The sequence below is a fragment of the Eumetopias jubatus genome, unplaced genomic scaffold, assembly GCF_037043125.1.
Source record: "Eumetopias jubatus isolate StellerSeaLion01/CBP00866 unplaced genomic scaffold, mEumJub1_p1.0 scaffold_15, whole genome shotgun sequence".
NCBI lineage: Eukaryota > Metazoa > Chordata > Mammalia > Carnivora > Otariidae > Eumetopias > Eumetopias jubatus.
In genome coordinates, this window is record NW_028274821.1 from 58,346,892 (window position 1) to 58,403,259 (window position 56,368).

At 45.6% G+C, this 56,368-nt stretch overlaps 2 protein-coding genes and 1 non-coding gene across 5 annotated transcripts; 2 read left to right on the forward strand and 1 right to left on the reverse strand.

Annotated features, from left to right (window-relative positions):
• The first annotated feature begins 4,883 nt into the window (after positions 1–4,883).
• PHF24 (PHD finger protein 24) lies at positions 4,884–12,076 on the forward strand. Of its 2 annotated transcripts, none has more exons than XM_028115131.1 (7): positions 4,884–5,261; positions 5,910–6,095; positions 10,145–10,223; positions 10,549–10,754; positions 11,098–11,258; positions 11,563–11,658; positions 11,980–12,076. In XM_028115131.1, the coding sequence occupies exons 1-7, from the start codon at positions 4,884–4,886 to the stop codon at positions 12,074–12,076; spliced, it is 1,203 nt and encodes a 400-aa protein (XP_027970932.1). The 2 variants fall into 2 exon arrangements, with proteins under 2 accessions (XP_027970932.1, XP_087875133.1); XM_088019007.1 differs by having other exon boundaries at positions 5,134–5,261; positions 5,975–6,095.
• Positions 12,077–18,274: 6,198 nt separating this feature from the next.
• Positions 18,275–18,381, reverse strand: LOC114218293 (U6 spliceosomal RNA). Its single transcript, XR_003611168.1, has one exon. It is a non-coding gene; the product is annotated as a U6 spliceosomal RNA (small nuclear RNA).
• A 4,781-nt stretch (positions 18,382–23,162) lies between these two features.
• DNAJB5 (DnaJ heat shock protein family (Hsp40) member B5) lies at positions 23,163–31,209 on the forward strand. 2 transcript variants are annotated; one of them, XM_028115188.2, is made up of 5 exons: positions 23,163–23,325; positions 24,166–24,310; positions 26,663–26,907; positions 30,058–30,659; positions 30,792–31,209. In XM_028115188.2, the coding sequence occupies exons 1-5, from the start codon at positions 23,163–23,165 to the stop codon at positions 31,023–31,025; spliced, it is 1,389 nt and encodes a 462-aa protein (XP_027970989.1). In that variant the 3' UTR covers positions 31,026–31,209. The 2 variants fall into 2 exon arrangements, with proteins under 2 accessions (XP_027970989.1, XP_087874871.1); XM_088018745.1 differs by lacking the exon at positions 24,166–24,310 and having other exon boundaries at positions 23,239–23,325.
• The last annotated feature ends 25,159 nt before the right edge of the window (positions 31,210–56,368 follow it).

Consider the following 56,368-nt stretch of genomic DNA (forward strand, 5'->3'; position numbering starts at 1 on the left):
GACAATGTCTTTTTATCTTTCTTTCATCCTTTCTAGGGAGGCAGAAAACCCAGTTCCACCCACCAGCCAAAGAAGTAATCATTAACTATCATTTGTGGCATCTTTACAACTTGATTTCCTTTTAACTCACTCTTCTTCCCAGGACTTCTTCCAGCACAGGAAAAGCCAGGTTTTTCTCACCAGGCATTTGTTTTTTACCTGTCACTAATCACTACCACTTGTTTCTCTAGAAATTAGAGCCCATTTTGTTAATTTCTCAAACACCCAGGTGCACATCATGGATATTTCAGCACACTTGCTTTTAATCAAGGTGTCTTGTATACAGGTTTGATCCTCTCCATTAAGCACTAAGGGTTTCCACCTCATTCTTTGAAGCCCACTGCTGTTGTGTCCTCACAGTTTACTCTCAAAATCAAAGCTATGTCAATTCACAATGACTTGGGGTCTTGTTTGGATTTTGATGGTTTCTTTTCAATGGTTCTGCTCTACATTTTCTGCCCTTATTAGCATAAAATGGCCTAGAAACCTGAACCATCTCAGGTAAAAGCAGTAGCAGTACTCCAGGATCCTGTGGTCAGGAATGGAAAGTGGTTTTTAATTTGTTTTTATGTTTGTTTGTTTTGCTGGTGGATGTCATCTTCAGTCTTCATTAAAATACCTTTAAAGATCAACTCCCCAAACCACTGCAGTAACATCATTAACAATTCAGATAGCTTAATAGTGATTCTTGTTATCCTTACAGAGAATAATGGGTTGTAGCTGGACTACAATGTACTGGGAGATGCCTGTGGTTAATTTACTGATACACTATTAATGACTCAGTTCACCTACAGAGTATCCTCCCTCTTTGGCCTTTGTTGAGAACTCAATATCTGAAAAAGCCAGTAAGAACCAAATGTATACCATTGATTTTCCTTCAATGAATCATTCTTGAAAAAGTGAATTTCATATGGTTATTCTAGGTCTCCAAATAAGCATTTCACAACTTTTTTTCAACCCATACTTTCTTGCTGATAAACTTAAATGTCTTATAACTACTCCCCAAAATTTATAATACAACTTCTGGGAGGGGGCTTTCCCCAACTATTTAGAGAGCTAGTACTTTTGTGTCTCCCCAGCAACCAAGAGGACACTGTCAATCTCTGCTGTTTTGTAGTCTATGTTACCAAAAATAAAAAGTGATGATTTTTAATATTTGCTTTACAGATATAAATATATATTATGCTTTTTCAATCCACTATGTGTCCTCTCCTCCTGGAATTCAGATATATATTCCCCCACCTGCTCCAGGATCCAGCCAATGAGAATCATTCGTTGCTCTGATCTTTGTGTTCCTACTGGATTAAATCAGTTTTTTTCTCTATTTTTGGTATGACTATTTTACAGGTTATTTAATAATTCTCCTATTGACATTACTTCCACCTTCTTAACATTGTAAACAAATGAAGAAATATTCTTTTACATTTGTGCACAGGTCCAAGAGGATCAGTCTCTCATATAGAGTAGGGTCTTCTTCAGTCAAAGGTGTATTAGTAGCTGTCCATCTCTGCTAGAATCATAGCCCCCCCTTTTTTTTCATTTTAATTCCAGTATAGTTAACATACAGTGTTCTATTAGTTCAGGTGTACAATATAGTGATTCAACAATTCCATACATCACCCAGTGCTCATCACAACAAGTTCACTCCTTAATCCCCATCACCTATGTCACCCATGCCCCCACCCACCTCTCCTCCGGTGACCATCAGTTTTAGGACCACAGACTCAGGACAAGCTTGAGACCTCTGTTCTTGCACCACAGCAGTCAAGGGGAAAGCTTACCTTATACTCCACAATGCTGTCCTTTAGCAGTAACCATTCTTAAATCAAAACACAAAAAATGTAGTTCTCTAATAATAAATATAAAAGTATCCTAAGGCTATATTTTTCAAATTCAGGTCCAGACCCATTGGGAAGTCATGAAATCATTTGAGAGAGTCACTATCAAGATTGTTTTAATGAAATAGAGTAGAAAATATCAGGTAGTAAAAGAGGACTGGCTCACAAAACTTTTGGTTCAGTTCTAGATCTATGGACACATGTTTGTAACTATGTATATACAAGGTCACATCATAAACAGTATTTCTTACTATGAGTCACAGTCAAAAATTTTGAAAAACATACCATGAAAGTTTTCTGAGGAAAACCCTGTAGCCTTGGAAATAATTGATCATGAAGAAAGTCTGTTGTGAAGGGCTGTGTGTCAGTTTTACATTCTCCCTCTTGGTGTGGTATGCCTGTTCCTTTTGCTCTAAGTGGGGGACTTGCTTTCCCACCTCACCATAGAGCACAGCTGTGCTCTTGAGGCATGTGGACAGGTCTGGAGACTATAGACTCAGCCTCTTCAAGAATCCTCTGGATCGTTTGGGTCGCCTGGGTGGTTCAGTCAGTTAAGTGTCTACCTTTGGCTCAGGTCTTGATCCCGGGATCCTGGGATGGAGCCATGCACTGTGGCTTCCTGCTCAGTGGGGAGTCTGCTTCTTCCTCTCCCTCTGCCTCTCTCCACCCTCCCGCTTGTGCTCACTTTTTCTCTCAAATAAATAAATAAAATCTTTTTAAAAAGAAAAAAGGAAAAGAATCGTCTGGATCCATAGTCTCAGCAAAATCTCTAACACACACACTCTCCTCTCTACCCCTAGGCCCAACCCCACCAGGCTAGGTCACATGAACTTTTTTTCCTTTTTTTAAAAATTTAAATTCAATTTAGTTAACATACAATGTATTAGTTTCAGGGGTAGAATTTAGTGATTCATCAGTTGCATATAACACCCAGTGCTCATTATATCAAGTGCCCTCCTTAATGCTCATCACCCAATTACCCCATCCCCCCCACCTCCCCTCAAGAAACCGCCAGTTTGTTTCCTATATTTAAGAGTCTCTTATGGTTTGCCTCCCTCTCTGTTTTCATCTTATTTTTCCTTCCCTTCCCCTGTGTTCTTCTGTTTTGTTTCTTAAATTCCACTTATGAGGGGTGCCTGGGTGGCTCAGTCGTTAAGCGTCTGCTTTGGCTCGGGTCAGGATCCCGGGTCCTGGGATTGAGCCCCGCATCAGGCTCCCTGCTCAGCGGGAAGCCTGCTTCTCCCTCTCCCACTCCCCCTGCTTGTGTTCCTTCTCTCACTTTGTCTCTCTCTGTCAAATAAATAAATAAATAAAATATTTAAATAAAAAAAAGTTCCACATATGAGTGAAATCATATGTCTTTCTCTAACTTATTTAGCTTAGCATAGTACCCTCTAGTTCTATCCACATCATTGCAAATGTCAAGATTTCATTCTTTTTGATGGCTGAGTAATATGCCATTGTATATATATTCTACATCTTATTTATCTTCTTTATCCATTCATCTGTTGATGGACATCTGGGCTCTTTCCATATTTTGGCTATTGTGGCCATTGCTGCTATAAATATTAGGATGCAGGAGTTGGCTGCTTAACTGACTGAGCCACCCAGGAACCCCCCAAAAAGGATTTTTTTTTAAGATTTTATTTATTTATTTGACAGAGAGAGACACAGCGAGAGAGGGAACACAAGCAGCAGGAGTGGGAGAGGGAGAAGCAGGCTCTCCGCTGAGCAGGGAGCCTGATGCGGGGCTCGATCCCAGGACCCTGGGACTGTGACCTGAGCCAAAGGCAGACACTTCATGACTGAGCCACTCAGGCGCCCCCCAAAAAGGATTTTTTAATCACAATTTATTAATTGTCCACTGAGGGGCGCCTTGGTGGCTCAGTCGGTTAAGTCAGGCTCTTGATTTCAGCTCCTGTCTTTTATTTCTATGATGAGTAGTTAGTACCTTATACATAGTACTGTTCAATAAGCCTTGATTATAATGGATTGAGAGCAAGGCTAAAATGGACTCTCCATTTCACTTTACTTAGAACACGCATTCGCCAGCTGAATTCCACTAAGACCCTTCAGGTTAGGAAATAGCAAACCAGTTTTGCAATATGCGATGTCATGCCCTCACTCTCCAGTGTTGTACCCTGGTACTGCAGAGGAAGAGCAGGGATAATGTTACTTCTTAACCCGTAAAGGTTTTATTGAACAGCTCAGAAAATCAAAAGAAAAAATGTGGGAGTAACATTAGTGAAGCCTTAAAAGTCTGAGAAGCACTTCAGAACTTAAAAATGGGCAGGTTGTCTGTGAAAGACAAACAGACCCACAAAGAAGCATAGCCAATTAGAGGGGGCAAAGGAGTGTTTGTGACCTTGACCATGTGGCTAGGTTGGTAGTTTCTTATCTAATTCAGGAATCCCCTAAAAATAGGAGTGCATTCACTCTGACTGAAAAAGTGAGAATTTGATGCGGATTATCCTGGATGCACTGTGCACAGCACTTATTGGAGGAGATTTTCTTCAATCAGAAGTCTGAAATGTATTGCTGTAGTCTTGCTTTAAGCTTTGGATCATCTCATGTGGCAGAGGAGAGACTTAGGCTCTGAAGTCTCCAACTATCTCCAGGGGCCTGGGACCCCTGGACCTAATTAACTTTGGGACAGCAAGAAATAAAAGAGATACCATTTCACATTTGTAGAATACTTTCCAGTCTACTAAGCACTTAATAAGCACATTTTCTAATGTTATCCTCATGACAGTCCTGTGAAGTGCACTGAGCAAATAGCCCTCATTTTACAAATAGGAAAACCAAAATCGCAAGGCCAGTCAGAAATAGAACCAGGGTCTTCTGACTCTTTAACAGGAGCTTCTCCATCCCACCATGCCACTGAGTTCCAGAAGAGGGAAAAACTATCTAATAATACTTGCCACTTAGATGAATGGTTGAAATTGATTGGCTTGACATGGTCAGCCATTGGCTGAATCTGGGCCTCTGCTTTTTGTTCACAGAGCCATGGGGGTGTTGATGTCCAAGCGGCAGACAGTGGAGCAGGTGCAAAAGGTGAGCCTGGCTGTGTCTGCCTTCAAGGATGGGCTACGGGACAGGCCTTCTATCCGACGCCCTGGTGAGCTTCCAGGGTCCCGCCGTGGCACAGTAGAGGGCTCTGTCCAGGAGGTACAGGAGGAGAAAGGAGCAGAGGCAAGTACCCCAGTGCTCCAAGAAGAGAGCAGTGTCAATCGTGCAGCTTGGGAGAGGCTCCGAGATGGGCGTGGAGTGGAGCCGGAGGAGTTTGACAGGACTAATCGTTTCACACCCCCTGCCTTCATCCGCCCCACCCGGAAGCTGGATGATGACAAGCCTCCTGATATCTGCTTGGAGCCCAGAGAACTTGTGAGTACCCAGTTAGGGCACAGTCCTCAAGTCTTAGACCTTCTGAGGATCAGGGAGGCCTGGGTATAGTTAAAGTGAGACTCAAAAAGAAAAAACTCTAGAAAAGTACAGTTGAGTGCAGAACAATCTTTGAATTTCTTCTACAAGAATAAAAATGTTACATCCTAGATTGGTCTTAGTGAAAGACTAGAGACAGTGGGTGATAAGGAATGACACCATGGGAGGTCTTTTGCCATCCGTCTCACTAAGGGATAGTAGTAGTCCCTGTAGGAGGCATTTGGAAATTTGTGGGCATTCAAGAAGGTCATCACTGGAGTTGCTACTGATTTTTGGTGCCAAGAAAACCAGGGGTGCTAAGTGCCCTGCAATGTCTGGGACAGTCTTTCAGAACAGATTATTTTTTTCCAAAAATGTTAGTAGCATCCCTGTTCAGAAAAATGGTCACAGAGACCTGAGCAGATGGAAGAGCTTGCTGGTTCTTGTCTTCCAGAGGGAAAGCTCTATCACCTTAACACAGGCTTCAGTTGGAATTGTTCCTCTGGGCTGCTCCAGGGATATTCAGCCCCATGTCGGTAACTCTGTGTTTCGTGGCCATAGGATCTTGCTGCCTACACTGGAAATGAATACACTATTTATTCTTTTTGCCAGGTTGTCAACGATGAGATGTGTGATGTCTGTGAAGTCTGGACAGCTGAGAGCCTCTTCCCATGCAGGATCTGCACCAGGGTTTTCCATGATGGCTGCCTGCGCCGCATGGGCTACATCCAAGGAGATAGTGCAGCGGAGGTGACCGAGACAGCCCACACAGAAACTGGCTGGAGCTGCCACTACTGTGTAAGCCTTGACTGCAGGGACTATGGGCTGCCGCACCGCAGGGAACTTGGCACTTTTCTGGAGACCCAGTCTAAGAACACTGGTTTCTAGGCAGTGACCTAAAAGAGTTTTCCAATAGTAGATACTGGGATCCTCAAACTTGGTCAGGCTTTCTCTACCTCAGTACTATGACATTTTGGACACAGTAATTTTTTTTGTGGGGGATGTGTGCAATGTAGTATGTTCAGCAGCATCCCTGGCCTCTACCCCATTAGATGTCAGTAGCACCCACCCCCAGTTGTGATGACCAAAAATGTCTCCAGATATTACCCAGTGTGTCCTAGGGGAACAAAACTCACCCCAACTGAGAAACACTGAGCTAGAGGAATCAATGGTTAGGATGAGGCCTAATTACTCAATAGTAATTGTGCTTGGAATAGTGCTTTCTCTAATAGTCTTTAGTTGTCATTTATTGTACTCATCTGAAAAATCATCCTAACCAGCTTGCTTCCAACAGGGATAGGTTCTAACATAGTAACACTTCTTAGTCCTAAGATCATCACTTGGCCTACCACCTAACTCTTAGGATGAAGAACTTCATCTCTAAAGTGATCATTATGTAAATTAAATATCAAAGGTCTGTTGATTCAGAACTTTGCAAATTATATATATAAATGCCTTCCAACTTTTTTTAAGATTTTATTTATTTATTTGACAGAGAGCACAAGCAGGGGGAGCAGCAGAGGGAGAGGAAAAAGCAGACTCCCCAGGAAGCTGGATGCGGGGCTCTGTCCTGACTGAGCCAAAGGCAGACAGACACCTAACCCACTGAGCCACCCAGGCACCCTGCCTTCCAACTTTTAAAAAGACAAAAGCCAGATTCTTATCCATTTCTCAGTACATCTGAATAGAATGTAAATCTTGCTTTATTCGAGGTGCCCGGTGGCTCAGTCGTTAAGCGTCTGCCTTCGGCTCAGGTCATGAGGTCCTGGGATAGAGCCCCACATCGGGCTCCCTGCTCTGCGGGAAGCCTGCTTCTCCCTCTCCCACTCCCTCTGCTTGTGTTCCCTCTCTCGCTGTGTCTCTCTCTGTCAAATAAATAAAATCTTTAAAAAAAAAAGTCTTGCTTTATTGGTCTGTTATCCTGCAGATATCTTCTAAGGAACATCTCAGCAGACTTCCCCCTCTTCTTCCTACTGCCTGGAAGAAAGCAAAGATGTGCCACTTTCTAACAAATATCACTTTATCTATGGCTTGTCTATAAAATCAAGTATAGAACAGTTATTCCCAGCCACTTACACACCTTTTCCCCAGCTGAAGTATGTCACAGTAGACCCTGCTCTACACACCATCTTCTCTAGTCACCACCCCTCCAAACACCAGCCTTTTCACTCACAGCAACTCTGCCCTGCAGTGTGCTGCTGATGTGTGGGCCCCAGCTGAAGGTATCTCCTTCCTAACCCTTCCTGGCTTTCTGTCACAGTCCTACCATCATTACTACCACATGCCAGACTTTTTACAAAGGTTTCTTCCAAGCTCCTCCCCTTTCTTCCCTTCCCAGCCAGGCTTTTTGAAAAGATTCCATCATCTCCTAGTGGCTCCTCAACCACCTGTAATTCAGCTTCTGCATCTGTCATTCTGCTGGATGGGTTCTTTCTAAAGTCACCAATGACCTGACTGTCAAGTCTATGACCTTTTCTCAGGCATCTTCTTACTTGGCCCCTGTGAGGTATTTAGCACTCCCTTATTGCCTCCTCTTTTTGGGGGGATTTAAGTAGTTATGAGAATTATTATGTAAAATAAGGAAATTAGAGAAAATAGAAAATCAGTAAAGTCCCATCATAGTTGTATCACCACTGTTAACATTACCTTCTACGTTGTGTAACTCTCTTTTCTCGGCTTCCAGTACTCCCTACTGATTCTCCTCCTACCTTCTTCTCTGACCATTCTGAGTGCCCTTAGTTAATTTCTTCTCACAGTCCTAAATGCTGATCTTCCTTGGGGTTCTGTTGTTAACACTCTTCTTTTCTGATACACACTCTCTCCCTGGGTTATTTCATGTACTTCAGTGGCTATAGCGACCATCTAAACACAAATGATTCCCAAACCTGTGTGTCCAGACCTAAATTTCTTGTCTCTTGGATTTACATCCATCTTGATGCCTCATGGGTACTTCACATCACCATGACCCAAAATGAACTCTTTTCCCTGAAACCTGTTCTCTCTAAATTTCTTACCTCTGTGAACAGTAATACCACCCCTCCAGTTACCAATACCAGCTCATTCCTCTCCTTCATCCCTCACATCCAGTAAGTTAGCAGGTCCTACTGATCTACCTATTAATACCTCTCAAATCTCTTCTCTTTTCCATTCTCACGTCTTAGGTCAGCCATTCATCTTTTCTTACCCGCACTATAGCAACAGCTAACTAACTGTTCTCCATGTTTCTAGACTTTGCCTCTCTGATTCATTTTCCACACAGCAAAGATCTGACTGTGGCACTACATATGCCCTTAAAAACCATTCAGTCAGCCACCTCGGTGGCTCAGTCGGTTAAGCGTCCAACTCTTGACCTCAGCTCAGGTCATGATCTCAGGGGTCATGAGTTCAAGCCGCACATTGGGCTCCACACTGGGTGTGGACCCTACTTAAACATTTGGTGACTCCCCTTTGCCCTCAGAATAAAAGCCCATTTGAAGGGCTCACTAATGGGCATTTGAGGCACTTCACAGTCAGGCTTCTGCCTACTTCTCCCTTATCTTTTGTCATTCCTCTCTACTCTCCCTCCACACACATACACACACACCCTACACTCCAGCCCCACTGAACATTTCACAGTGTTACACCCCACTGTGCCCAGCATATACCAAGTGCTCAATAAGTGTTATTGAAAGAATTGAGTTCTTTATGAAATCTATAAACGAATACTCATGAAATGTCTGTTCCTCTTCTTTGCTGGTATTTTAAGAGAGGAAAATAACCTACTAGAAAGAATCTTTGACAGCTTAAAGACTATAAGACTGTAAATTAGTATTAATAAAATAACATATTACTGCTGTTTTGGAATTAAAATTTCTGTGGCACCACAAAAAACTCATTTGGTTTTAGGAACTTCATCATGATGGCATCTCTTTCAAAACCATTCTGGATTATTTAAAATAATACAGCCTACTAGGAGCAGAGTTAGAATTAAACTTATTTTTTAACTGAAATACTCTTTGAGCACAATCTAACATAGAAGCCAAATACATAAAATGAATAAAGATGGAGCTGCTGTGGTTGACGGAGCTGGGGATTCACAACTATGCCCACTCATTAGTCCCCTTTTCCCTTGCAGCAGCTTCCCAAGGCACTTCCGAGGATTCCTTAGGGTATCTCAAAGAATAATTTTTTTTTAAGATTTTATTTATTTATTTGACAGAGAGATAGCGAGAGCAGGAACACAAGCAGGGGGAGTGGGAGAGGGAGAAGCAGGCTTCCCACGGAACAGGGAGCCTGATGTGGGGCTTCATCCCAGGACCCTGGGATCATGACCTGAGCCGCAGGCAGCCGCTTAATGACTGAGCCACCCAGGTGCCCCTCAGAGAATAATTTTAAAACTACTGTTTAGTAAAAAGGTCTCAGGTCTAGAATCAGGATACCTGGCTTCTGGAGAAGATTCTGCTCCAGAGTTGAGTAACTCTGAGCAAATCCTTTCCCCTTTCTGGGGCTTCAGTCTCTTTGATTATGATTAGAGGCTGGGATTAGATGATCCCAGAATTACCTTCAAGTTGAAATACAATTTCCATGCTTCTTGATCTTGGCCTTTCTCTCTTACTGGTCTATATGGCCACTGACTCAGATCTTTCTTTTTTTTAAAGATTTTATTTATTTATTTGACAGAGAGAGACACAGCGAGAGAGGGAATACAAGCAATGGGAGTGGGAGAGGGAGAAGCAGGCTTCCCGCGGAGTAGGGAGCCCGATGTGGGGCTTGATCCCAGGACCTGGGATCATGACCTGAGCCGAAGGCAGAAGTCCAACGACTGAGCCACCCAGGCGCCCCTCAGATCTTTCTTTTTTTTTTTTCAGGATAATCTCAACTTGCTGCTAACTGAGGAGGAAATGTACAGCCTCACAGAGACCTTTCAGCAGTGTAAAGTCATTCCTGGTAAGGCTGGACAGTGCTGCCAGATGGAGAGCGGCTGGCACATTTTTCCTCCATACTTTTTAGGACAAACCATAAAAGGAGTATGCTGGAATTTGGAGAGTAGGGGTAAATAGGTCCCTGTTCCCGAGCTGTTGGCCACCAGGGGCACCCACACACCCGCCCATCTTCCCCACCCACCACAGCCTGAGTTATCCTGGCTATGGGAGACAAAGACTCCACGAAAGCTATGGATGTAGGGGTTCTGGAGGGTATTCTAAAAGCAAATGGAGGTGCCCCAGAGGCTGAGGAAAGGGTGGGCTTGGCTAGTATGGGGTGCCTCCCACAGATTGCTCCCTGACACTGGAGGACTTCCTGCGCTACCGCCACCAAGCAGCAAAGCGGGGGGACAGTGACAGGGCTCTAAGCGAGGAGCAAGAGGAGCAGGCAGCCCGCCAGTTTGCAGCCCTGGACCCTGAACATCGAGGACACATAGAGTGGCATGACTTCTTGTCCCATGAGTCCCTCCTACTTCTGCAGCAATTGCGTCCCCAGGTGAGGGCCAGCCGGGGTGAATGTCTATGGGCTACTGGGTGGCAGAGACCTAGGAAGCATGCTGGGCAGGTTGGAGGAGCACTAAGTACTGTCTTAGCAGGGACCATAGAAGGAAAGGGCTCACATTCCACCCAGTGACAGGTGATCCAGTGCCTAAGCTGGGCAAACTGCCCAAGGAAGATTGATTTGCACTGGACCCAACTGCAAATGTCAATGCTACCAGAAAGGCTCTGGGCAGCTTCAAAGGGAGGCTGCAGAGATGGTAATGGAGGTAGGATTCTCTATGGCTTGACATTTTACAAAATATTTTCACCTCCAAGATCTTAACTTGTCTCTTCCCCAGAACTCTCTGTTAAGGCTTCTGACAGTGAAAGAGCGGGAGCGAGCCCGGGCCACCTTCCTAGCCCGGGGCAGCGGGAGCACTATCAGTGAGGCAGAGTGCCGTGGAGCCCAGCACTCTTGGTTCTGCAAACACCTTGCAGAGGCTCCTTCCTGCAGTGTCAGGTCTGTTCTCTACCAATCCCTGCCCCCACTCACATGCCCTCCTCCTTTTTCCATGCCAAATGGCCCTTGGTATGAAAGGTACCTCTCGGTTTCTTCTGTCAACAGACAGGAGAGGAGCTTCCTGTGCATTAGACAAAGGACACTGCCTCTTATTGTTCAAGGCATAGGGCATCCTCTACTCCAAACTGTCAGCCATGTCAGAAAAGTGTGGACGTGCATATCTGAGCCATGGGTTCCCCAGAGTTTGGGAGGGGCCGGACCTTTCATTTTCCCACTCCTAACCACATATCCTTGTGTCCAACAGCATCAGCCATGTGGGTCCCATAGCAGACAGCAGCCCAGCCAGCAGCAGCAGCAAGAGTCAAGACAAGGCTCTGCTGCCCACAGAGCAGGAGTCCAGGTGAGTAGGATCCCTTCACTGGGCTGTCTGCACTCCTGACTCTTCAACACACACAAGTGGGCATTGCCCACTGCTACCCCAAAACAGCAAGTGCATATCCCAGAAACCAGGCTCCAAAAATGTCCATTTGACCCAAGATCTATAGGGTCAGCCGGCTGGACTGTCCATGTGGAAGCACAGCCAGCCATACCTATGTCAGCCAAAAGCCAGGGCTTACCTGAGCTTTGCCCGGCTTAAGCCGTACTGCCACTGGGATCAGTTCTCATGAGCATCCAGGCTCTACAGCCAACCTCACAAACCTGTTCTTTGCTCCCACTCCAGATTTGTGGACTGGCCTACCTTTCTGCGGGAGAATGTTGTCTACATCTTGGCTGCTCGCCCCAACAGTGCAGCAATTCATCTGAAACCCCCAGGATAGCATGGAGCAGAGAAGCTCAGTTCAGAGACAGTGGTCTCCCTCCTCTCCTTTTTCTCTTTCCCTCTTTCCCCACCATCCTCTGGTACTGAGACTTGTGGGGATGGAGTACTGCCAGCATCTCAATTTGACACTAAGCTTTATGGAACTGAAATCACTGCGCCCCTCACAACAGAGGCAATATATGCATTGCTGCAGGGAAAAGCCCTGAGAGCTGTGGCAGTATCCACTCTTGGACCCATCCCCCCAGCCCTCACATCCTAGACTAGACCTGCCACTGCACACATATGTGTGCACACACACACACATACACATATGCCTAGCTGTCCATGCCCACAGAGACCTGGTTCTTCTTGGTTGAAAAAGGACCAAAGGTCCTTTGTGAAGCTCCTGGTGTAGATGAGAGGGGTCTCTATTCACTCCTTCTATTGGCCAGTTCTGATTTCCAATAGACAAGTCTCTGGCCAAGTGATTCTTAATAATAGGGCATCAGACTCACATGCTGTCCTAGAGATGCTGATAGGCTCCCTCTTCCTCAGTTGCAAATCCCTTCTGTGGTGAGCCACTGTTCTGGTAGGTATGTGCTATGTCCCTCAGGTATGTTGGGGTGGGAAAGTTACTGAAAACCACCACTGCACTTCAGCCTCTGTTTATTTAAATTCTAATTTCTAGTGACAGAGAAGGCAACTAGTCTATGGAGTGAGTCTTAATTAGAAGAAGGGAAGGCAGCCCCTCCCAGGAACCCAGGATTCTAGGAACATCTCATCCAGGTCTTTCAAGTCCAAAAGTCTTTAGGAGAACAGTCAAAAACCAAGATGAGCCATCCTGGCCCCTGTTTTACAGATGGGAACACATGGCCCAGAGCCCAAAGGGCCTGAATGGAATAAGTATGATCGCAGGAGTCACAGCCCTCTGTATTAGATGCTTTACCCAAGTCAACTACCACAGAGACCTGAAGCCTGATCTCCAATGAGGACAAGGTTTGGATGGAAAATGAGAGGAGAAGTCTCATGATTTTCCATCTTTCCACCTCAGCCCAAACGTAGACCTAGAAGAGCGTGCCATTGTATGGAGAACAAGAGCCAGCCTCTTTCACAGCCCAAGAAAGAGCAGCAAGGACTCCTTTCAACCACCCTGACAAGCTGGAGCCAAGAAGAGGATTTGCATCTCAGCTCTCTTTCTTTCTCTCTCTCTCTTTCTTTCTTTCTTTTTTTTTTTTTTTTTTTGCATCTCACCTCTTCAGCAGAGAAAGCCCCAGCAAAGCTTCACAGAAGGTTCATCCTTCTCCCCCTCACTGAGATATGGCCTGAGTTGCTGCTTCTCCCTGCTGCTCACTACATGTCTTTCCCCACCAAGCCTGGTCTCTAAGTCCCAGCTGTCCCCCCTAAGTTCTCATTAAGTTCTCAAGTCACTGCGTGTTGTGGGTCAGCCCTGGCCCTGGAATCTAGGTTCTGTTTCCAATCTGAATACTAGAGAGGGGGGTTGGTTCAGTCATGTTAAAGCTAATATAGCTCCATTGCTCAAGGCACTTGTACTGAATTGGGTGCTAACAGAAGAAGTAGCATACAGCTCAGTGTTGAGATGCTCAGAGGAAAGTGGGGAGCTGCAACCAGGGTTGTGGTAACAACACCTTTTGTAGAAACTGCCTGACCTAGAACAGGTTGTGAAGTTTCGGGGGTTGGATTTTTCAGGTCTAAAATGAAGCAGACAGAAGATGAATCTGGCTGGGTTCACGTGTATGGCCCTGAACATTTCAAAACAAAAACAGCTTTTTGTAAATACTGCTTAGCCATATTCCCAAGACTGATCAGTAAGAGGGGCTGTTGTTCAGTTTAGCAAACTGAACACAAAAGTGAAAGCACATGACTCTTGGGTCCAAGGACTGCCTCTGAAGCAGCCAGACCTGGGGTTTTACACGGAAAAAGATTAAAGCACATTCAGCACAGGGGCTCTTGCTTACTCTCCTGGTCAATCACCTTGTATGCCAATGGCCTCAGGCTGCTGGATCTCACAGATAGGGCATTTTGAGTAGAGACAAGCTCTGGGCTTTGTCTGAACAGCTTTTTTCTCCTGCCTCGTCATCAGTAATAGGGACTGGAAATCTATCTTGTTCCCTGATTCTTCACAGACAAGGTGATGCCTACCTCTCTGGAGCTGCAGCTTCTAGCTTTCTGTGGATGAGTGGTAAAAGACCATGGGCCAGATGCATCTCAGGGCCTGGCAAAGCAGTATTTCTTTCATGGTAGGATCAGGCCCATTTGGGACTATTCCTCTTCCTATTCCAAGACAGCAAGTTTCCTTGGTAAGGGCATGCTACAGAGGGCCCAGAGGACCCCAGTGTAGAGTTCCCAGTCCACAAGAATCCTAAGATGCAGAAAAGCTTGGAGGAGCAACTGGCCTCTTCTCCATTAGGCATCTAGTTTTTTACCAATGAAAAGATTCCCTTGCTCCCCCAGACCAGAGTTGTAAAAGCCCCACCCCAGCCCCCGTCTGGGATCTCCCTCTGCAGTGTTCTAATCCATGGAGCCCCTCTGCAGTACATACGAAAATGTTCAAACTTTTATAAACCAAGTGAAGCCCATTCCCTTTACTTTTCATCAAGCCTTTCCATCACTGTGACTATCTGAAATTCTGCCAAGTACAAAAAGCAGTGTCTGACTCTAAGGGTTTGAGAAAATGTTCTAGTCATTTCTTCTTGGCTACCCAGAATTGAAATCAATCTTATTATAAACACCACCCACTCCACCCACTATCAACAGAGATTAGGGTTTCTCCTCCGAAGACTCCTTGCCCTAAGCCTATTTTTCACCCAACACCCCTCTTCCCTATGCTCAGATTTAAAGACAGGGGCATCTGGATGTCATCCAGACACAGTGGAGCTGCAGGGACAGAAAGTAAGCTGAGGCAGTTAGCTGTGGCTACATAACCTCTCCAGGGCTGCTCTGTGGCTTCCTCTCCTGAGACCAGCCTTCCTCAACAGAGGTAGGCTCTGCTTTTGAGCAGTGGCCCCTTTGGATCCCAGAGATGGAGCAGTTCCCTTGCTCCCAGGTACTGACCCACTCTCAAGTGCTTTTCTTCCTTTGAGAACAGCCAAAGCCATGAGCACATTGCCTCTTCCCACCTTCAGCCTAAGTGATTGGGGCTAAAGGGCAGACATGCCTTTTTAGCCCTGGTGCTCCCTATGGGATGTCACCCTGGCCTTATTTGAGTGGCCAGATCTGGGAGTTCCCCTATTCCTATCACTAACATTGGAGGTACAGAATCAAACTGCCTGGGAAGAGGGCAGCTCTCTGGGGTGTGAGCCCAGGATTGTGCCTATGCCTCTTGGTCTGAAGCACAACCTCAACCATTGCAGGTCTCATGGCTTCAGTAAGAGTGGTGCAAGGAAGCCCTAAGAAGGAAGCTCAGCAGAAGCTGTATGGCAGGGCCTCAGGCTAGCCATGACCACCCCAGAGCCAAGAATAACCTCCAGGCAGGACTGGTAGCAGGCTCTAGTGATCCTATAAGCATGACCCCTTCAAACTAGCAGAGTAAAGGCAGGTATATACTTGGCACTAAAAGAACAACTGGATGTCAGAACAATATCCTGGTAGCACCAGTACCATAACCCCTTTTCACTCCTCAATTTACAGTGGAATAAAATTGCTACTTTCCCAGTGCCACTTAGTTTGAATTTGCCCAGATCTCTCTCCAGGCCCCTGGCTGCAGCTCAGACAACAGAGAACTGGATGGAGAATGGAAAATATTAATGCATCATACCTGTTCCCTATAGCTCAGTCCTGGAGTGTGGTAGGACTGGGTATTTCCCCTGCTGTTACTTTCCTGCTGCCACTGCTTTTGGCAACCTTAAAAGGAAAGAAAAGAAACAGGTAACAGAATTTCCACTAGACCCAACTAGCATTAAGGAAAACCTTCCCTCTGAGCCACATGACCTGATGACCCAGATTGTGGACAGCGTGTCACATCTGGTCTGGGCTAGTGACTAAGAAGTCCAATCACATTCCAATTTGTATAGCATGGGTTGGCATAACCATAGATGAGAATGTCAAGGTATAAGCAGCAAGGCCTTTCCATATCCATGTGAAATAAGAGCCTTCAAACGTATGCTCCTTTAAGAGATGACTGATGATCTGTCTCCCAGCCAAACATAAGCTTGTGAGGGCAGTTCTGAGAACACTCAAGTAAGTGGAAGGGTCCAATGCCCTCTGGTCCCTCATGCCCTTCCTATGTTCTTTTCTGCGGAAGGTAACTTGACAGTAAGCTGAGGGGAACATCCCCAAGCCCTGTCTTCGCACCAGTACAGCTGCATGCTCCTCTCCATGGCTCAGCCTTCACTCTTGAAGGAGCTGATGCTCCCAGAGGCTGGGCACAGTGGAAATCATAATAAAGAGATTGCGATGCTACTTTGGCTTCCTTCTTCCTGTTATTTGGGGCACCTGCTGAGTTTCTGTGTGGTTTCCTATCATTAGCCAATTCCTGAATCTAAGAGCTGCTTGGCCTCCAGGAAGAATGCAATACACTGGCTGTTTCTAGAGCTTTCCTGGTGCTGACCTTCCCAAGAATCAAGTGATGGGTGGGAGGAGGCAGGGGTTCCACCATGGACACAGAGGGGGAAATGAAAGCACTGAAGAGAGAAGCCAGAATTTTCTAAGAAACTGAGGAAGAGGTAAGGCCTCCGAGCTATCTGCGATGTATTCCACCACCACCACAACCAGGGGCCAGTTTTAACACATTTCTCCTCCCAATCCCTGCTGGGTGACAAAGTAGGGAAGCTAGCTGGCTATGTTTTCTCCTGGTCTTCTGGGTCTTTCTTGGTAGAGAATTTCCTCCCCATTTTTGCAATGTTTTAATGTGATATGATAGAGTTGGGTAAACTAAGGTCAAGAGAAGCTTTTCAGAGGACTGTGAAATCCCCCTTTCATTACCTTTACCTGATAAGAACAGAGCCAGTACCTATAGGTAGGAAAGTATCTCTAGAGTGTGGATCAGTGGTGTATAGACTTACCTCTAAACCATAGGGGCCCCAAATACAAATCATTGCTAATATTTTTGAGCAGTTACTATGCACTGGGCAGTTCTAAGTGCTTTACATAAAATCGTCTTCAAAAAACAACCCCGAGGTTTGTATTATAGATGAGAAAAGTGAGGAATAGAGGCTGAGAGTTTCTCAAGGTTACACAGTCACATAGGAAGCAGGGGAACCAGGTAGTCTGGCTTCAGTGCCCATGTTCTTAACTACTTTATTGTGCTGCCTGTCAGGGTACACCTCAAGGAAACAGCTGCTGTGTAGTCTAGCATATCCCCTTTCCACCCTGGGAGCAGAAACATAAGCAGCCAGTCCTGTAGCCATGTCACAGGATTTCTTACAACCTGCACAACTCACCCCATTCACTCACATGGCTCCCGTACCTCTCCTCCCCAGAATTTTCAAATGGAGGTCCATCAGGCTCAGGACAGCTTGAGATCTTAAGGGTCCCTTCTGTCTCCAATTTCAATGAAGACCAGCATTAGGAGAGAAAAAGAGACATAAAAGCTGGGCCTCTGTGGACTCTAGTGAAAAGCAAGGTTTCCCCACCCTCAGTCTGGCAATCCTGATGAATTTTCGGTCCTCTGAGGATTGTTCCTCCTCCTGCCACTTGTTCCCAGGGCTGGCTAGAGCCTCGGTTCCACACAAACTTCCACTCACCCTGCCCTGCTCTGGCTCAAGTGTACTCCTCTTATCTCTAGAGGAAGTCATTGCTCAAAGGGGAAAGACTAGCTGCTAAACTTGCTAAACCTGGAATAGAGTTCTCTCTCCCACCCCACCCAAAGGGTTGCTTGGAGTTTGACCTTGCTGAACTTGTTTCCTCATCTGTAAAAGTCTGGGAAAACAATTCCTGTCCTATCTCCTGGGCTGACAGTCAAGTGAGGACAGAATTAGTTTGGTAAGAGGAAAGAGTTTCATACACTATAAGGCATTAAGTGAGCAGCAAGGATTTCTGGCCCTATCTACAAGCTGTGCATGTATCATCTTCCACCCACCCACAATCACAGGCATAGCCGGGGGTACCGCTAATGGCCTCTGTCCACAGTGCTGAAGTCACAGCTGAGACAGTGGGATATCTTCAGTCCCTCTTTTTTTTTTTTCTTTTTTGGTAATATACTAATTTATTCATATATACATTCACTTTACATTATTACATTTTGACATTCATCAAAACCAAAAATACAGTACGCTTCATGAATTTGCATGTCATCCTTGTGCAGGGGCCATGCTAATCTTCTCTGTATGGTTCCAATTTTAGCATATGTGTTGCTGAAGCAAGCACTTCAATCCCTCCTGTCCCACCTTTAAGTAAACATAAATGCAGAGATTTCCAAGCCCAAGGATTGTTCTAAAACGCAGAAGGTATTGCAAAAAATGTTTGTTTCATTTATTTCAAGTATCTTTGTTTTTAAAATAAATACAATACTCCTTTCAAAATCGTAACATTTGGGCAATTGTACATTTGTAACATTGTACAAATGCGCAAGATGTGATCCAGCAGCTCAGGAAGAGGGGGTTATGGTCTTCACTTGATATGGAGGAACAGTATGAGGTAGCTACCAAAAAACTGATGTAAGGTGAGGCTATGTAGGAAGAAGGTCAGAGTCAGATGAGAGAGGCAGGCTGGCTCATTTGTACACTGCACCAGCACTCCTAGAAAAAGCTAATCAGAGTCAGGCACCATGAATTGAAACCCAGCCAGTGTAGCATGGTCTTAGGGGCTAGAATGGAACAAGGCAGAGAAGGAACCCATGAAGGCCTGAGAGACGTCTCATCCTGGAGAGGAGCAGACTTGAGGGATGTAGATGGCTGATGCCTGACAGATGGGACTGATGAGGTCAATGTGACCTCAAAGACAGAGCTAAGACCAAAGGTGGAGGAGAGGCAGATTTTTGCTCAATAGGACCAAAAGGTAACTGGATACCAGGGAAGGTAGTGAAGCTGTATAAGTATATGACAGAAATGTTGAGTTGGGGGTAGGATGCCTTACCAGGTATACAGTCCTCTTGAGATTTGTGATGTCTGTAAATGGTTAAGCACCTTCTGGTGTATGCCCAGCCCTGAGCCCAGCTGAGCTAGAGGCAGAGTCAAGATTGTACAGACCCACGTGACCACAAAACATTAGAATAACTGGGTTGGGAAAGTTAATTTCTTTAGTTCAACCTCACAGACCGACTGTTGTGCCTCCAGCTCTGGGTCGTGACCTGAGAGAAAAGAGCCAAGATCTCAATACACCTGACTTCCCCTTCCCAGATGGGCTCCGGAAGGCCTGCCTCTAGAACCTGATGTTGCACGCCCTCTGCTGGTCATTTCTAGCACTATCCTCTCACTCCCAAGGCAAGAAATAACCCCTTTGAACACTACTACTGGTCAGTGTAGGTTTAGATCGGGTGAGTACCAAGGAGTTAGATCGCTGGTCAGTGTCCAATCAGTGAACAGGATCAGAACTGAATCTGCAGTTGAATTCAAGTAAGATTAGGGCTCATCCATGTCTAGAAAGGACTTAGGCTAAGGTTGAGTTTGGGGAACTGTCTGGTCTAGGACTAAGGCCAAGGTCAGTGTCTCAGGTGAGGTCAAAGTTGGCACTCAGTGTGGAACTGAATTCTGGGTCCAAGTGTCAGCATGAAATATATCCAGGTGAGATGCTAAGAGTCTGACCTCAGGAAGGAGTCAGTCTGCATCCAGGGGTCAATGTAGCATTCCTATCCAAGGTGAAATCATCAGGTAATAAGCACCAGCCACAGGAGAACTCAAGCAGAGACATTGCTAGGGGAGAAGTATAAGGGTTGGAGGACAGAATGAAGTAGTCACTAATTTCTAAGAGCCTCCCAACTTTAAAGATGGTAAAGGGCAGGCTAGAGCCACAGTCGCCTCAGAAGGTGGATCCCTATATTCCAGTTCCAACTTCCTGTGAAAGCCCCCCCACAAGAGTATTGCCACATACAAGTCATAGGTACAGTTTGGGGACAGGAGAGGTCCAAGGACCTGTCCTGTCACTGCAGAGAGCTGGCATCTGTGGGGGTAGTCTTCCTCCCCCCCCTCCTGTTCTCTTGTTTCTACTGGCAACAGGGCTTAGCAGCCTCCCACACCTAGATCTTAGCAACCATGGGAGCCCCTGGCAACTGCTGCCATGGTGACAAGACAGGGAACTAAGAATGGGCTGGGGTGGAGCACTTCCTCTGGAGCCTTCAGGATATGTGCAAGATAGGGGGCTCCCCCTCCCATACACAGTCTGAGAGGGAACATGTGCTCCTGTGTAAACGCCTCCTCACTGGCACCCGCCCCTGCCCCTGCCCCCGGGTTCCGGTTCCCTCAGGGTGAGAAAATGAGGGACACCTAGGGTTATGACGTCTCCATAGGAAGGGAGGGGAATGCAGGTGCTGAGAACTGATATGATCACGGATTCATGCATGCCCTGGCAGTCAACATGTCAATATCCATGACGCTGTTCATCATGTAGACACAGACCTACATAGTCATTTAATCACACATGTATATCAACACAAAATCACATACACAACAAATAAAACAGAATCAGGCATATTACCACACAAAAATATCACACAGATATACTCTCACTTACAAATCACACTACAGATACAACAGTACAAATAACTCCCAATCAGACTTGAACATCAAACAGATGCACTCACACATCCAGGTATCTGTGAACATACAGAGTAACAGTTAACTTTGCTGAGCAACAACTACATACCAAGCTCAGAACTACATGCATAGCATGTGTTACCTTAATTAACCCTCAGAACAACCCTAGGAGGTACTGCTCTTTTCTATACCCTTGAGACAAAGATAGAAATGAGGCACAGATGTGGCAAGTGACCTCACAAGGTCAACAGAGCCTACATTCTTACACCTATGCCACACTGTGCACCCTGCTTCCTAATGCACACCTGATACCCGGGCAATAGTACACGGTGGAAATAGAGAACCCAGCAGACAGTGGAATCCATGCCACCAGCACCTGAAGGCATGGCCCTGCACCCCCGAAGTTCTAAGCCCAGAGTATAGCATTAGCAGGGACCAGGTAAAGGGCCAATGACTAAACTCTCTGCCCCCGTGCTAGCACAGGCAAGGCTGGAGGAGGCAAAATAGATAGAACTGGAATAGGAAGTAGAACCACCCACAGCCGGGGCCCCCATGAGTCTGGAGGTGGCAGAGTGAGATCCCCCAGATCAAAGTAGCCAGCACCTGTCCTGAGCCTCGTCATCCTACCTTGCTCATCTCCATGTCACACTACTATTCCATTCCTCCATCATCCCATCTCCCCTCCCTTCTAGTCTTTGCTCCCCACTTCTCCTTCCATTCTCACCCCCATCCTGACCTCCCACCCCTCTCCTTCTCCTCTCCCCTCCCCTCCTCTTCCCATCCCCCTCACCCCATCTTCCCTCCTTCCTCTCATTTCCCTCATCCCACCTTTTCTCCATCCTCTTCTTACCCCACGTCCTTTCCTTACTTCACAGCTCACACCCCTTTACGCCTGGGATCACCACGGTGAGCACTAGAAAGAAGGCAGAGAATGGAGAATATGCAGACCTGACCTCAGGACCCCCTAGATTTCTCTCCTGCTCTGCTCTGCTCTGCCCTGCGGCCCAGGTACTGATATTCTCCAAGCCTCAGTGTCCAGCTCTATTCAGATTGCATGAACTCATGGGTATCCAAACTGTTTCTGGGAAATGGCAAAGAAAGAGAGGTGAGAGCTTCTGCCCCGGCCCTTCCTTTGTCCTCAAACCCCCCAAGAATTCCTTTCGCCTCCTCACCCCCAGATAACCCCCTCCCCACCCCCGCTGCCTGTAGCACAGATGGGCCTGGGAGACAGTGACGTGGGCGCCAGGCACCGTGTCTGTTCAAGCGTCGGCTTCCGCTGGCTACCGCCTCCGCAGCCCTGCCTGCTCTGAACAGCGGGGACACTAGGGCTGAGATTTAATGGGGGAGAGAGGGGGTTGGGACTGAGATGTGTTAAGGAAATCATGTGGAGCGGAGATGAAGGGTTAAAAGGGGAAGTTAGGATAGGAGAGATCATACGAGTAGATAACGGATTAAGGATAGGATAAAACAGAAGATTATGGGGGTGGGGGTGAGGGTGGGAGTGGGAGTGGGAGTGGGAGTGGGGGTGGGGGGGAGGCAGGAGATCATACCCAGCCAAGAAGAGGGGAAAGAAAAGAAGTGGGCTAACATTTGGGAATTCAAGGGGGAAGTAGGATGAAAGATTACAGAGAGAACGTTAATGAGAATTGTGAGGTTGCTGAGGAGGGGCTGCTCACAAGGGAGCTGGGATGAGGGGATTATACAGAGGATGAAAAGGGGACTCACAAAGGAATTAATGAGGAGGCACTAAACCTGGGGAGAACTACCAGGTTACAAAGGAGAAAGCAGAAGGGTGCTTAAATTCCACATGTCTATCGGGGTCTGTTTTGCTAGGTCATCTCAGGTCAATTCCGGGTCAAGATAAGGTAAAGCTGAATCAGGTCTAAGCTGAATCAGGTCTGGGCTGGAAGTCCACAGCTCCGATGGAAGACAGGTAAGAAGGGGTGACCTTTTGACCCTGGTCGAGGGACTACAGCTCTCAAACCACACTATTCTCTCCCCCTACCCTCCTAAACGAAGAAAGGAAAGAATGCCCAGAGTCACCGCCAACTGGTAGGCAGTTTTCCTTTAAGGCTGCCTTTGACGTTAAACAGGTTCCAGAAGGTTCTCCCGGGATTCGAGCGGTGGCCAGTACGTCCCACCTTCTCAAACCCGAGATTGGACTAATATAGTTGCCCCCCAGTCTCGAGTCTGAGCCCCACAGACCAACCAATAAAATCAAAGGGCGCGTAGAGTCGCCGCCCTCTGTCCCTTTCACCAATGACACAACGAGCTAGCGAAGAGGTGTGGTTGACTGATCCCAGAGTGCACCAATCAGACCGACACCAATCACTGCCCGGAATGTGTGCGCGTGTGGCCGGGTGACAGGGGCGGAGAATGGGCGGCTATCACCAAGGCACTCGTTGAAGACTGTCCAATTACAGCGGAGGGTGAGCTGAGTGACGGGCAGGCCGCGCAATGGGCGGTGCGGAGGCGGAGCCGTGGGGGCGGGTTCCCCGGCCCGCTGTCTGCGGCCGGCGGGCAGGCGACTCCTGTCCCGAGTGGAGGCGGCGGAGCCGGAGCCAGGGGAGGGGGCAGCGGCTGTCTGACGGACCGCGGTGGCGCCCGCAGCTCCTCACTGGTGAGGGCACCGAGCCAGGACTCAGGGGTCCCGGGAGCGGGGGGCGTCGCGGAGCCAGGGGTCCTGGTGTAGGGGGTGGGTGAGATGGGGGGGGCGCTGGCACACTGAAGGCCCATCGTTTCTTCTGCCGTGGTGGTGCGGGGACTGGGGTCTGCAAGGTGCTTGATGTCTGCGACCCTCTAACGGGGCAGCCAGCGTCTGAGCTGGGGGGGAGGGTCGGGCCGGGTCGGATTGGGTTCCGCGGGCGGAGGCGTTTCTGAGCCAGCCCAGCCTGTCAGCGTCGGTGACATCACCGACCACCCTCCCCCGCCCGAGCCCCCTCGCCTCCCTTCCCCTCCTCTCCTCGCCGCGCCTTTTGTCCCGGGCGAGCTCGGCTCTGCCCCGCCCCTCCCCGCCCATCTGCGAGGGAGGAGACTCCGGGTCAGTGACTTCATTGAGTAGGTTCTTGGGGATTGGGGTCGGATCCTCCCCGGAGAGAGAGGAACTCACTGCCTCTCAGGCCCTCACAATCACACCTGCCACAAGTACACAGGCTGCCACTCGCAAGCACACGCTTGCCACTGCCAGCCTTACTGTCACACTGCCATACAGCCATTCATACAGACATTGCTGCACCTGAGAGCAGGTGGCCGCTGGACCCTCTTCCTTCACTCTCCACACCTGGGGATCAGGTCTAGCTCCTGCTGCACCGGACAGGCCTTGCTGGGCAAGTGCCTCTGAGAACCTGAGGAGGTGGCTTCCTGAGCTGCAGCTTTCCAAGCAGGCTCCAGCGGAGCGATCAGAGGTGAGGGGCTGGGCTGGGCATGTTTAAGCGCACAGTGCTCTCCTGCCCATCCCCAGCAGCACCCCCACTACAGGCCCGAGGAGCTTTCCGGAGCTTCCCACACTTCTGGGGAGAAGACTTCTTAGCCAGCTTGATGTTTAAAATTCAGCTGGAGCCCTTAAAACTTCGAGCGTGGACGCTGAATGGGTTTGTAAAGTTCCGGTAAGTCCCTCTGGAGAAAGGCACTCATATCCCTACCACGTCAGATTCTCCACATCACATCCCCCTTCATTGCCTACCATATCATCCTTATCTCAGCCCCATTACATGTAAGAACCCTCCTTCTACCTCACCCTCACATTTGAATGAACTGCACCCCTTGTCATTCATCTCCTATACCAAACCCTTCAGGCATCCATCCATTTTCCAGACATCTTCTCCAGTATTTCAACTCTCTACATCTCTCCCTTTCAACCCATTGGTAACCCATTTTCCACCTCAGTCGTTTCCATTTGTCGTTCCTTGTCTCCTTCCACCAGTACTTCATTTTCTGTATCAACCATCCCCCCTCCCTATACAGGCCTTCTTGCTATTTCTCATTTTTCATTCCTGCCTCTACATGAACATCCTCTTCATTCTTCTCCATCCAAGGTAGTGCCATGCCATGGGACTCCTTTGTCATTCCAACACGTGGCTTGTGGGTATGGGGAGGGAGGGAGAGAGGGAGGAAAGGAGAAAAAAGGCAGTTCCTGAAAGAGCTTGCCCTGTGTCTGTGGAGACAAGAGAAGTGTAGGTCTAGAACGGTTATCAGGTGAGTGCCAGGAAGGAAGCTGGCCTGATGAGGAGGTAATACAGGGACAGCAAGAGGAGGGTGGGAGCATTGGCAAGCTGTTCCACTTGCCCTCTGCCTAGAAGCTGCTATGGTTCTCTGGGGGCACCCTCTTGGTGTATTAGGGTTCCTTTCCAGTCCTGGGGTGGCGGGGAGAAGGTGTGGGCTGAGGCAGAGATGGCAGACCACCCCCAGTTCCCTCTCAGACGGCTTTTACTGTTGCTTCCGAAAATGGCTGCCCACCCCCAGATGCTCTTCTCTCACTCTTCCAACCCCAGCTTCCCCCACCAGGCGTGACATGCTGGTAGGGGGAGAAGGGGGGAGTACCCGCCTTTATGGAGCCTTCTCTTCATCAGAGTGAGGTGACTCCCAGAACCATGAGTCAACTCAGCCACCTGCAACAGGCCCTGTGGTGGCAGGAGCTAGGGCCATTGTCCCTGCCTTCCTGGGGCCTTAAGGCCTCCCCTTACCCATTACAGCCCTCACTCCTGCCAGGAAACCCTGTATACCTCACTGAAGCAGTCAGAGGCAGAAAAGCAGGCCTCAGCTGTGGCTGCCAGCACAGGACACTGCTAGAAAGACTCTGATTCTCTGGGCTTTGGTAGGGGTTGGCCAAGCCTCTGAAGGGCTAGAGAATGGCTTCTGGCCATCTCCCCAAAGAGACCACCTACAGGAAAGTCCCCTTCCCTTCCTACCTACCATGTAGGCAGTGGTGAAGGGAGATTAGGGTGGAAGAATGAGAGCCCTGTGTTTCTCCCTCACAAAACAAATACCCCTGTATCCAGCTTAGAAGGAACTATCAGAGGAGTGTGGGCCTGGCTCTGGGCCAGATCCTGAACCACTGGGCAGGTGAGAAGGAGGGACTGGTAGGGAAGGTATTAAGGAAATGGTGATTAGTGCCTAATTATTCTAACAACTAAGGTTAAGAAAGGGATGCCCAGGATGCTTTTGTTCACTAACACTAGTGCTTAGGTGGCACAGATGTGTCTTCATACACATTTTGTGTGTAGACACTGGGAAATGAGTAAAGAGAACTATTGCCCTGGTTGGAGGAAGGACAGTGTCATTCCCCTGCTAATAAGGGAGTTAGAAACAGCAGTTTCCAAAGGCTGTGAGTCATCCTCTGATCTGAATCACACGTGAGGCTTAGCATCGTCTGGAGAGCAGGGACAAGGAGCCTGGGGTCTTCACGAGCGGAGAGGACTCCAGGCACCTACACCCTGACTCAGCCTGGCTGGCCAGGACAGCTGGCTAAAGACCCGGGCCTGTCCCTAGTCCTGGGCCACTGCCCCAGTTGCCCTTAGCCCGGGCACCATGCCTGAGGCATGGCGTAAAAGACCACGACGCTCAGGTGACCTCACCCAGTACACTGATCTTTGCCAGCTTCTGTGTGTGGGCCTGTCAGTCCATGGTGCCACCTCACGCAGCAGGGCCTCTCAGGGGTCCTCAGTCTGGCCCAGGGACCTGGGCCTTAGCCTAGCCCCTAGTAGGCCACAGCCCCCAGCTTCCTGCTGGGAAAATCCAGGAGCTGACGAAAGAATCACAGAATCCTAGAATGTCAGAGCTGGAAGAGATCATCTAGTCCAAACCTTTCATTTCACTGATGGGGAGACAGAGGCCTACAGAACAGGCATGACCTGCTGAAAGTCACACAGTGAGTCACTTAGGGATCGCAAGATCATCAGGAGCAGGGCTGGGTCAGGAGGGAAGAGGGGCTTCAAGGACTGGCCCTGGGTTTCTTTCAGAAACAAGGAGACAAGTGCCGGTCCAGTGGCTGTGATGGGAAAGGATTATTACAAGATTCTTGGGATCCCATCGGGAGCCAACGAAGATGAGATCAAGAAAGCCTATCGGAAGATGGCCTTGAAGTACCACCCAGACAAGAACAAAGAACCCAATGCTGAGGAGAAGTTTAAGGAGATTGCAGAGGCCTATGATGTGCTGAGTGACCCTAAGAAACGGGGCCTGTATGACCAGTATGGGGAGGAAGGTAAGAGGGTAGGGCTCCAGCCTGATCCTGGACCCCGTCCTTGTCTGGGGTGCTGGGTAAGCCGGTTCTCATAGCAGGCAACTGGAAGCTGAGGAGGGGGTGAGGGAGGCAAGTGTTCTCAGCACTGACACCCAGAGGAGAGAAGAGACCACCCACTACCCAGCCTTGGCTTACCATAGCTTTCCCCGCTTCTCTCTGCCTCTCTCTCTCCTCAAATTCAGGCCTTAGAGACATCTGAAGTCAGGAGCAGAGGCCTTCCCCCTCCCTCTTTTCCCTCCCAGCCTTATTAGTCCAGCCTGAAGTCCCTGCTGCTCCATTGGCTGATAGGGAAGGTTGGGGAAAAGGAGTGTGTGTGGCTTGGTGGTCTGAGGACAGAGCATTTACATTCATCAGCATAAAAGTCTGGCCCTTAAGCAGCCTGGGAATTAACCACTGGAACTCTGATATGGAGAGATGATCTTGCCCACTTCAAGCCAGCAGAATGGAGGGGGAGCTCTGCCTCCCTGAGGAAGTGGCAGGGATCCAAGGATGGCAGGGGAACTGCTGCTGGCAGTTTGCCCCCCTTCCTGAAGTAGCTGGTGGCCCGCACGGGGTGGCAGGAAAGGCCCAAATAAAGCCTCTGAGAGGGCGGCCCCTCCCAGTACATCCCACAGGCATGATGTAGCTGCTAATTCTGGGCCTGCCCCTCAGGGCCGCCTGCCACCCGCCAGCCACAGGCACCTGTCAGGCTATATTAAGAGACGTTGCCACAGCTGAGGACTCTCCTTCCTAAGAGGAACTGTCCTTCCTGCCCAACAGCATCTACCTTTCTTCCACATTCTCCTCCTCACTCTCCCGACTCCAGCCTCAAAACTAGATGGGCTAATGATATGTACTGTACCTGCTACAGAGTAGATAGTAGATAAGTGCTCAAAAGAATGTTCTTTTCCTCTCCTCCTTGCTTTGTGTCTCTGTGCACCCCAGTCCTCCCAACCACCTCTTCTCATTCTCCGTGCCACTAGTTCCTTCAGTTTTTCCCTGCTCACCTACTAGACTTGCCAGCTCCCAGATTCACAGACATCTGCTGGAATCCCCAGTGTTCTCTCAGCTAAGACATTTTTCTCCCTGGGATGGAGGGGTGGGAAGAGGGAAGCAGTGCACACACCATGCCACCGTGTGACCTGTCTAGGAATTGCACTCTTTTCTCCATTTGGCCTCACCTTTGTTAGCTGGAGAGCTACCCAGAAACTTCACCCCTCCTGCATGACCAAGCCTAAGTGAAGGACAAAGCTCAGTCTCTAGGCCCAGACACTGGGTTCTACTGTTGATCTACATCCCAGGAGGTCTCCAAAGAATGCAGCACAGCCTTAAGGAGAAACCTGGGGCCCCGGGAAGGAGAAGCAGCCTTGAAAATGTGGGTTATATTTCTGTCTGCCCTGCCTCCTCCCCAACAGCCAGCCAGCAGAAGTGTGCACAGACTCTCTGCACAACCCTGGCTGGGTACAAGTTGTTCCCAGCTTGAAAAAAGGGTGGCAGTGGTACAACAGGGATCCCTACAGAGAAGCTTCCCCTCCTGTTGTTACCAGTCCAGCCTCCCTCTCTCACTGAGCTCTGCCAAGCTTCTTGAACTCACCTAATAATCAGACCTTCAATAAAAGGAAAGAACAGACCCCAAGTCTCAGGGGAGGGATGAAGAGGCAGCTGCCACAAGTCTGTGAACTGCCTGCCACTCGGCCTCTCTAATGCAACCCAAATCTGTCCTTGTGGTCCCACGAAATAAGAAGCTAATTTAATTTAGGCTTAGACTTCCACAACCAACGGAAGTTCGAGATAAAAAGCCTCAAAGCAAAGAGTCCCTTTTCCCCTAGCCTGCACCCCACCCATGAGTCTACACATTCTAGATCATTTCTCAGTGTTAACGCCCTCCCTCACTCCTCACCCCATCACCACCACTACCATCCCCCCATGGAGGCTGCCTCCAGCAATCTGAGTTCCTTAGACAGGACCTGACTGGTGAGAGAGCAGCTAGGGCCACGACCGCAATGTGCCAACGCATTCATGCATTTTGGTTGCTCTGACATCAGGTATGGGGTGTGGGGCTTGGTGTTGTACAAGTCCAAGAAGCTCTATTCCTATTTGTATTCTATGTCTGTCCAGTGCATGAATGGCACCCCTGGAGTTGTACAATACCATGAGCTCTGAGTGTGGAAACAAAGCATTTGAACACTTTCTAGAGAAAAAGCTCCTCGGGGTACCTGGGTGGCTCAGTCGGTTAAGTATCTGATTTCAGCTCCAGTCATGATCTCAGGGGTCCTGGGATCAAGCCTGCTCGTCCAGCCCCCTCATCCAGCCCCTGCGTGTCCAGCCCCCGTGTCCAGTTCCCCCACCCTACCATAGGGCTCCCTGGTCAGCAGGGAATCTGCTTGTCCCTCTCCCTCTGCCCACCGCCCCCCCCCCACTCATGGGCGCACGTGCTCTCTCGTGCACACACACTCTCTCATATAAATAAATAAAATCTTTGAAAAAAAAACAAAAATAAAAATAAAATTAAATAAAAAGAAAGAAACAGCTCCTCATCTCCAAGCCAATGAGCTTTCCTGCTTTTTTGGGCCCTCCTGATTTCCCATTTGGATAGGAGTCAGGAAAAAGGGGAACTACACTAGCAGCACAATGAGAGTGGGCTTCCTCCTGGACTGTATCCCCACCTTATTTGGGACAGGTCACTTACTAGCTTCCTGTATAGTTAAATCTATCCAGTTGCCTCTTGCTCTGTGCGTCTTGGGAGATAAAGATTTAGGAGTCAGGTATGACTGTAATGTGATCCCAGGCCAGCCACTTAAGGCTTTGTGAGACATCTTTGGGTCATGGGGACATGGAAGAGACTACAGGACTGGAAGTCCCATCCTCCAAGTCTTCTAGCCTTGGCTTTTCTACCTCTTGGGTAACTCAGCCTCTTTGAACCTCATGATGCGCTTTATTATTAAACATATAATTAAGAATAGAAATTAATCTTGTCAGAGACTTTTCTTACTCTATTTTGCCAGCCCTCTCTATGGGAGTTAAAGGTGGCTTCTTTCTCTAGGCCCATGAACTAGGAGCTAGAGGGCAGGGGGTGGAGATTGGGATGGGGCCAGGACCAGCCACATTATCCCTAACTTCTCCTCCCTCCAGGCCTGAAGACCGGCGGTGGTTCATCGGGTGGCTCCAGTGGCTCCTTTCACTACACCTTTCATGGGGATCCCCATGCCACCTTTGCCTCCTTCTTTGGTGGCTCCAACCCCTTCGATATCTTCTTTGCCAGCAGTCGGTCCACTAGACCCTTCAGTGGCTTTGACCCAGATGACATGGATGTGGATGAAGATGAGGATCCATTTGGCGCCTTTGGCCGCTTTGGCTTCAATGGGCTGAGTAGGGGTCCAAGGCGAGCCCCAGAACCATTGTACCCTCGGCGTAAGGTACAGGACCCACCTGTGGTGCATGAGCTGCGGGTGTCCCTCGAGGAGATCTACCACGGCTCCACCAAGCGCATGAAGATCACAAGGCGGCGCCTCAATCCTGATGGGCGAACTGTGCGCACCGAGGACAAGATCCTGCACATTGTCATCAAGCGTGGCTGGAAGGAAGGCACCAAGATCACCTTTCCCAAAGAGGGTGATGCCACACCTGACAACATCCCTGCTGATATCGTCTTTGTGCTCAAAGACAAGCCCCATGCACACTTCCGTCGAGATGGCACCAACGTGCTCTACAGTGCCCTGATTAGCCTCAAGGAGGTAGGGCCTGGGTCAGGTTGTTGTGTGTGTTGGGGAGGGGAGGGAAAATGGGCACATTCTTTCCTCACTTCAGTCTTTTCCTCCCTTCCCACTCTACCCCACCTTTTCCTCACTCTGCCTCATTTTCCCCAGGCGCTGTGTGGCTGCACTGTGAACATTCCCACTATCGATGGCCGGGTGATCCCATTACCGTGCAATGATGTCATCAAGCCAGGCACCGTGAAGAGACTCCGTGGGGAGGGCCTTCCCTTCCCCAAAGTGCCCACCCAGCGAGGAGACCTCATTGTCGAGTTCAAAGTTCGCTTCCCAGACAGATTAACACCACAGACACGACAGATACTTAAGCAGCACCTACCCTGTTCCTAGGCTCTGCCCTAGCCAGCCCAGAGTCTACCACAGCAATACCCCCTACACTCACTCCACCCAATGTGCACCCAGCTTGATGTCCACCGGACACTGGCAACTTTTTCTAAAATGAAAAAAAAAAAAAAAAGCCACTGGATTTTCAGGAAAATGTTCCTGTCCCTGACCCCTTTCAGAGCTGGGCAGCCTTGGGGAAGTGGGTGGGAGGTGGGGAGAGCTAGCCCAGGGGTCAATTTTCATGTCACTAGCTTTGAATCCAGTTCCCATGACAGTGGCTGGAGAGTGACCTGAGTGCTACTTGAAGATACCGAGATTCCCTGTCTATGCCTGTAAATAGCATGTCCTCTTTCCCCTCTCAGCTTTGGGAATACCTCTCCTCTCCCTTCTCTTCAGCTTCCTCCTACTGGGGGACAAAGAAGATAGAAAGGACACTGCTTCCCCACCCCCGCCTCACCCCTAGGTCCACCATGTCTAAAGTTAATGCACACACATTCATGCACACAAAGCACTCACCTAGAGCTATTTGTGCCTCTGCGGAGTTGAGATAGGAAGGGAAGGTCCGTAACCCATGAACCGGGCCACTGAGCACGAGACACTTTTCATTTGGGGCAGGAAGGTGAACAGGGCCCTTGGCAGCCTCCCTGAGAGCTCCCCTACCCAGATCCCACAGAGCTGAAAGTTCTGTCCTCCCTGCTGCTCTCAGGAGCGTGCAAGGGTGGAGGGAGGGGAAGAGGGCCTGCTAGTATTAAGGCTAAGAGGTAGGGGGCAGGGTCCATCTCCCAGCCTTCAGCAGGAAGGGAAAGGGCTTTGGGGTCAGGTGGCAGCTATTCCCCACCAAGAGATTCAGGGTCACAGGTTTCTCCCCACACCTCTGAACTCAGGGCCTAGCCACCCCCAAACTTCCAAATCCCATTTTGTGATATGTGAAGCTACTTATTTCTTACCCTTCATGGAGGCTGCGTGGGAGAATTTCCAGCCCTTTGATGCCTGTGTGACCCCACCCCACTCCCACAGTTGTATCAAGGTCAAATAGTGAAGAAGCTAGGGGAAGACGGCTTTAGCCAGGTCCTGGGGTGGGGTCTTTAGGTTTTCTCACTTTGACAAGCCCCTGAATGTTTTTATAGTAGTTTTTTTGTATTTTTTTGTAATGACAGTATTATGAAAAAAAAATAAAGTATTTTAAAAATAAGGCGTCTGAGCAGGAGCAATGAACCTGGGATGGGGGCAGGTGTGAGGTACCACTCAACTTCCTCCCAGGGCCCTGGTCACCTCTGAGAAATCCAGGCAGTCCTTCAATATAAGGTGACATGGACTCCTTCCTTCCTCTAAGCCTAGGCTCCTGGGATTTCTAAAACATATACCCCAAACACAGCAGAGACAGAAGATACTCAACTATTAGAAGAAACAAATCTATTCAGAAAGAATAAATATACTTGGTTATGAGAACTAGAGACTATCCTCTTTGAAGGAAGTGCTAGCATGAGAACTAATAGATTTTCTCTACATGGACTGGAATTTTCCTTTGAGAAAAATGTTCCTCCTAGGAGGGGATGAAGGAGGACTTTCTGGCTAACTAGAAGAGATACATCCCCAAAGTCAGAGCCTGGGGGAGTGGAAAGAACGGCTAGAGGTACCTGGCTGGCATCTTGGGCCCATGCTGGCAGGGCGTGGCTGGGGATGCAGGCTTCCTGGAAGGCATGAACGCTGTTGCTGATCCTTAAATCTTACAATTTTCTGGGGATTTCTGTCCTTGTCTCTGAACTACTTATCCCTGCTGAGACAACTCTGATCCTCAGGGCCTGCATGTGGCCTGCACGATACACTTGTCACTTTCCTTGGATCTGGGTAAGGGGGAGCCATGTAGTCACAGGAATGCCCATCTGCAGGCTATGCCTGGGCCTGGACTTCCTCCTGATACTGACTTTCTTCCATGCCTGAGCCCCAGATTCTTCTTCAAGATCAAGCCCACAAGAACCATGCTCTCCTAAGCTTCAGTGTCCATGGTCCCATCACCTGGGCCTAGGCTCCATACAGAGGCTAACACCAGCTAAGCTTTAACAGGGAACTTCTGCCCTTGCCTTTTCTCCTGGGACAATGCCAGTGAAAACGCTTCTCATCTTTTTACCTAAGGTACTTTTGGGAGGAGACTGTTCCTTCCGCTGCAGAAACCAAGGGGCCTTGCTCACAAAGGTGTCTGCAAATTTCCTGCTCTGGGCAGGGAGATCCCCAATCCTGCATCTGCTACTCCATGCTTTCTTGTTTTGGGTCCCCTAGGTTGTCCCTATTCACCTGGGGCTAAATTATTGTCCTGGCTCTTTCCTGAGGCCTGAAGCTTTGGTCTGCTGAGCCAGACTACTTCCTCTGGCTGCAGTGGGTACATATAAGACCCGGGAAACTGTTGTATCTCCCCTGAGGCTGTCTGGGGATGAGCCTATGAGTCCTTAGAAGCCAGGCTATCTGAGGCCAGGGGTGCTCCCATGAGAAAGCCCTGAAGCTGGCTCAGCAGCTCTACCTGCAATTTGAGCCTTTCCCATCTTAGAGGTTGCATGGGGGATTTGTGGTCATTTAACACCTGTGTAACCCTCTATGCACACACACACGCACACGCACACACACACACACACACACACACACACCCCTACATAAAAGTCAAAATAGTAAAAGAGCTAAGGGGAAGACTATTTCAGCCAGGTCCTGGGCAGTGGGGTCTTAACTCACTTTGAGAAGCCCCTGAATCCTTTTATAGTAGTGTCTGCATGTGTGTGTGTGTATAATTTTGTAATGACAGTACTATGACCTCATTTGCTCATTTGTAATGACAGTAACATGTTCTTTAAGGCTTGGCCATCCTGAATCTTGGGCAACCATCACTCTTGGTGGTAGGGGCCATTCCTTGGTCACTGGAGCACCTTGACCACTCAGATAGCCATTTAGCTTCTGGGCATCTCCCAGCTCACTGACACTCAGAACATCTTCCAATTGTGATTTAGCAGATGGAGTCTTCTTGGACTTCACTATCTCCCTAGACTATTTGACCCTTAAAGGAATCCCTAAATTAATCTCCAATATCCCTTTCCTAAAGTGGAAACTCCAAGAAGATGCTCCCCTCTGTGGCCATACCCTCCAAACACTCCTCCTCTGTTCTCTGCCTCTGGGGTACTGCTCCTCCATGGCTAGAGTATGGGTACACAACTCCACTCTTATCCCTTGGGTCATGTCCTGCCATCACTTGGAAGTGACTCTGGACTGCCTCTCTTGTCCCCCACGCACTTGCATTCTTTCAAGATTTGTCCAGGATGATGGGCAAAGGTTTGTCTGCTCTTCTTCTTGGACTGAGGGTCCTATGTGAACCATGACCAGCATCTCAGGGCCCTCTGGCTTCCTTGCTCACAGCTGAGGGAGCAGGAAAAGAACTATCCAGGGTAGGGACTGAATTTTTTGTGATCAGCCTGTCCTCTAATCTACATAATGGTTTCTTTCAAAGAGCTAAGCAAACTTGGCTTAGCCATTCCTAAAACATGAGTGGCTGAGAGAGAAAAGTGGACCAGGGAAGAAACCATGATTAGGTCTCTATTAACGTAACAGTTTTATGGATTCAAGGACCTGGTGAGGTAAGTTCTACCTCTGCCATACCCAAAACTATATAACCTGGGCTTCCTAGTGCTTAGCTAATGCCTACTTAGATCAAGGAATGGAAGATACCTTCCAAGAGGTATTCAGGCAGTGTTCCTGATTCACTGAGGGTACCAAATTTCCAGTTTCCAAGCAGCTATAAGACATCCCAGGAGGGGGCAAATGTATAATTGGCAGCAAGCCATGAACAATACACACCTATAGGGATCCCACTGTGATAGACTTGCCCCAGCTTCCTGTCCAAGTAAACCAATGGATTTTCCAGTTGCTTCCAATTTAGGTTCTCTTTTGAACACATCAATAAGTCATTTTCTGACCAATTCTCTGAGTGACTCAACAAGTCACTTTTTATCTCCTCTACAGAATCAGCCCCTGAAGCCTTCACTAGGAAGCTTTCTGAATTCCTTGATAGGTAACAATTCCGTGATAGGTCTTTTCTCAGACTATGCCTCAGACTCCTCCCTTGGTCATTCCCTAACTGGAACTTTGCAGGCCCCTCACATAGAAACTTCCTGGGTGTCACAATCCAGTCTTCCTTAGATCCTTGCTGCTTTGGCTTCTAAACACAGAAGGCTGTGAAAGTCTATGATTATTCTTTAGCTGAGATTTGTCTGTTGGTTGCCACGAGGCTGCATCAATACCAGAGACTCTTGGATCATGCAAGCTAAGACCCACTAGTGTCACATGGACTCTTTCAAAGATGGTGCACTCTAATTGGTTCCAAATATTATTGCTTATAGGAAATTCTCTAGGAAGAATGGAAACTGGCACATAGGCCTGGGAGGCCAGGCTATACTGAAAAAGATTAAAACTCACAAATTTTCAAACCACTTCTGTAACAGGTATTAAATTTCATTTGAGGTAAGAGATTGTACCACATGCTGGGTTCTAGGAAAGGATACCCCAGAGATCCTAATCTGGGCTGGAAAAGAAGGTTGTAGGAGTGGTAGCAAGGGTTGAAGTTTGGCCTAAGGTAGGGGCTGCTAATGAAGCAGGGTTCAGGGCTGGGGGAGCACTGGGGAACCTTTAGCCTGAATTTAAGCTGAGGGGTGGAGGAGCCGGCATTAGAAATTATACTGCAGGTGTGCCTGCATAGCTCAGTCGGTTGAGCATCTGGTTCTTGGTTTTGGCTCAAGTCATAATCTCAGGGTCATGGGATCAGGCCCCACATTGGGCAACACATTCAGCATGTAGCCAGGTTATCCCTCTCCCTCTGCTCCTCTCCTGCTCTCTTTCTCTCTCTCAAATAAATAAATAAAATCTTAAAAAAAGAAAGAAGGAGGGATGCCTGGGTGGCTTAGTCAGTTAAGTGTCTGCCTTTGGCTCGGGTCATGATCCCAGGGTCCTGGGATCAAGCCCCACATCGGGCTCCCTGCTCAGCAGGGAGCTTGCTTCTCCCTCTGCCTGCTGCTGCCCCTGTTTGTGCTCTCTCTCTGACAAATAAATAAATAAAATCTTAAAAAAAATAAAGAAGAAAGAAAGGAAAGAAAGAAAGGGAGAAAGAAAGAAAGAAAGAAAGAGAAAGAAAGAAATTATACTGCATAAAACAAAGGAGACTCTAGTGAGGAACAACCACCAGAAACCAGGACAGTAGCCACAAGGGACCCACTGTACAGAGGCAGCCCTAAAAGAGCTGCCTCCATCTATGTTGCAATGGTCTCCCCAGATTTGAAAATGTGGGAGCTGCTAAAGACTGCAGTTGCTCTTGTTTATCTTCAGTGTTCCACAATGTTTGGGAGCCTATTGTGTCCTGCATGTCAGCAAGTGACTCAAAAATAGTCTTAGAAGAGTATAAACACATATCCTCTCAGCAAAAACTAGGAGACTCATTGGTTCCAATGATTTAATGAAACCTCTATCCAATCATTAACTGACCACTAAGCTAACAAAGCAGAGACTTGAGTGGCCACACACAACAAAGAATATAGACTTGACAGAATTAGTTTAGAAGAGTCACTATGCAAACAACAGCAACAAGAAACTCTGGAGAGAATCTGATTCCTAGACTTGCAACATTGCATTATTTAAAATGTCCCAATTTTCAACAAAAACTACAAAACATGCAAAGAAACAAAAAAAGTTTGGCTCATACACATACACGGGTGAAAAACAGCAATCAATAAATAATGACCCCAAGGAAGCCCAGACATTGAACTTACTAGACAAAGACTTTAAGTCACCTGTTTAAAATAAGTTCAAAGTAGGGGCACCTCGGTGGCTCAGTTGGTTGAGCGACTGCCTTCAGCTCAGGTCATGATCCTGGAGTCCCAGGATTGAGTCCCACATCGGGCTCCCTGCTCAGCAGGGAGTCTGCTTCTCCCTCTGCCCCTCCCCCCTCTCATGTGCTCTCTCTCTCTCAAATAAATAAATAACATCTTAAAAAAAAAATAGGGGCGCCTGGGTGGCTCAGTCGTTAAGCGTCTGCCTTCGGTTCAGGTCATGATCCCAGGGTCCTGGGATTGAGCCCCGCATCGGGTTCCCTGCTCAGCGGGAAGCCTGCTTCTCCCTCTCCCACTCCCCCTGCTTGTGTTCCCTCTCTTGCTGTGTCTCTCTCTGTCAAATAAATAAATAAAATCTTAAAATAAATAAATAAATAAATAAATAAATAAATAAAATAAAATAAGTTCAAAGTAAAGAAAACTATGTCTAAAAAAACTAGTAGAAAGTATGAAAACAATGACTTGCCCAATAGATATTATCAATAAGGAGATAGAAATTACTTTAAAAAATATAACCAAATAGAAATTCTGGAGTTGAAAAGCACAATAACTGAAATGAAAATTTCAAAGAAGTTCAAGAGCAGATCTGAGAAGGTAGAAGAAAAATCAATGAATTTAAAGATAAGTTAATTGAGATTATGCAACATGAGGAGCAGAAAAAACTAATGAAGAAAAATGAACAGAGCCTAGGAGACTTGTGGGACACCATCAAGAATAACAATATACATGGGGCGCCTGGGTGGCTCAGTTGGTTAAGCGACTGCCTTCGGCTCAGGTCATGATCCTGGAGTCCCGGGATCGAGTCCCGCATCGGGCTCCCTGCTCAGCGGGGAGTCTGCTTCTCCCTCTGACCCTCCTCCCTCTCGTGCTCTCTATCTCTCATTCTCTCTCTCTCAAATAAATAAAATAAAAAATCTTAAAAAAAAAAAAAACTTAAAAAAAAAAAAAAAGAATAACAATATACAAATAATAGGAATTCCAGAAAGAAGGGAGAGAGAAAAAGGGGCAGAAATGATATCTGGAGAAACAATGGCCCAAAACTACCCATACTGACTGAAAGACTAGTCTATACATCCAAGAAGCTCAACAAATTCCAAACAGGACAAACATAAAGAGATCCACACTTACACACATCATCAAACTGTCAAAAGACAAAACAAAAAGGGAATCTTGAGAGAGGCAAGAGAAAAGTGAGTCATCATGTACAAGGGATCCTCAATAAGATTTAACAGCTGATTTCTCATCAGAAGCCATGAAGGCCAGAAGGAATTGAATGACACTCAAGTTTTGAAAGAAAAATTCTATACTCACCAAAACTATCCAACAAAAATGAAGGAGAAAACAAGACCAGATAAACAAAAACTGAGAATCCATTGCTAGCAAATCTTCCCTACAAAAAACAGTAATGGGAGTCCTTCAGGCTAAACTAAAATAAACTAGACAGTAACTCAAATCCACACAAAGAAATAAAGAGCACTGGTAAAAGTAACTGCAAAGGAAAATATAAAAGATAGTATAAATACATATTTATAACTTTTCTTCTTCTGATTTAAAGATGCCTGCATAAAGCAATACTAATAAATCTGTGTTGATGAATGTATAATTCACCACAATGTATAAAGATGTAATTTGTATGCCTGTGAGAGCAAAAAGGAGGGAAAAGAAAATGAAACCAAATAGGAGCAAAGTTTATAGGAGCAAACTGTATAGGAGCAAAGTAGATTGTCATAAATTAAGATTTATTAAGATAAAGATAAGATAAAATAAGATGAAGATAAGATTAGGATAAATTAAATAATATAAATTATGATAATTATAATGCCCAGGGCAACCACTAAGAAAACAATTCAAGGGGCACCTGGATGGCTCAGTCGGTTAAGTGTCTGCCTTCAGCTCAGGTCATGATCCCAGGGTCCTAGGACTGAGTCCAAAATTAGGCTCCCTGCTCAGCAGGGAGTCTGCCCCTCCCCCTGCTTGTGCTCTCTGTCAAATAAATAAGGAAAATCTTTAAAAAATTTCTTAAAAAAGAAAGCAATTCAAAAATATAGTACAAGAAACAAGGTCATTAAAATGGCGTACCAGAAAATATCAATTTAACAAAAAAGGAGGCAATAATGGAGCAACTGAGTAACAAAAAAAGACATGAGATATAAAATACTGACAGCAAAATTGTAGACATAAAACCTAGTATCAGTAATTACATTAAATATGAGTGAATTAAATTCTCCAATTAAAAGGCAAACACTGGAAAAATAGATTTAAAAATACATGACCTGGGGTGCCTGGGTGGCTCAGTTGTTAAGCATCTGCCTTCAGCTCAGGTCATGATCCCAGGGTCCTGGGATCGAGCCCTGATTGGGCTCCCTGCTCCGCAGGAAGACTGCTTCTCCCTCTCCCACTTCCCTTGCTTGTGTTTCCTCTCACACTGTCTCTCTCTCTGTGAAATAAATAAATAAAATCTTAAAAAAAAAAAAGACCCAACTATATGCTGTCTACAAGAGACACACTTTTGCACTTAAAGACACAAGCTAAAAGAAAGCTACAAAACAGCTATACTAATATCAGACAAAATAGACTTTAAAGGAAAAACTGTTGGGATGCCTAGACGGCTCAGTCAGCTGACTGTCGGACTCCTGATTTCGGCTCAGGTCATGATCTCAGGGTCATGATATTGAGCCCCAGGTCAGACTCTGTGCTCAGTGAGGAGTCTGCTTCTCTCCCTCTATCTCTCCCTCTCCCTCTGCCCCCCTCCATGTATGTGTGCACTCTCAAATAAATAAATCTTTAAAAAAATAATAAATAAATAAAAGAAAAATTGTTGGGGTGCCTAGGTGGCTCAGTCATTAAGCGTCTGCCTTCGGCTTAGGTCATGATCCCAGGGTCCTGGGATTGAGCCCTGCATCAGGCTCCCTGCTCAGCGGTGAGCCTGCTTCTCCCTCTCCCACTCCCCCTGCTTGTGTTCCCTCTCTTGCTGTCTCTCTTTCTGTCAAATAGATAAATAAAATCTTTAAAAAAAAGAAAAACTGTTACAAGAAACAAAAAGGTGCATTTCATAATGACAAAAAATCAATCCATTGAGAAGATATAACAATTATAAACATATATGCATCTAACAAAGAGCCTCAAATACATAAAGCAAAAAATGACATAACTGAAGGGAGAAATAGACAATTCATAAAAAATAATTGGAAATTTCAATACTCCACTTTCAATAATATATAAAAACAACTATGTCAAAGATTAACAAGAAAAATAGAAGACTTGAAAAACAGTATAAGTCAACTAGAACTAACAGACATCTATAGAGCATTTAATCTAATAATAGCAAGATAGGGCACCTGGGTGGCTCAGTTGGTTAAGCAATTGCCTTCGGCTCAGGTCATGATCCTGGAGTCCTGGGATCGAGTCCCACATCGGGCTCCCTGCTCAGCGGGGAGTCTGCTTCTCCCTCTGACCCTCTTCCCTCTCGTGCTCTCTCTCTCTCATTCTCTCTCTCTCAAATAAACAAATAAAATCTTTAAAAAAAATAACAGCAAGATACACATTCTTTTCAAGCACACATGAAACATTCTCCAAGTTAGACCATAGGTTAAGCCTTAAAACAAGTATCAATAAGCTTAAGATAGATGAAATCATACCACGTATGTTCTTTGATCACAACAGAATGAAATAAATCAATATGAGAAGGAAATTTGGGAAAATTATAAATATGTAAAAATTAAACAACACACACCTAAATAACCAATGTATTGAAGAAAAAAATCACGAGGGAAATTAGAAAATACTTAGAGGCTAATGAAAAAAAGATACGAAAACTTATGGGATGCAATGAAAGCAGTGTTCAGAGGGAAATTTATGGCTGTAAATACCCACACTAAAAAAAAAAAAATCTCAAATCAACAACCTGACTTTATATCTAAGAAGCTAGATAAAGAAGAGGAAAGTAAACCCAAAGCAAGCAGAAGGAAGAAAATAATAAAGAATAAATCAGAAATAAATGAAACAGAGTTTAGAAAACAATATGAAAATAATAAAACTAAAAATTGGTTGTTTGAAAAGATGAAAAAATATGAATCTTTAGTAAGATTGAGTAAGAAAAAAGAAGACTCAAATTACTAAAATCAAAAGTGAAAGTGGGGATAGTAGTACCAATCTTATGGCAATAAAAAGTATTAGAATACTATGAACAACTGTACATGAACAAATCAGATAAACTAGAAGGGACAAATTTCTTGAAACACGTTAACATGTGATAGTTAATTTCACATATCAGGGTGCCTGGGTGGCTCAGTTGGTTAAGCAACTGCCTTCGGCTCAGGTCATGATCCTGGAGTCCCGGGATCGAGTCCCGCATCGGGCTTCCTGCTCAGCAGGGAGTCTGCTTCTCCCTCTGACCCTCTTCCCTCTCATGCTTTCTATCTCTCATTCTCTCTCTCTCTCAAATAAATAAATAAAATCTTTAAAAAAAAAAATTTCACATATCAGCATGACTAAGCCATGGGATGCCCAGATATTTGATCAAATATTATTCTGGGAGTTTGGGTTTTTTATTATTTTTTAAATTAAAAATTTTTTTTTATTCTGGGAGTCTTTTGAGGATTTTCTTAAAATATTTTATTTATCTATTTTAGGGAGAGAGCATGAGTGGGGAGGGGCAGAGGGGGAGGGAGAAAGAATCTGAAGTAGACTCCACAATGAGTGCAGAGCCCCACACAGGGCTCAATTCCACCACATGAGATCATGATCTGAGCTGAAATTAAGAGTCAGATGCTCAACCAACTGAACCATCCAGGCACCCCAATGAGTATGTTTTTTTGGATGAGATTAATATTTAATCAGTAGACTGAGTAGATTTCCTCACCTAATGTAGGTGGGTGGGCCTCATCCAATCAGTTGAAGGTCTGAATAGAATGAAAAGGCTGACCCTGCCCCAAGTGAGAGAGGTCTTCTTGCCTAAAAACCCTTGAGCTGGAACACCAGCTTTTCTTCTGCCTTCAGACTTGAAGTGAAACATCAGCTACTCCTGGATCTCAAATCTGCCAGCCTTGGGACTGAAACTACATCATTGACATTCCTGGTTCTCAGGTCTTTGGACTTAAATTGGAACTAAAAAATCAGCTCTCCTGGGTCTCTAGCTTGCCAACTCACTCTGCAGATCTTGGGATTTGCCAGCCTCTATAATTGTGTGAGCCAATTCCTTATAATAAATAATGTGTGTGTGTGTGTGTGTGTGTATGCTATATATACATATATGTATGTATATATGTTTATGAATATGTATCCTACTGGTTCTGTTTTTCTGGTGAACCCTGACTAATACACACACATTACCTAAACTGTCTCAGAAAACAAAACAAAACAAACAAAACCACAGAAATCTCAACAGACCTATAACAAGAGATTGAATCAGTAATCAAAAACCTTCCAACAAAGAAGACATAGAGATGGCCAACAGACACATGAAAAGATGCTCAACATCACTAATCATCAGGGAAATGCAAATTAAAACCACAATGAAATATCACTTTACAACTGTCAGAATGGCTGAAAATCAAAAACACAAGAAAAAACAATTGTTGGCAAGGATGTGCAGAAAAAGAAACCCTTGTGCAGCCACTGTGGAAAACAATATGGAGGTTCCTCAAAAAATTAAAACTAGAAATACCATATGATCCAATAATTCCACTACTGGTACTTACCCAAAGAAAATGAAAACACTAATTCAAAAAGATATACGTACCCCTATGTTTACTGAAGCATTATTTACAATAGCCAAGATATGGAAGTGACCCAAGTGTCCATCCATAGATGAATGGATAAAGAAGATGTGGTATGTATATATATAATAGAAAATTACTCAGCCAAATAACATTTGCAACTACATGGATGGACCTAGAGGATATAATGCTAAGTGAAATAAGTCAATCAGAGAAAGACAGATACCATATGACTTGATTTATATGTGGAATTTTTAAAATTAATTAATTTATTATTTGAGAGAGAGAGAGCAAACGCTGGGGGTGAGGGGCAGAGGGAGAGGGAGAGAGAAACTCAAGTAGACTCTGCACTGAGCGCAGAGCCTGATGTGGGGCTCAATCCCACAACCCCAAGATCATGACCTGAGCTTAAACCAAGAGTTGGAAAATTAACCGACTGTGCCACCCAAGCACCCCTTATATGTGGAATTTAAGAAACAAAACAAATGAACAAACAATGAAAAAAGGAGATAAAAAAACAGACTCTTAAATATAGAAAATGAACTGGTGGTTGCCAGAGGGGAGGTGGGTGGGGAGGATGGGTGAAATAGGTGATGCGGATTAAGGATACACTTATCTTAATGAACACTGAGAAATGTACAGAATTGTTGGATCATTATATTGTATACCTGAAACTAATATAACACTGTATGTTAATTATACTTCATAAATAAATAATAAACAAATAACATTAACAAACAAACAAAAACCTTCCAACAAAGAAAAGTCCTGGACCTGAAGGTTTCACCAGTGAATTCTATCAAATATTTAAAGAAGAATTAATACCAATATCAATCCTTCTTAAACTCTTCACAAAAACTAAAAAGGGAATACTTTCCAAATCATTTTATGAAGTCAGAATTACCCTGTTACTAAAGTCAGATAAAGAAAAGTTAGATTAGAAATAATAAAATTAGGGGCACCTGGGTGGCTCAGTCATTAAGCATCTGTCTTTGGCTCAGTTCATGATCCCAGGATCCTGGGATCAAGCCCCATGTCAGGCTCTCTGTTCAGCGGAGAGCCTGCTTCTCCCTCTCCCACTCCCCCTGCTTGTGTTCCCTCTCTTGCTGTCTCTCTCTCTCTAGCAAATAAATAAAATATTAAAAAAATAAATAAATAATAAAATTAGAAATTCTAAATATAAGTTTATTCTAATAAGTTTAAATAATAAAATTAGGGTGCCTGGGTGGCTCAGATGGTTAAGCGTCTGCCTTCGGCTCAGGTCATGATCCCAGGGTCCTGGGATCAAGTCCCCCATCGGGCTCCCTGCTCCTTGGGAGCCTGCCTCTCCCTCTGCTTCTCTCTCTCTCTCTCTCCCTCTCTCTCTCCCTCTGTCTCTCATGAATAAATAAATAAAATCTTTAAAAAATAATAATAAAATTAGATTAAGAAAAGAAAATTAAAGCTCAACATCCCTTATGAATATAGATGCAAAAATCCTCAACAAAATATTAGCAAATTGAACTCAACAGCACATTAAATTATTCCTCAAAACTAAGTGGGATTTGTTCCTGGAATGTAAGGGTAGTTCAACCTAAGAGAAACAACCAATGTAACACATGATACTAGTAGAATAAATGGGGGAAACACATGATCATCTTGATACAGAAAAAGCATTTGATAAAATCCAACCTTTTCATGAGAAAAACTCAGAAAACAAGGAATAGAGGGAAAATTCCTCAACATAATAGTGGGTATTTATGAAAAACCTACAGCTAGTATCATACTCCACAGTGAAAGAGTGAAAGTATTCCCCCTAAAATAGGGAACAAGACAAGGATGCCCACTTTAACCACTGCTATTCAACATTATACTGGAAATTCCACCCAGAGTTATTAGATAAGAAAAAGAAATAGAAGCATCCAAATTGGAAAGAAAAAAGTGAAACTATCTCTATTCACAGATCACATGATCCTATATATAGAAAATCCCAAAGAAACCACAAGACAACTAGTAGAGCTAATAAGTGAATTCAACAAAGTTGCAGAGTACAAGATCAACACACAAAAATCAGTTGTTTCTCTCTGTACCACAAATGAACAATCCAGAAAGGAAATTAAGAAAGCACTTCCATTTATAATAGTATATAAAAGTACCAAATACTTAGGAATATATCTAACCAAGGAGCTGAAGACATTGCTGAAAGAAATTAAAGAGCTAAATAAATGGAAAGACATCCCATATTCATGGACAGGAAGACTTAACATTGTTAAGATGTCAACATTACCCAAAGTGATCTACATATTCAACACAATCCCTATCAAAAGTCCAACAGTACTTTTTGCAGAAATGTAAAAGCCATCCTCAAAATAATATGGAATTGCAAGGAACCCTGAATAGCCAAAACAATCTTGTAAAAGAAGAATAAAGTTGGATGACTCATAGGCAACAAAAGAAAAAAAATAGATAAATTGGACTTCATAAAGATTAAGAACTTCCATGCACTAACAAAAGGTACTATCAAGGGTGCCTGGGTGGCTCAGTTGTTAAGCGTCTGCCTTCGGCTCAGTTCATGATCCCAGGATCCTGGGATCAAGCCCCACATCAGGCTCCCTGCTCAGCGGGAAGCCTGCTTCTCCCTCTCCCACTCCCCCTGCTTGTGTTCCCTCTCTCGCAGTGTCTCTCTCTGTCAAATAAATAAGTAAAATCTTAAAAAAAAAAAGGTACTATCAAGGGGCACCTGGGTGGCTCAGTCATTAGCCGTCTGCCTTTGGCTCAGGTCCTGGTCCCAGGGTCGTGGGATCGAGCCCATATCAGGCTCCCTGCTCCGCGGGAAGCCTGCTTCTCCCTCTCCCACTCCCCCTGCTTATGTTCCCTCTCTTGCTGTGTCTCTCTCTGTCAAATAAACAAATAAAATCTTTAATAAAAAAAAAGGTACTATCAAGAAAAGTGAAAAGAGGGGGCACCTGGGTGGCTCAGTTAGTTAAGCCTCTGCCTTTGGCTCAGGTCATGATCCCAGGGTCCTGGGATTGAGCCCCATGTCAGGCTCTCTGCTCAGGTGGGAGCCTGCTTCTCCCTCTCCCTCTGCCTGCTGCTCTGCCTGCTTGTGCATGCTATCTCTCTCTCTCTCTCTCTCTCTCTCTCTGTCAGATAAATAAATAAATAAAATCTTTAAAAAAAATGAAAAGATGATCTATAAAATGGGAGAAAATATTTGCAAACTATGTAGCTGAAAAGAGATTAATATCCAGAACATATAAGCAACTCAGTAACAACAACAAAAAAACAACCCAAATTTTAAAAAATGAGAAAAGGACTTGAATAGACATTTCTTCAAAGATGATATACAAATAGTCAATAAGCACATGAAAAGATATTCAACTTCATTTGTCATGAGGGAAATAACAAATGCAAATCAAAACCACAATGTGATTTAAGTTTTTGGGTTTCCAGTTAAACATGGTGGACCAAACATACTTGTTTATCTTCTCTCTCACCCAAAATTCCACTAAAAGCAAAGGAAAAAGAAAATAAACTATCGAAGATGACACAAATGAGGGGGGATATATATGAGGTATCAACAAGCTTCCAGCAGACAGAAATCAAATGGAGGACTGGTAGCTGACTTAGCAGAGGAGAAGTACTTACCAACTTAAGCACTTACAGAAGAGGACAGGGAAAGTGAGCCAATTCACCCCACCAACTTCAAAAGACCCAGTAAGTGAGGGTGGGGCATGGGGCAAGGAATTGCAAATGATTATTTGATGATTTTTGACCATGTGGTAAGCAGACTTGACAGACTATGGGTATAGATAAAAACAGATAATGAGAAAACTGAGTACTGGAAAAAGAAAAAAATTGTAGAAAACAGGAAAATAATTAGAGTATAATGTTTGACACAACAGTAAGCAATATTTATATAGTCTATTTAATATAAATATGAACATCAATTTAACCAAAAAATTATAATGTAAGAATATGGAGGAAGAAAAATGGGGATGGTTGTGAAAGCCTAATCTTCATCTTCCATAGTTAGAAATCAATATGATGTCTAAAATTAATAAATCAAGAAACAGTGGTAAAAGTATATTATTTAAAAATAAGGAGGTTAACAATACAAAAAATAGCCAAAAGAACTCAAAATGGTTGCCTCTGGTAGGTAAGACTTGGGGTAGAAGAAAGTGGGAGAAAAGAGCCTGCTTTCTGTTAAAAGACAAACTACTGGGATGCCTGGGTGTCTCAGTCAGGTAAGTGTCCAACTCTTGATTTTGGCTCAGGTCATGATCTCAGAGTCATAAGACAGCCCTGTGTCAGGCTCTGCACTAGGCTTGCAGCCAGCTTAAGAAGAATCTCTCCCTCTCCCTCTCCCTCTGCCTCTACCCACTACCCATTACCCTCTCCCTCTGCCCACCACTCACTCTCTCTCAAAACAAACAAAAAAGAAAAAATTTAAACTACTGACTTATTTTAAGATTTTATTTATTTATTTGACAGAGAGAGACAGCGAGAGAGGGAACACAAGCAGGGGGAGTGGGAGAAGGAGAAGCAGACTTCCCGCCGAGCAGGGAGCCCGATGCAGGGCTCGATCCCAGGACCCTGGGATCATGACCTGAGCTGAAGGCAGACGCTTAACGACTGAGCCACCCAGATGCCCCTAAACCACTGACTTTTAAAATAATGGGCATATATTACTCTGGGTGATAAAAAACAAAACAAACAAACAAAAAAACTAATTTTAAAAAGAACCAAGAAGGGGCGCCTGGGTGGCTCAGTTGGTTGAGCAACTGCCTTCGGCTCAGGTCATGATCCTGGAGTCCCGGGATCGAGTCCCACATCAGGCTCCCTGCTTGGCAGGGAGTCTGCTTCTCCCTCTGACCCTCTTCCCTCTCGTGCTCTCTTTCTCTCATTCTCTCTCTCTCAAAATAAATAAAATCTTAAAAAAAAAAAAAAGAACCAAGAAAAAAGCAAACAAGTGTTTGACAGATTTCACTGTAAAAATCTCCAAGTAATACCATTTACATCCATGTGGATGGAACTGGAGGGTATTATGCTGAGTGAAATAAGTCAATCAGAGAAAGACAATTATCATATGGTTTCACTCATATGTGGAATATAAGAAACAGTGCAGAGGATCACAGGGGAAGGGAGGGAAAACCGAAGTCATCAGAAAGGTAGACAAACCATGAGAAACTCTTTACAGGAAACAAACTGAGGGTTGCTGAAAGGGAGGTGGGTGCGGGGGATGGGGTAATTGGGTGATGGACATTAAGGATGGCACGTGATGTGATGAGCACCCAGTGTTATGAGCACCCAATATTATATGCGATTGATGAATTACTGAACTCTACATCTAAAACTAATGATGTGGGGCACCTGGGTGGCTCAGTCGTTAAGTGTCTGCCTTCGGCTCGGGTCGTGATCCCAGGGTCCTGGGATCGAGCCCCGCATCGGGCTCCCTGCTCAGCGGGAAGCCTGCTTCTCCCTCTCCCACTCCCCCTACTTGTGTTTCCTCTCTCGCTGTGTCTCTCTCTGTCAAATAAATAAATAAAATCTTTAAAAAATAAAAATAGAAAAAATAAAACTAATGATGTACTCTATGTTGGATAATTGAATTTAAATTTTAAAAAACCTCCAAGTAAGCCTGAAATAATCCAATTAAAAAAATGAAGTCTAGGGGCACCTGGGTGGCTCACTCATTAAGCGTCTGCTCAGGTCATGATCCCAGGGTCCTGGGATCAAGCCCATCGGGCTCCCTGCTCAGCAGGAAGCCTACTTCTCCCTCTCCCACTCTCCCTGCTTGTGTTCCCTCTCTTGCTGTGTCTGTCAAATAAATAAATAAAATCTTAAAAAAAAAATGAAGTCTATAAGATTTCCATTTCTGACATTTAGCTAGGCTAGAAATTATGAAATGTCCTCCCACTGCAAAACACCCAAATGCTGGATAAATTAGAGCAAATACAGTTTTAAATGCATTGCTGAGCTCATAAGAAGGTAAGGGAAGCTTTCAATAAACAGAAAAAGAAGAAGAAAAAGAGAGAAAAAGAAAAAGACAAATAAGAGAGAGAGGAGGGGGCATCTGGTTGGCTCAGACATGGAGCATGTGACTCTTAATCTCAGGGTTGTAAATTCGAGCCCCGTGTTGGGTATAGAGATTACTTAAAAATGAAATCTTAAAAAAAACAAGAGAGAGAGAAGAAGGAAAGGAAGAAGGAAGGGAGGAAGGGAGGGAAAGAAAGAAGGGAGGAAGAAAAAATTCTAGAGCCAAAATTAGATGGAAAGCCAACACTGACACCAGGGCTGCCTTAAAAATATGCTCTAACAGGGGCACCTGGGTGGCTCAGTCGTTAAGCGTCTGCCTTCAGCTCAGGTCATGATCCCAGGGTCCTGGGATCGAGCCCCGCATCGAGCCCCACATTGGGCTCCCTGCTCAGCGTGAAGCCTGCTTCTCCCTCTCCTGCTCCCCCTGCTTGTGTTCCCTCTTTCGCTGTGTCTCTCTCTGTCAAATAAATAAATCTTTAAAATATATATATGTATATATACATATATATATATATATATATGCTCAAACCAGAAACCTAAAGCTTTGCTGGTTATCAGCCCCTCTGAGGAATAGTGTTTAGATTTAACAAAGTAAGAGCTGAATCTAAGAACAGCACATAAAGCCAAGCACCCAAAAGGACTATATCTTGAAGATGTAAACAGAAAAATCTACATGCAACAACAACCAATAAGAAAATCAATCTGTCTCTGGTGACACTAAGAATGGGGAGGAGAGACTAATTTGAGAAATAGACAAAATTAGCAAAACTGAGTGGAAAGACTAACAACATTAATGTTAATAATTTTCCCTAATAATTTATAATCATAGTCCTAGTCTCATGCAATCCTGGGATTTGAATTTATACCATACTCACAGACTGAGAAGTCCCAATACAAGAAACAGAAATTGTTCCAGGTTGGTAATATCCCCTAACACTCAGGAGAAACCAAAACAAATTATCCCAACACACGCTCTTCAAGATTCACAAAGCTAAAATTTAACCAAATATGAGCTCCTAATAATATGTATATCAAACATACAAGGAATCAGACCTCCATAAGCCAAAGTCCAGATAAAGTACAACAGAAAAATAAGACATGTTCAGACTGCAGATATTGAAATTATAAGAAAAAGTACACATAGTAAATAGATTTAAAGGGTTTTAAGGATGTTTTAACTGAAAGGACAGAGATAATCTCTAGATCACTTAGAGCACAAAGAAGGGACATTTAGCCCAACCTGGACCTTCCAGTAGGTTACCTAAGGAGATAATGCCTGAATTAGGACAGGACATTTAAGAATTAGCCAGGTAGAAAAAAGTCGTGAGGGCATTCTAGACAGAGAAATCAGAATCGTGATGAGCAAAGATATGAAAGCAATGAAGAGCACAGGGGGCTCAGGGGAAACTACAAACATCCCTCTATTATTCGAACAACAAATCCAAGCAGGTAATGGCAAGATATGCTAAAGAGGTACAGAGAGCTCTCCAAGTGGAGGATTCTGTGTACCGTGTAGGAAATATGGCCTCTCTGAAGGATTTTAAAGAAAGTCATGGTCATTTTTGTTTTAGGGAGATTGATTGTTTTAGGTAGATTGAGTAGTGAGGGGAGAGGACTTAAGATGGACAAAGCTGGAGGAATGGAGATCAGCTAGGAGGCAACTGCACAGTCTGTGGGAGAAATGATGACAGCCTGAACTAACAGGATGACTGTGACAATAGGGAAGAGAGACAGATTTAAGAAACAGCAGATAAAATTAGCAAAAGTTGGAAAAAATAAAGGGGCAGCAGTGTAGAATGGCTCCTGTTTCTTGCCTGGGTGATTAGGTGATACTAATTGCTTTGGGGAACACAACTGGAAGAACAGATTGGGACAGAAGGAGAAAATGGTTTAAGTTATGAAGATGATAGACCTGGGGTACCTGTGGGAAACTGAGCTTGGGGATGTTTAGCAAGCAACTGGAATTTATTAGACTGAAGCCCATAGAAGTCAGTGCTGAAATAACTAACCACATGAGTGGTTACTGATTACCTAAGAGAACCTACTTTAGAGAATAACATAGTCATTAAAAATGATGGTTAGGAAGAGTTTACAGTGTGTAGAAAGGGTTTACACTAAAATATTAATGCTTTCCTACCTTATAAAAACCTACATTTATTTAATCTATATAAAAATATGAATAGCGAAGTCTGAAAAGAAATGTGTCAAAATGCTATGGAAATTATTTTGAGATTGGAAGTTTATGGGATTCTCCTAGTTTTTCAAATCTTCTAAATTCAGTATACAATACTATCATAACAAGGAAAAACTGTTTAAAAAAAAAACTACAATATTTCTTCCTACCTCTAGTGGAACATAGCTAAAGTTCCTATCAAACTCAAGACCTGACACATAGTAGCCCCTCAATAAATACAGATGCCTCAGATTTTCCTATCTTCTTCTTCTTCTCCTCCTCCTCCTTCTTCTTAATTTTATTGATTTAAGTAACCTCTGTACCCACGTGGGGCTCCAACTCCCAACCCCAAGATCAAGAGTCGCATGCTCTAACGAGGAGCCAGCCAGGCGCCCCAGATCTTGCTATGTTCTAAAAGCCTTGGCTTGGCGTGTCGGCTGTTGGAGGCCTCTCCAGGGTGGGCCTCCACAGATACGATGCCGGGTCTGCCTCTGCTCCTCAGGAGTCCGCCTCACCTCAGCCCCTTGACGCTCTGACCTTAGGGGCCTGTGCGGGGCTCCCTCCCACCATTCCCACTGGCGCCCCCCGCGGCCTCACAGCTCCCTTCATCTCCTCTGAAAGAATTTCCCCGGGACCTGGCCGGGCATCCTCCCTCCTGTGGATGAGTGAGTGTGAAGGAAGGAGTTTGAGAAACTGACCCCTCCTGGAGGAGCGGCTCCGTGAGGTCTCACTGTCCTCTGATCAGCCCAGACATGTTCAGGACACCGGGCCTATCCGGGACACTGGACAAGACCGTGTGCATGCGGCCAGGCTAGTGGGGCTGGGCTGCTGACGGGGCCCTTACCTCGACATCCTTATGGAGGAGGCGCGGAGAAGGCGAGGAAAGAGAAAGGACAGGGACGGGAGGAGAAAGGGAAGAAGGAAAGGGGAAGGGAGAGGGAGGCGGAGGGAAAAGAAAAAGAACGACTGGCGAGTTGGGCAGCGAAGGAGAAGCCAATGCCGCGGTGACGCGTCGACGCTCAGACCCGCGGCGGGTCCTGGGCGCAGCCGCCCTACCCAGGAGCCTCACCGCTGGAGGTGGGGTAGTCCCGCGGCGGGGAGGGCCCTGGGGCGTCGGAAAAGTCCCGCCTGAATCTCGGCTGTGAGCTTAACTGCCCAGCTCACGTCTCACGGAAGCGAAGTATGCTGACCAGACTGGAGGCCTCAAGAGGTGGCCACTAAGAAGCCTGAGGAAAGAGTTCTGAAGCCCGGGAGCAGGCCGTAGGCGGGGTCTCTCCAAGAAATCCCGCCCATCGCTCATTCTAGACACTGAATTCTAACCAAATACTACTAGGCAGATGCGGGGGTTAAAGCAGTTGGCTGGGTAAAAAAGGTCTCTACCCTCAGATAATTAAGGCACAAGTTACAATCTGGCGTGGAAAATGGCGGTGACAGAGTGGCGGGAGGATAAGTGCACCCATACTAGCCTGGGAAGGTGAAGGAAGGCCTCCCAGAGGGACACCTTTCACATAGCAAGGAAGGAAGGAAGGAGACTGAACTCAAGAGTATTTAATGATGAAAAGTTTCCATATGATGGCTTCTGGTTCCTTTGAAAAGTGGAGATCTGGCTCATCTGCTAGGAGCAGGGGCAAGAGAAGCTGAAGAAAGTGAAGAAGGTTTGAATTGATTTTAAGTAGGATGGGAAAGTTTTGTGTTTTTTTAAAGATTTTTAAAAAAGATTTTATTTATTCATTTGAGAGAGACAGAGAGAGCACAAGCAGGGGGAGAGACAGAGGGAGAGGGAGAAACAGACTCCCCGCTGAGCAAGGAGCCCAATGCGGGATTTGGATCCCAGGACCTGGAGATCATGACCTGGGCGAAGGCAGATGCTTAACCAACTGAGTCACGCGGGCATCCCTAGGATGGGAAAGTTTTTAAGGAATAAATGAAGTAAGCTCCATGAGCAGGGAGTTTTGCCTGTTTTGAATGCTGATGTATCCCAAGTACTTAGTGCCTAGTACATAGTAGGCACTTAATGGAATGCATGAATAAATGCTTTTCAAGTGATAGTGGGGCTGACCATTAGTTGTAGACCATGGTCTACAGTGACACCAACACATGATTTTATCCAATAGGGCTGAGCCACTTCCTAAAGAGCAGGTCTTGGTAGAGGCAGAACTGGGATTTTGCCAGGCAAAAGTGATGAAAGGAAGAATTGAGAAGTGTTTGGGATGTGATTAAGTGATGGACATTGAAGTCTATCATAGAGAGGGAGGAAATGAAGGCAAGTTACCAAGCGTGGCACCAGTTACAATCTGGCGTGGAAAATGGCGGTGACGGAGTGGCGGGAGGATAAGTGCACCCATACTAGCCTGGGAAGGTGAAGGAAGGCCTCCCAGAGGGACACCTTTCACATAGCAAGGAAGGAAGGAAGATTGTTGATGGACAAGGAGAAAGTGGAATGGATGTTCTGACAAGGATGAAGAATTGGCATCTTTAGAAATCATCTAGAGGTTGAAGTCAGAAGGTGGGATGCCAAACTATTTCAGAGGGCCAAACAGTCCCTAATGATGAGGCTTCAGATATGGAGAAAGCTGGACTGAAGCCAAGGTAAAGGACTCTAAGATGAAAAAGTCTAGGAATTGAGAGTCATTAAATGGGGTATCCATACAGATGTTTGGGTCTCTCATAGATTCCCCCTTCTTTAAGATGCTGCCCTGGGCTCCATCCAGTCCCTTCCCCAATCTTCAGAGGATCTGCATTCACACTTCAACTTAAGCCTTAGATCCTAAAAGGGTAATGGCATGGCTGAGCCAGATGGAGATGTTAGAGAGGGCTGTAGTGGACATCTGTTTTATTTTGTTTTGATACCAACATGCATACACTTTTCTGAAAACAGTATGTTTCCTTTGGAGGGACTACCACACATCCCTGCTTCTGTCCATGTGCAGGTAGAGTGTGACTCTGACCTGTTAGAAGCAGCATTCTGTTTCCCTGTGAGCAGTTCAGTGAGTAGTTCAGGGATAGATATATGACCAACTGGAACCCACAGGCACAATGCTGTCAGAACAACACCACATTTTCAGCTTCACTTGAACCTGCTATGACACAAAACCTGAGAATATAGTTAGCACAGAAGAGAGCCAAGAAATAGAAAATGAGGGTGCCTGGGTGGCTCAGTCATTAAGCATCTGCCTTTGGCTCAGGTCGTGATCCCAGGGTTCTGGGATCAAGCCCCGCCTCGGGTTCCCTGCTCAGCGGGGAGTCTGCTTCTCCCTCTGCCCCTCCCCCTGCTCATGCTCTCTCTCTCTCTCTCAAATAAATAAATAAAATCTTAAAAAAAAATAGAAACTGAATCCTGATGACACTGAAATGAGTTCCTGAATCAACCCTACTACCTGAAACCAGGCAGCCCTAATCCTGTACTCTTCAGTTAGAGTCAATATATTCCCATTTTGCTTACACCTGTTGGATTTTATTTCTTGTCACTTATATCTAAATGATTCCTCACAATGCAAGGGGGTTCTCAAACTCTGGCTCTGCTTTCTGGGATGGCCAGAAATATATATATATAGTAATGTATAGTAACATAATATTATATAGTAATATATAGTTAACATATATTAATATATATTAACTTCTCTGTGCCTCAGTTTCCATTTATGCAAAAAAAAAGATAACAATACCTACTTCAAAAAGTTGTAAAGATTAAAAAAAGAGTTGTAGGGGCGCCTGGGTGGCTCAGATGGTTAAGCGTCTGCCTTCAGCTCAGGTCATGATTTCCAGATCCTGGAGCAGCCCGCTGAGCAGGGAGCCTGCTTCGCCCCTCCCTCTGCCTCTCCCCCTGCTTGTACTCTCTCTGTCTCAAATGAATAAATAAAATCTTAAAAAAAAAAAAGAGTTGTAGAGACTAATACAGTGTTATTAAAGAGTAATAAATGTTAGAGTATAAATTTGTTCCACAACACTGAGAAACAAGAAACATCACATTACTTAATTTTTCTAAGTTAAATTAAATCTGGTTAAAAAAATCTCATTTATTAGTGTTGGAAGACATCCAATACTAAACCATTATATGGGGGGGCTTTTTTCCTCTTTAGCATGATATACATTGACCAACAAAACAACCCTCCCCTCCTCAAAAAAAAACCACTCAGAAAATAACCTCTGGTCTTGAGTCTATCTTGGTTGCCACCGGGATGTGCATTGTGTAAACGCATATGGTCCATTCAAAGGCAGGTGGCTCCACAGCATCTCTGCCAGGTACGCACACCGCATTTGTGCTGCAGTTCCCAAGACTATGTGCTGGATGTTTAGTGCCCTAACCATTAAATCGGCTCTCCCCATTAGAAGTCCTGTTGCCAAAAAAAAAAAAGGCCTGCTGCCTCCCAGTGGACTTCTTTCTGTACAGACCCTGTCACTCAGGGAACCCATTACTGTATCTCTTTTCTCAAATTCCTGAACACACTTCTATCCTTGGGCAATTCTTTCAATCATCTTCCATCTTCTCCTTCTCAAGAACACGTAGCTAAATTAAATTCCCCTCCCACACAAGAGCCTGGATAAGGTTGTAGACCGGGTGTCTTGAAAATTTGGTTTGGGACTAGAAAATATAAAACTACCAATTCCATGAGACAAGAAACCTAGAATTCCTGGAAGAGAGGAGAGCAAAGTTACCTTTTTATCCTACTGGATGTTTCCTTTGGCAAGAAGTAGGAGACAACAATTAATAGCTTGGTAAACTATCCTGCCATAAATGTAACTATGTAAGTATTCAACATTGCTTTCTCTGTTTCCCATTAGGACTCAACTTACCTTCGTCATCCAGAGGTAGCAAACTCAAATACCAGGCAGGTAATACAAATGAGTAGAAATGGACACATATAAGAAAACAAAATCAGAGGCACAGTGATAAACTGCAACTAGCCTTACCCTTGGCATTAACGATGAGAACATGGGGAGAACCACAGTGAATTGAAGAGCACATGTACACTACAAGGGGAGCCACTGCTACATAGCTCTAAATGGTCTTTTACTTTGTGGAAATGAGAGTCTAGTGCTGCCAGACTTTAAACTTGAAATACTGATTATTTTGTACAATCTACTAGTTTTACAGTGTTGGCTACTCCAATTTTAATGCCACACTGAGCCAAATGTTACATATCGGTACATCATTTTTAAGCCCTTTTATGGTTTCAGCTGCTACATATATGCTGCTAGCTGTCAAATTTTACATCTTCACCATAGACTGCTCTTCCAAGCTTTAGATCCATCTAATTGCCTCCTGCCCAGTTTTTCCTTGTCACAGCAACCTCACATTCAAATGTCTAAATGGAACCCACTACCCTCCCCCCAACCCTAAATTGGTTCCCAAGTCTGTGTTCTCTATCTCAGTAAAATGGCACTAATAGGGGCACCTTGGTGGCTCAGTCGGTTAAGTGTCTGCCTTCAGCTCAGGTCTTGATCCCGGGGTCCTGGGGAATCGAGCCCCGCATCAGGCTCCCTGCTCATCGGGGAGCCTGCTTCTCCCTCTCTCTCTCTGCTGCTCCCCCTGCTTGTGTTCTCTGACAAATAAATAAAATCTTTTAAAAAAAAAATGGCACTAAT

Bases quoted from the DNA above. Each gene is read 5' to 3' on its own strand.
- DNAJB5 (XM_028115188.2), top strand. From the start codon at position 23,163: ATGGGCGGTGCGGAGGCGGAGCCGTGGGGGCGGGTTCCCCGGCCCGCT. The intron at 23,326-24,165 runs GTGAGGGCACCG...GCCCATCCCCAG, and splicing joins GCGCCCGCAGCTCCTCACTG to CAGCACCCCCACTACAGGCC. The intron at 24,311-26,662 runs GTAAGTCCCTCT...GGTTTCTTTCAG, and splicing joins AATGGGTTTGTAAAGTTCCG to AAACAAGGAGACAAGTGCCG.
- PHF24 (XM_028115131.1), top strand. From the start codon at position 4,884: ATGGGGGTGTTGATGTCCAAGCGGCAGACAGTGGAGCAGGTGCAAAAG. The intron at 10,224-10,548 runs GTAAGGCTGGAC...TGCCTCCCACAG, and splicing joins GCAGTGTAAAGTCATTCCTG to ATTGCTCCCTGACACTGGAG. The intron at 11,659-11,979 runs GTGAGTAGGATC...CTCCCACTCCAG, and splicing joins CCCACAGAGCAGGAGTCCAG to ATTTGTGGACTGGCCTACCT.